Below are 72089 nucleotides of genomic sequence, written 5' to 3' on the forward strand. Positions count from 1 at the left end.
CTGATTTACCTGTTTCCCCTGCAGGTGTTCCTTTTATTCCCCGACTGAGTCTTTCCATTGATTTATTTTCATGGAATCCTTCGAGTCCCCCAATTGTTTTTAAGTCGTAGCCTGGCCTACGCACAATTCTTTTCCCCCACAGTCTCTGTCTCCCCAATGAGTTTTCCTTACGGAATGCATTATACTCCTGTGGACTTTCAGTCTTTCCGGATTCTTTTCCTTTGTGGCAAAATTTCCCCAAAGAGATTATTTCAACATTCATATCATATGCATCATGAGGTCTCTTAGGGACCAAAATTTGTTTCAACATGTAGTTATTTAAGCCCATTCCACTGAGTCGATACGAAGATTTTAACCTTCATCTCCTCAGCTAGAACATTCCTAAATAGGGGCAGCTGTAAGACCCCAATTTTGACCCTAAAACCCCTCATGTTATTCTCACCATACACATTGGCATTGGGATCACATCTTGGCATCCTTCTTACCCCTCATTCATTGGGTTTACTTTGGGAGAGATAACCAAACATCATATGATTGTATCACACTTTGTATTTTATCATTGTTACTAACCAAAATACCAAAAATATGTCATTGTATAGTTTGACTTTTTTTTGAAGGTAGGGTACATGCTCATCTTTGATCTATCAAGCTCACATATAGGGTTTAAGACCTTCATCGCAAGGAGCTCAATCAAGAATTGGTTTACTGTGGATCTAAGCATCATATATGGATCTCCATGATCTTCAGATGTTATTTTGATCAAGAAATCATCAAGAGTTTGGAATTGGTTTGCCTTGGAAACCCTAATCCTTATGGGTATCTTTTGTGACTTCTTCAACAATCCTTTTCAACCATGGATCAAATATTTCACGGGATACTTCAAATTTAATCATCTTATGCATATATGATCCTCCATGAGTCCCAAAAGTCAAGAGAATGGCAAGCTAGCAAGTTGGTTCATGGTGGTTGACTAGAGGAATTCATTTAATCAAAACTGGGGTTCCCTAGACCCTATCTCCTACAATTTTTGTATCATATGAAAATGATTCCAAGATCAAAGTTACTCTAAATGACAGTCCAAATAACTTTCTTGTGAGGTCTAGAGCTGGTTTTGCTTGGAAGGTCATTTTTTATGGTGAAAGATTATAGGTCATTTTGTCTAAACCCTAATTTGGAGGTCAACTTCCCAAGGCCATAACTTGCTCAATTTTTATGAGATGAAATCTATTCAAGTTGCACAATCAAATTCAAGATGTCTACTTAAACTTTGATGTTTGGAGGAAGAGTGGATTCAACTTTTAAATGCATGTGGTGTGAGGAGACATTATAGGTCACTTTGGACCAATGCCATTGAACAAGTGATTTTACTCAACTTCAAAAATGCATAACTTCTTCATACTAAATCCAAATGAGATCAAATTTGTGACCATTTTGAATAAATATGAGAGAGTTACATCCTTGATGAAGGATCTGTTCTCATTTAAAGCTCATATAAAAAGTTAGCCAAGGCGGAATAAGTGAACATGTGGCTTAACACTTAGAATTTTTTTTTGATATATTTGATATTCCCAACTTCCACCTCAAAATTCATCATTATCCAAGCTTCAAATGAAAAAGTGTTCAACATGAAAGTTGTTCCTCTTGATCTAAACTTTCGAAAAAGTCCAATTTCATCCCATTTCGACAAAGCATGAGTGACTTGCGCATGGCTTGAACTTCGATGACCATTTGGCATAAGTGTGTTTGAATCTTCCATATAAAAGTGCATGGCCTTTCCACATGACTTCAACAATGTTTGTACTCAATTTTGGACCTTAAGGAATGATTACATGGGTCTATCACATGCCCATCCATCCATGCAAGCAAGTTACTATTTTTGAAATTTTGAATCAAGTGTGCAATTAGCAATGCTATGGCTATAAATAGAGACCATTGCCTTCAGAAAGGAGGACCCCTGCGCTCCAACTTTGAATCCCCTAGCTCCAAACCCTCTCATTCAAAGGATAACCTTGAGGATTTCTATTAGAAATCGAGTATGAATCTCCAATTTTTTGAGATTCAAATCTCCAAGAGTCCTGCTTCCTTTTTGATCCAATTCCATTCCATCAAGTGTCCAGAGCAAGGCCAATTGCAATTAGAAGCAATATCGTGTTCATACAGACCTGTAGTGAAGGTGAATTTCTCAATTTTTCATCTCTTTGATTCTCACTCAATTATCCATAATACTTCTTGATTTTTGGTTGTGTGAAGTCCTACCAATTTAGGAAACAAGATTGAGTTGCTTTGAGGTCAAATCGAAGCAACTCGGATCATGATCCTCAAAGTTCAACTCCCTGTATCTTTCAATATACTTGGAGTTAGGAGAAATTGAGGCCAGATTCGAGCTCCTGAGCATTTTTACTTTAAATTTATATCCTCCTTTTTTTATTTTGGTGATGGTTGATGTAAGACCCCAAATTTGACCCTAAGACCCCTCTTGCAATTTCATCATATGCATTAGCATTGGGATCATACCTTGGCATCCTCCTTACCCCTCTTTCATTGGGTTTGTTTTGGGAGAGATCACCAAGAACCATGCGATTGTATCATACTTGTATTTTATCATTTTACTAACCAAAATACCAAAAATATGTATTTTCATTTGCCTAACTCTTTTGTAGGTAGGACATGATCTCATTGATCTATCAAGTTCATATCTAGGGTTTGAGACCCTCATGACAAAGAGCACAACCATGAATTGATCCAAGAATGGTTATGAGCATCATATATGAAACCCAATGATTTCTTCATGTTATATTGATCAAGTATTCTTCAAGAGTTTGAGGGTGATTTTCCATGGAAACCCTAGTTTGATTGGGTATCTTGAGTAACTTCTCCAACAAGCTATCTCACCAATTGATCAAATTTTTCAAGGGACATTTCAAAATTCATAATCTTAGGCATATATTATCTACCATGAGCCAATAAAGTCAAAGGAGTTTAAGGTTAGCAAGTTGGTTGATGGTGGTTGGCCAGATGGATTTATCTGATCAAAACTGGGTCTCCCTAGACCCTATCTCCTATGATTTTCACCATATGGAAATGATTCCAAGATAAAAGTTACTCTAAATTACATTACAAACAACTTTCATGTTGAGACCTATAACTAGTTTTTCTTGGAAAATCATTTTCTATGTTGAAACATTATAGGTCATTTTGTTTAAACCCTAATTTGAAAGTCAACTTCCCAAGGGCATAACTTGCTCAATTTTTATGAGATGAAATATTTATAAGTTGAACAATAAAATTCAAGATGTCTACTTCAACTTTGATGTTTGGAGTAAGATCCAATTCAACTTTTATGAGCATGTCATATGTGGATACATTATAGGTCATTTTTGACCTATACCATTGAACAAGTGATTTTCCTCAACTTCAAAAATGCATAACTCTATCATTATAAATCCAAATGACATGAAATTCGTGACCATTTTGAAGGTATTTTAAATAGATACAACTTTTATGAAGACACATTTCTCATTTGAAGCTCACATAAAAAGTTAAGTAAGGTGGAATATTGAGATATATGACTTTACACTTAGAAAAAATTTTAACATGTTGAAATTTCCAAACTTCCACCTCAAAATTCACCACGATCCAAGATCCAAATGAAAAAGTGTTGAACATCAAACTTGTTCCCCTTTATCCAAGCTTTTCAAAGAACCTAAGCTCATACATTTTGGATGAGGTTTGCTAGGGCTGCACATGGGTTTAACAAGGTTGCATCATTCGAGGAAATAAAATGTACAAACTTCATTTCACATTGCCTTGCCATTCAAGTTTCATTCAGACTTCAACATGATTGATTTTGGAACATTGCCTGTACATGCCCATGCACACGTGCCATTCACATTGTTAAATTTGGACAAAATTTCAAATGTGCAAATATCACTCCCTCATGCTATAAATACATGACCTCTATGCTCAATTCAAACACACCTTGCGCTCCAGCTTTGCCCCCCAATTCAAACCCTCTCATTTTAAAGGAAAACCTGAGAATTTTAAATTTGAAAATTGAGTTTGAATATCAATTGTTGGAGATTCAAAAACTCCAGGATCCAAAGCCTTCCATCCTTGCTAATCACTTCCTGCAAGCTTCTCAAGTGTGATCAGATCGTGTTTGAAGCTAGCAACATCAAGTTCTACATAACATTGAAGGTAATTTTCAGAAAAATTCATCTCTTCGATTCTCACTCAATTCTCATCAATTCTCTTAGATCTTTGGTTGTCTGATGTCCTACCAATGTAGGCAAGAAGATTGAGTTGCTTAGAGGTCAAATCGAAGCAACTCAGTTGATGCACCTCAAAATTCAACTCCATATATCTCTCTATATATTTGGAGTTAGTTAAAATTGAGGTGATATTCGTGATCTACATCATTTTATCTTTCAGATCATGTCCTCTTTTGTCATTTATGATGTGGTGATGACTGAACCAGTCCGGCCAGGGTCATCGGAGAAGATGACCGGCCTTTGGCTCCGGCGATGAGCTAGAAGCGTTCAGAGCCATTAGATGAGTTTAAAATATTTTAATCTCGTGCGTTGCTTTTAAATAGCAAGCCTATGCCGCGTTGACTTCAGTGCACCATGGAACGCGCGCGCAGATCCACTTGATCTGACACCTCAATTAATGAGGGAGATCAAGTGGTCCATATTTTTTTGATTTTTTGATTTTTATTTTCATTCCTTTGATTTTCATTAATTCATATTAATTTTAATATTGATCCAAATATTATGAGAGTTTCACCAAAAGTTTTCAAATAATTTCCTCTTTCATGTTTTGAATTAAAATTATTTTTTGGATCATTATTAATATTTTTCATGATTTAGTTGATTTTGTGTTTGTTTTTAATTGTTTAAAAATACTTTTAAATCTTTAAAAATTCTGAAATTTTGTCTCCAAGGTCCTTTGACCTTGTTTGACCTATGATAAATCTCATGGCCATTTCTTTGGTGTTTTGATGACGTTTTAGGAATTTGACAAACCATATTTAATTTAAATATATTACTTTAGTATTCTTAAATTGAATAAATGCCAATTAATTGGGTTGACCTATTATGATGACTTGTATGAGTTTGACTCTTGTTGTTGGGTCTTGGTCAAGGTTGATTTGACTTTGTCAAATTAATATAATTGGATTTAGGGGATTGATGGAATGTACATTCCATCTCCCAAAATGAATGGATGATATTAATTTGGTAAAAGTCCTCCTTTGAGTAATTTGAGTTTTGATCCATTCCCCTCCCTCTTCATCTCATTGCCATTCTTTATGCATTCATCTCATTTAGCCTATGATATCTCTAAGTCCTAAGGCTAGTTGGTTGCAAAATCAACATAAGTATGGATGAGATTAGGCCACCTCTTTTGCATATTATTTTTTGTATGTGGTATGTTTCATGATCATAGTCCATTATACTGTGTTTCATGAGCATAGTCCATTATACAATGTCTCTAACATGCACTTTTCACTTTGTCCATTTGGACCATATTATGTAATATATTTTGTTTGTGTATATTTTTCTTGTTTGTGTGGTCTTTGACCATTAAAGTACATAATAACAACAAAAACCCTAAAAAACATTTGTGTGGACTGGTGACTTGATCCTGGACATATTGGACTTAGAATTTAGGCAACTTCCCTATGCTAAAGGACTTGGCCAATGCCAACCTTTTGTGAAACCAAGTACTTGCAATTTGGAACTTCATCTGACACATCATTCAAGATCCCTTTGAGTTCATCTGCAACATGATCATTGTGAAGCTGTTATTTTGAACCTGTGACTTATGGAATTCATCTATTACATGGGCTAATTTGAAGAAGATCATGGAGTGGCTATATTTATTTGATGCCTTGCTCTTCAAGATTGATATAATTGTGAATTTGTGTGTTGCTTGATTCTAAATGTCCAAGGGAATTTGGGTTTTTATTGACATTCTTGTCTATTGGATTGCTACCCATTAGTCAGATCTTTTCAACCCTTAACATTTAATTTGGTGCATAGGATTAATCTCTTCATCTTCTCCCCATTTCTTTAATTTCAAAATCTCTCTCTCCCTTTTTAAAATCTTCTTTGATTGAATTTATTTTGGTTCTAAAACTTTGACCACTTTGCAAACTAGAAACTTTGGCCTTATGCCATTTCATTTTCAAACTTCTTTTCTTAATCAAATTTGTAAATAAATTTAATTATACTTGACTTAAACTTTCAAAAAAGCAAAAAAGAACAACTCATTCAAACCATTTTTAGGCCTTTGTGCCTTTCAAACTTAAATTTTGATAAAAATGCAATGCATCCACTTTGAAATTTGTATCACGAACTACGAGGTTTTGATCCCTCATTTTTATGTAACCAACCCCCTTACCTGTAATCTCTGACATTTTATTAGTTTTGATTTGAAAACTTATTACTTTTGGGTTTTGTTCGTACTTTTTCACTTTTCTCTTGGAAATAATAAAAGTGCGGTGGCGACTCTGGTTGTATTGATCTCTAGCTTGTTAATAGCTTGATGATCATTAATTTACCGCTACAGAAATTAAGTGGCGACTCTTCTGGGGAGTAGTCTCCAGTGGGTTTAGCCTACTTTTTTGTATGTATATAATTGTATGTATGTGATGTTTGTATATTTGTTTGTATGATATAATCTGCTTGTTCTGCTTGGTGATCTCTGAGTGGTGAGATAAGTTCTAACCCGAACTTGAGTGCAATTAAGATAGGAGGATGGTATAGTCATGTTCGACTTGTGTGGAGTAGTCCTTAACAAGTTGGCTTGAGACCCATCTGCTCAGTGGAGACTCTTTTAGATTTGGAAATGTCACACAAGTATTTATGGTTAGGCATGAATTAGGGCCCTAGAAGCTGAGGACCGTAGAACATTTACCCCCTCTTGGCCTATTTAGGACGTAGTGCGAAAACTGTTCAAGTGTAGACTTGATAACAGTTGTCACGCGATACTACACTCAGACGAGTTTCTCTTGAGAATATTATAGGTCAATGAGTCAGTCATCTTAACCTGTAATATCCGATAGATGGAATTAAGACTCTGGGAACTTTTTAGAACATGATCTACAGGTTTTTATCCTTAGTTCACTCCTTTGGGATGGTTCTTACCCAGACTCCATGCTCTTGACTTACAACAAACCCTTGATTCTTGGTTGATCCAATCAAGTCTTGTCAATATCAATGGAACTTGGGTGTTGATAAGGTGTAAACCATAATCCACCAAAATGGATGATTGATCTTGACAATGACTTGATTCATCCCTTGACCTTTGTTTGTTTTCCTTGTGTGTGATCCCTTATTTGTGATTGTTGCGTTGATGCATTCATGCGCATCATAACATTCATCACACGAAAATTTCAAGGAACTAGGGTATTATTTGCAAGTATTTTTAGACCATGGATTATGGACGAAGGAACACTAAGAAGTACAGTTTCAGATGTCCCGACTTGAAAGAGTTAAGGAAGCTAGCATCTTTTGTATTAGATCCCTTGGACTTCAAACAACGCCATGGGAAGCTTATGTCTATCTTGTCTGCTAATGTGGTTGAAGGACTCTTGAGTGTGCTAGTGCAATTCTATGATCCTCTCTACCGTTGTTTCACTTTCCCAGATTTTTAGCTTGTGCCTACCTTGGAGGAGTATTCTTATCTTTTGGGGATACCTATTTCTAGTAGAGTACCTTTTAATGGATTGGAGGAGATTCCCCGATCTAATCTTATTGCTGAAGCTCTCCACTTGAAGAAGTTTGAGATAGAGGCTCATTGGGTGAAGAAAGGAGTATTATTTGGGTTGCCATCTGATTTCCTCATCAAGGAAGCTACTGCTTTTTCTCAAGTCGGTAGTGTGGATGATTTTTAAGCTATCTTTGTGTTGCTCATCTATGGATTAGCTTTGTTCCCTAACATTGACAATTTTGTTGATGTTAAAGCCATTAGACTTTTCTTGATTGGGAATCATGTGCCTACTTTATTGGGTGATATGTATTTCTCTTTGCATCTAAGGAATTCTAAGGGTGGTGGAACTATTGTCTGTTGCATTCCTCTTCTGTACAAGTGATTTATTTCGCACTTGCCTCAACCACCTGCTTTTGTGGAAAACAAACAATGTCTACGGTGGTCTCAGAGACTTATGTATCTCACTAATGATGATATAGTTTGGTATGATCCTTCTTTGAGCAGTTTGGAGATTATTGATTGTTGTGGTGAATTCTCTAATGTGCCTCTCATTGGTATACAACGAGGAATTAACTACAATCCTGCTTTGGCTCGTCGTCAACTTGGGTTCCCCTTGAGAGACAAACCTAATAAAACTTTGTTAGAAGGTCTTTTCTATCAAGAGGGTAAAGATCCCCAACATTTGAAGTAGAAGATTGTGCATGCTTGGCATAATGTGCATAGGAAAGGAAGATCCGAGCTTGGTCCGCGCAATTGTGTTGCTTTGGAAGCTTACACTCTTTGGGTGAAGAAGAGAGCTTTGGAGTTGAAGATGCATTATCCTTGTGAAAGACCTATGTCTATGGTTGTGGTTGAGCCATTGACTCTCCCTAACCAAGATGTAGAGGAGTTGGAAGACGCGCTCGCCAAGATGAAGCAAGAGAAGGATATGTGGGAAGAGTGTTTCCGTGCTTTGAGCAAAAAGCATGAAGAGTTGCAGTTGAAGTCTAAGGAAAAAGATGCACTTATTATGCTACTTGAAGACCGAGTGACGAAGAGACAGAGAGAGCCGGAGGTTTCATCTTCTAGCATGCCTCAGCCTTCCGTTGCTTGGAAGAAGAATTTTGATCAGCTTGTCCTCGAGAAGACTTAGATGAAGACTTCTTTTGAGACCAAGATTCGTCGCATTCGGAGGAAGTACACGCCTTCAGTTAGGTCTTCTGACATTGTTGTTAGGGATCCTTAAGATGACTAGTCTCCTTTTCTCTTGTATTTTTCATTTGGTTTCTGAAATTGTACCCAGTGTAATCCTTCGAATTATATAAATGAAAAGAAATTTTTGTGGTCATATCAAAATGTTGCAATTGTTGTTAAATATATATTTGCAAATGATATAGTAAGTTCCTTGAACATAAAAATAATTAAACAAGCATTGCATTTCATGCATCATTTGCATAAGCATGTTTCTCTTTCGCCAGATGTCTCGTTGGTGTTTCTTCTATGCCTCAGCTAAGCTGACTCATTGGTACAATACTCGTGCCAATCATCTCAGAATTATGGAACATTTGGAGCAGGAGAACAGAGAACTGAAGGACGAGATCTCCCGACTAACTGCCATGACGGAGTCGGTATTAGCTGCTTAGAGCCAGACTTCTCCAACACCTGCAACTCCTCCTTAGAGGACAGTTATTTAAGAGGTGGCTACATCTACCATGCCTGCTGCTGCCACTCACTTCGCACCTGCTATGTCTGCCGGATTCCCATGGGGAATGCCGCCGAATTTTATTCCTGAAGGATTTGCGCCTACCTTTGCTTCTTATGCCAGCATCTAGCCCGATCATGTCTGTGCCACCTCCCGTTGTGCACACCTTACCTCGTGTAGAGGACACCATTTATCACTCCGAGCCGTCTGAGGGTCTGGATGTCTACAAGAAAATGGATGAAATGAAGGATCAGTTTCTTGAGGGCACAAGGAATTGAAGACACTAAGGGGAAAGGATTTATTTGGGAAGAGTGCTGCTGAGTTGTGTTTAATGCCAAATGTGAAGATCCCGGTGAAGTTCAAAGTGCCTGACTTTGAAAAGTATAAAGGGAACACATGTCCACTCAGTCATCTAGTGATGTATGCTCGCAAGATGTCTACCTAGACTGATAATGATCAACTATTGATTCACTACTTCCAAGATAGTTTGACCGGTGCTGCGCTCCGTTGGTATATGGGGTTGGACAGTGCAAGCATTCACACTTTCAACGACTTGGGAGAAGATTTTGTCAAACAGTATAAGTACAACGTGGATATGGCGCCTGATAGAGACCAGTTAAGGTCTATGTCTCAGAAGGATAAAGAGACATTCAAAGAGTACGCGCAAAGATGGAGGGAATTGGCTGCTCAGATCACTCCTCCATTGGAGGAAAAAGAGATGACAAAGATCTTTCTAAAGACCCTGAGTTCATTTTATTATGAACATATGATTGCTAGTGCCCCCAGTGACTTTACTGAAATGGTAAACATGGGGATGAGGCTTGAGGAAGGAGTCCGAGAAGGACGATTGTCAAAAGATGAAGCATCGTCAAGTAAAAGGTATGGCAGTAATTTTGGGAAGAAAAAGGACAACGAAGCTAAATCAATTTCTAGTGGGAGACAGAGGAGGCCTCAGATCAGAAGGAATCAACCACCCCGTCAACACCATCATCAAGTATCTTAAGTCATACCAGTTTTCTCTAATAATCAATCAATGTACCACCCGATGTCGGAGAGGCCGAAGAGTGGTTACATGTAACATCCGAGGGCGATGGAGTGGTTGTCGATGCATGATGCATGACAATGAGACACTCCTAGCAACTTCGAGGGGAAAACCGAATTCACATCGGAATGAGAGGGATCCTGAGGCTATGCAGGTATGGGACTGCATGGTTGAATGAAGGCTTATAAGGATTAATTGGTACTACCTATACCAACAAGATGCATCTTCTTTTCGGTAGCCTAACAGATAAGAACTCCATAGTTAAGCGTGCTTGACTTGGAGTAGTATTTGGATGGGTGACCTCCTGGGAAGTTTCCCAGGAAGCGTGTGAGTGAGGATAAAACATGCTGAAAAGACCTGTGTTGGTTTGTGGGGTCAGTCGATAATCCTGAAAGCAGTTTGGGGTGTTACAAATGGTATCAGAGCCAAACCTCTCCCAGTACGATGTGGTTCGAGGACGAACCAAGCGGAAGTTGGTGGGCATGTACCACCCGATGTCGGAGAGGCCGAAGAGTGGTTACATGTAACATCCGAGGGCGATGGAGTGGTTGTCGATGCATGATGCATGACAATGAGACACTCCTAGCAACTTCGAGGGGAAAACCGAATTCACATCGGAATGAGAGGGATCCTGAGGCTATGCAGGTATGGGACTGCATGGTTGAATGAAGGCTTATAAGGATTAATTGGTACTACCTATACCAACAAGATGCATCTTCTTTTCGGTAGCCTAACAGATAAGAACTCCATAGTTAAGCGTGCTTGACTTGGAGTAGTATTTGGATGGGTGACCTCCTGGGAAGTTTCCCAGGAAGCGTGTGAGTGAGGATAAAACATGCTGAAAAGACCTGTGTTGGTTTGTGGGGTCAGTCGATAATCCTGAAAGCAGTTTGGGGTGTTACAAATGGTATCAGAGCCAAACCTCTCCCAGTACGATGTGGTTCGAGGACGAACCAAGCGGAAGTTGGTGGGCATGTACCACCCGATGTCGGAGAGGCCGAAGAGTGGTTACATGTAACATCCGAGGGCGATGGAGTGGTTGTCGATGCATGATGCATGACAATGAGACACTCCTAGCAACTTCGAGGGGAAAACCGAATTCACATCGGAATGAGAGGGATCCTGAGGCTATGCAGGTATGGGACTGCATGGTTGAATGAAGGCTTATAAGGATTAATTGGTACTACCTATACCAACAAGATGCATCTTCTTTTCGGTAGCCTAACAGATAAGAACTCCATAGTTAAGCGTGCTTGACTTGGAGTAGTATTTGGATGGGTGACCTCCTGGGAAGTTTCCCAGGAAGCGTGTGAGTGAGGATAAAACATGCTGAAAAGACCTGTGTTGGTTTGTGGGGTCAGTCGATAATCCTGAAAGCAGTTTGGGGTGTTACAAAATAAGATAATTATTTAATTTAAGTTAATATTATATTTATTAATTTAATTAAATAATTGGAAGCATTGGATTATTATTATTATAATTATTGGAATAATAATTATTGGAAAATATATATAAGTTGGAAATAAGAAAAAGAGTCCCATTTTTGGTAAAGAAAGGGTTTCACGTGAAAGACAGAGAAGCGGCTGAAAAGGGAGAAAAGGGCAAAGAGGAAGAGCAAGAGAGCAAGGGTTGAAGAACGGAAAAGATTGGAGCTTAGGGATTGCCGGATTAACTCAGGTAAGGGGGGTTTATCGTCGTTTAATGGGTATTATGGGTTAACATGTAATGGGTAGTGATAAACCGTTGAATTGACCCTAATTGGGATGTTGAATGCTGAAGAATTGTGTTGGATAAGTTGTGTTAAAGCTGTAATTGAATCTGTATTTGTGTGAGTTGTGAATTCCCGAACGTATAGCTTTTTACGGAATCGGAATCGGAGGTCCGGAAGTCCTCCAACGGCGGAAAATGCGGATAATTCTGCATTCTGCTTCGTGTTAGCGTAGGAACAGCTTTCTGTCTTGCGTTAACCGGTTAACCCAGGGTGTTAACCGGTTAACACTGTTATGAATTGTGAAATATTGCTGTTCTGTCTGCGTTAACCGGTTAACCCAGGGCGTTAACCGGTTAACACTGTTGAGTTTTGCCAGAAAGCGTGTTCTGGGTTGCGTTAACCGGTTAACCCAGGGCGTTAACCGGTTAACACTGTTGGAAAAGTGAAAAATCGAATTGCTCAGAATTTAATGAAATTCGTCGGGGTGAGTCGGGTAATATTATAGTTAATTTTGATGAGTAATTTTTGTTGGGTTTATGTTATGGAGTGTCGATACAAGTATGACTGAGGTATTAAGTTATACCGTGTACGGAAAGTTGTTAAAGATACTGAGTTGTAGGCTTGGTGAGCCAAAGTTAATTATAAGTTGATTATGTTGAAAACATTGTTGTGTTGCTATTATTATTATGTTGTCGGAATTTTAAAGTCGTGTATGTCATGTAAATTCATATGCATTAAGTCGGAGCTTTGCTCACACCACGTTGGCCTGGATTGGTAAAAGTTGAAAGTTGAAGGCTTAAGCCTTGATGCCTCGTTAAATCGGCAAATTTTAAGTTGGGAGTTTTACTCCGAATGGTACCGCATGCATGGAGTCTCATTGCATAATGTATGTATTGTGTATAATATGAATGGATGTGTTCCAATATTATACGTGTGTCTTGATGTTTATGTTGAGCATGATTATGATGTTTGAGTGGAGGTTGCCGTTACCGAATGTGTGATATGATTAGGGTGATTAATGTGTTATTTACTTAGCATTACATGATATTTTATAATGCTTATTATATCGATTGAGGAACTCACCCTTACAACTATGTTTTCAGGTAACGAGCAGTGATTGAGTAGAAGCTAGTGCTTGGAGTCTAGTGTAGTCTCCTTAGTGGGTCATGCTCTGATAGATGTAACATCGGGACGGGATGTTTTACCTTGTTGAATAATTTTACATGTAATGTGTTACATGTTTTGCATGATTGATTTGATTTCTATCCGCTGCGTATTGTGCGAATGCTTTATGTTTTGAATTAATAAAAGAGCATGACAGTTATTATGGTGAATGGTGTGTAATGATTGTGTGACACCCTTAATTGCATATTTACTCTGATTGATATATTGTTATTTTAATTAAATATTTGGGGTATTTTAGAAGGGTGTTACAATCAACACCAGTTCTACAACAACAACGTCAACAACAACAACCGCAACAACGAACAAACACCTACAACAACAGCAATAGCAACAATCATCATTAATAAAACTTCATGAGTAAGAAGGTCTCTTTTGACCCGATTCCTATGTCTTATGTCGAGCTGTATCCATCTTTGGTTCTCAAGAACCTAATCCAACCAAGAAACCCGCCGCAGATTCCAGAACCACTTTCTTGGTGGTACAAACCTGATATAGAGAACTGCTACCCACTCAAGTATGAGGTTCAAAAGATGATGAATAGTGGAATGGTGTCCTTTGAGGACCGAGCGCCAAAAGGTAAAGCAAATCCACTACTCGCTCATGGGAATTCTTCTATGAATATGGTGGATGGTTGTCCTGGGGAGTTTAAGGTTTTTGATGTTCGCTTTATCCGGATGTTCTTGGTACAGATGCATAAGGAAATTTTGTTTGGTGAGTGATTGCGAGCATGACCACGATGGTTGTGCTGTTTGCAGTATTAATTCAAGGGGTTGTGAAGTTGTGAAAAGGGACATCCAACGAATGATGGATGAAGGCATGATTCAGATTGTTCAATCGTCTTATGTAGATGACGATGTAAATGTCATAGTGCCCATCTTCAAGTGACCAGAAAGATTGGTAATTCAGTACGACAACAACAATAGTAACAATTTCAGCAATAGATCAGTATCTCCGTTGGTTATACGGTTAGCGGGCCCGGTCCCGTATTCATCTGATAAAGATGTCCTGTATCAGTATAATGCTAAGATGATGAAAGATGGTCAAGAGGTCCCATTGCCTACGACTAGTTCTGTTGTGAGCATTGCTGATGTTACCAATGTGACCCGCAGTGGTCGTGTGTTTGGGCCGGTGTTCCTAAAAGATAAAGAAGAATCAATTGTTGGTAAGAAGGTGGAAGTGCCTGCCGTGCACCTGGTTAGTGCTTAAAAAGGTAAGTCTGGTGAATCCAGCGACTTAAAGGATAACGATGATGATGAGGTACTTCATTTGATCAAGAGGAGCGAGTTTAATATGGTGGAGTAGCTTCTCCAAACCCCCTCAAAGATCTCAGTGTTGTCTCTGCTCATGAATTCTGAAGCGCACAGAGAAGCACTGTAGAGAGTTCTAGAGCAAGTGTTTGTGGAACATGATGTTACAGTGGATCAATTCGATCATATTGTGTCTAACATCACTTCTTGCAACAATCTCAGCTTTTGTGATGAAGAACTCCCTGAGGAGGGCAGAAATCATAACTTGGCTTTGCATATTTCTATGAATTGCAAAGATGATGCTTTGTCTAATGTGCTAGTTGACACCGGATCACCACTGAATGTGCTGCCGAAGTCAACTCTATCAAAGCTATCATATCAAGGAGCACCTATGAGGTATAGTAGTGTAATCGTCAAAGCTTTTGACGGTTCGCACAAAACAGTTATTAGTGAAGTGGACCTTCCAGTTAAGATAGGTCCGAGTGACTTCCAAATTACTTTTCAAGTAATGGATATCCACCCAACCTACAGTTTCTTGTTGGGAAGGCCATGGATCCATGAGGCGGGAGCTGTTAGCTCCACATTGCATTAGAAGCTCAAGTTTGTGAAGAATGGAAAGCTTGTGATTGTTGGCGGGGAGAAGGCGTTGTTGGTTAGCCACCTGTCATCTTTCTCTTATGTTGAAGCTAAGGATTAGGTTGGAACTCCATTTCAAGCCTTATCTATTGTTGCTGAAAAGAGAGTTGGGGCACTTATGTCCTCATTGAAAGATGCAAGGAAGATTGTGGAAGAAGGCAATGTTGATCAGTGGGGGCGCATGGTAGAGGTCTCCGACAATAAAGGCAGAACCGGTTTGGGATTCCAGCGAGGTTCGTCAACTTCTAGGTCTGAGGATATGCAACTTAGCTTCCGTAGCGGAGGGTTCATTTTTGGCAATGAACAACACTTAGTTGTTGTGCTAGAGGATGACGAAGAGGAAGACTGCACCAATTTTGTGACGCATGGAAAGGCTTGCAACAATTCGACTACTATTGACGTTCCTGTTATTTTGCACCGATCTAAGTAATTGCTTTTATATGTTTTTAAAATCCTTCTCTTATGCCTAAAGGAGAAGTGAACATTGTTTGGGCATTTTCAAATTGATCATTAATAAAATTAATTCTATTCATCCACATCTATGATGTTTGTTTTTACTTTTTGCTTTATTCTGAAAATGGTAATCACAAAAAAAAAACAATATAATTGTCCAACTGCATAATATTTGGTCACAAATCCACTTCTCTAAAATCAAAATATCAAATTATTATGCAGGTTGGTTTCTAACCCCATTGAATACAATGATCCTTCTCCTTCTCCAAATTTTGAATTCCTTGTGTTTGAGGCCGAGGAGGAAAGTGATGAAGAAGTGAGTGATGAATTATCTCGTCTTCTTGAGCAAGATGAAAAGACCATTCAGCCGTTCGAAGAGCAGATTGAGCTAGTCAACTTGGGTTCTGAGGATGATGTGAAGGAAGTCAAGATTAGGTCTCGCCTGTGTCCAGATGTCAAGAAGGGGTTGATTGATCTTCTTCGAGAGTATTTAGATGTGTTTACTTGGTCCTATAAAGACATGTCTGGTTTGGATTCTGAGATTGTGGAGCATAGATTGCCATTGAAGCCAGAATGCCCACCAGTCAAGCAGAAATTGAGAAGAACACATCCTGATATGGCTGTGAAGATCAAAGAAGAAATGCAGAAGCAAATTGACATTGGTTTCCTTGTGACCGCTGAGTATCTGCAATGGGTGGCCAATATTGTGCCTGTGCCAAAGAAGGATGGAAAAGTCCGCATGTGTGTCGACTATAGAGATTTGAATAAAGGCAGTACGAATGATGATTTCCCTCTGCCACACATTGATATGTTGGTAGACAATAGTGCTAAATTCAAAGTCTTTTCGTTTATGGATGGATTCTCCGGATATAATCAATAAAAATGGCACTCGAAGATATGGAGAAGATCACATTCATTACACCTTGGGGAACATTCTATAAAAGAGTGATGCCTTTCGGTTTGAAGAATGCTGGTGCAACTTACCAAAGAGAAATAACTACTCTTTTTCATGCTATGATGCATAAAGAGATCGAAGTATATGTCGATGACATGATTGCAAAATCAATTGATGAAGAGGAACATGTTGAACATTTGTTGAAGCTATTCCAGCGTTTGAGGAAGTATAAACTCCGCTTGAATCCCAATAAGTGTACTTTTGGTGTTCGATCTGGTAAGTTGTTGGGCTTTATTGTCAGCGAGAAGGGTATTGAAGTTGATCCTGCCAAGGTCAAAGAAATACAAGAGATGCCTATGCGCAAAACTGAGAAGAAAGTCAGAGGTTTTCTCGGCCGCTTGAAATATATCTCGAGATTCATTTCACACATGACTGCCACATGTGCGCCTATATTCAAGCTTCTTCGGAAAGATCAGTTTTGTGATTGGACCGAAGATTGCCAAAAAGCTTTTGACAGTATCAAGGAATATCTGCTTGAACCTCCGGTTTTGTCTCCACCTGTTGAAGGAAGACCATTGATAATGTATTTGACTGAAATTCTGGTATCAGATATGAGATGTCAAAGGTAATGTCACGACACTAATATCTAAGTAATGCAAACAGAATAAAGATAGAGAATAGTAATGCAAGATACACAAGCAATTGTTAACCCAGTTCGGTCCAACTCACCTACATCTGGGGGCTACCAAGCCAGGAAGGAAATTCACTAAAATAGAATCAGTTCAAAGACTCTCCGTACACTTCAACAAGTTACAGTCTTTCTCACCTAATCTCTACCCGTGCAATTTCTACCTAAGCACTCTTAGATACGAGAACCCACTCACTTCCCTACAATCACACCTGTGATCTTAAACAACAATCCCTTGAGAAAAGAAAACACTTTTCAATAACACACTCTTGATTTTACTTCACAATTTCAATCAAGAAGACACACTCTTGATCTTGCTTCACAACTTTGATCAAGAAGACACACACTTGATCTTGCTTCACAACTTTGATCAAGTAGACACACACTCTTGCTTAACAGCTTTAGAGTGACAAATTACAACCACAATTCAATCATCAAAAGATGACTTGAATGGCTTACAAGTCTCACGACTAAATAGACACAAACCCTAGCTCTCTCTCTATATTTTGCTCAGTATTGGTTATGTTATAAAACAGGTTTTCTAAGTCCCTTTTTATAGAAGCTTTCAGCTGGGCTTGGACATCTTGAAAACCCTAAATCTATTTTCCAATCAAATCTTCTCATGACAGCTAGTTAGATCTCCTTGGAAAATAAGTAAATCAGGTTGTAATCAATGATTGAATGCGCCTGCAAATCAGATCTTCAATCATACATAGATTGCCATTAATTGTGCAATCACAAAACACCAGACATTCACACTGAATGTTCTGTGTATAAGATGTCATGACATCGGGTCTGACATCCTGGAAAAATCCTGCATAATTCCATAATTCCTTTTATAACTTCCAGCAGGTACAACCATATCAGATGCCATGACCTTGTGTATGACATCTTGAAACAATCCTGCATGAACATGTGTTTCATTTAAGCTCCAGCAAGTACACATATATCAAATGCCATGACCTTGTGTATGACATTCTGAAACAATCCTGCATGAACATGTTCTTGAACTCCAGCAAGTACATAGGATATCTCATGTTAAGACATCACACATAACGTCTTGTGAACACTCTTTGTTTTACCAAAATAGATGCCAACACTTAGAATCAACATTGACTGTGCTTGAAGATAGTATGGGTTGTGTTCTTGGTCAGCAAGATGAGACTAGAAAGAAAGAATTTTAAATTTACTACCTCAGTAAGAAGTTCACCGACGGTGAGACTCGGTATTCTATGCTTGAGAAGACTTGTTGCGCATTGGCTTGGGCTGCTAAGCGTCTGTGTCAGTATATGTTGAATCATACCACTTGGTTGATATCCAAAATGGATCCAATCAAGTATATATTTGAGAAGCCTGCTTTAACTGGGAGAATTGCCCGTTGGTAGATGTTGTTATCAGAGTATGATATTGAATGCCGATCTCAGAAAGCAATCAAAGGTAGTATCTTGGCTAACAATTTGGCACACCAACCGATTGAAGATTACCAGTCAGTGCGGTATGATTTTCTCGATGAAGATATCTTGTACTGGAAAATGAAAGATTGTGATGAGCCATTGTTTGAAGAAGGGCCAGAGCCTGGTTCCCGCGGAGGCATGGTATTAATCGGTATGGTAATGGCAATGGGGAAGTGATTATTACTCCTCAAGGCATGCATTTTCCATTTACAGCTAGATTGACTTTTAAGTGTACAAACAATATGGCAGAATATGAAGCTTGCATTATGGGGCTTGAAGAAGCCATTGATCTCAGAATCAAGTATTTAGATGTCTTCGAAGATTCCGCTTTGGTTGTGAATCAAATCAAAGGAGAATGGGAGATGAATCAACCCGGTCTAATACCGTATAGAGATTATGCGAGGAGGATTTCAACTTTTTTACAAAAGTTGAGTTTCATCATATCCCTCTAGATGAGAACCGGATGGCAGATGCTCTTGCAACGTTGGCGTCAATGATTGTAGTAAAGTATTGGAATGAGGTTCCCAATTTATCTGTAACGCGTCTTGATAGGCCAACTCATGTGTTTGCGGTTGAAGAAGTCAAAGATGAGAAGCCGTGGTATTATGACATCAAATGTTTCCTCCAAAGTCATATTTACCCATATGGGGCATCTTTGAAAGATAAGAAGACTTTGAGAAGATTAGCCGGAAATTTCTACTTGAATGGTGATATATTCTACAAGAGAAACTTCGATATGGTTCTGCTCAGATGCGTGGATAGACACGAAGCAGACTTGTTGATGACTGAAGTGCATGAAGGATCCTTTGGTACTCATTCTAATGGACATGCAATGGAGAAGAAAATGTTGTGAGCAGGTTACTATTGGCTGACAATGGAATCCGACTGTTGTAAATTTGTGAAGAAGTGCCACAAGTGTCAAATTTATGCTGATAAGATTCATGTTCCTCCGAAACTATTGAATGTTATTTATTCCCCATGGCCCTTCTCCATGAGGGGAATTGATATGATTGGGATGATTAAGCCCAAAGCTTCGAATGGACATCGTTTCATTTTGGTGGTAATTGACTACTTCACAAAATGGGTTGAAGCGGCATCGTATGCAAATGTAACCAAGCAAGTTGTTGTAAGGTTTATCAAGAATCAGATCATATGTCGTTATGGTGTGCCAAGTAAGATCATTACTGATAATGGATCAAACTTGAATAATAATATGGTGGAAGCTCTTTGTAAAGACTTCAAGATTGCACATCAGAATTCTTCTCCCTATTGACCCAAGATGAATGGGGTTGTTGAAGCGGCAAATAAGAACATCAAGAAGATCATTCAGAAGATGGTTGTCACATAAAAGGATTGGCATGAGATGCTCCCATTTTCTTTGCACGGGTATCATACATCCATCCGCACATCAACAGGGGCAACCCCTTTCTCTCTCGTATATGGTATGGAAGCAGTGCTCCCAGTAGAGGTTGAGATTCCGTCATTGCGTGTGCTCATGGAAGCCAAGTTGACTGAGGCTGAATGGTGTCAAACCAGGTTTGATCAATTAAATTTAATTAAAGAGAAGAGATTGACTGCCATGTGTCATGGTCAGTTATATCAGCAAAGGATGAAGAAAGATTTTGATAAGAAGGTCAGATCTCGGGTGTTCAGAGAAGGTGACCTTGTGCTCAAGAAGATTCTATCGTTCAAACCAGATTCTAGGGGAAAATGGACTCCTAATTATGAAGGCCCATATGTTTTCAAAAGAGCCTTTTCAGGCGGCGCCTTGATTCTTACAACTATGGATGGTGAAGAGTTCACTCGTCCTGTGAACGCAGACGCAGTCAAGAAATACTTCACCTAAAAAGAAAAGAACAACTCGCTAAGTTAAAAACCCGAAAGGGCGACTTAGGCAAAAATGAGCGCCTTGGTGGATTGAAAACCCGAAAGGGCGATCCAGGCAAAAATTAGAGACATAAAAAACAGAAAGAATTTCCCGATGAGTTGAGTACCCCACCTTGGGGCAACTTATGCAAAAATTAGGGATTATGGCAAGTAACTGCAGTCTGTTGATCGTCCAGTTTTGGAAAGACTTTGTTGAGCACAGGGGTTGATGTCGAGTCATCGTCCTCGGTAGCGGCCAAAAGCACAACGGACATCAAGAGTTGGTAGAAGGATTAATGGTCATTTGTATTCAATGTAACCCTTTTCCATGGAAATTACCATTTTCAACTTTGTAAAAATCTATGGAGTCTTGTCATTTACAAACTACCATTCTATTAAATAAAGTTGAGCTTTTATCCAATTATTTATACTCTTATTTACTTCAGCCAATAGTTTTAAATTTTATTATGATCACTTTTGAAATTAAAATCTTTAATAAAAATCATTTTCTTAAACATATAAAAGCAAGTATTTTTCAAAGCAATTAAAGAGAAATATCTACAACATTTCAAGAGCAACAAGTTTCAAGTGCGGAGCATTAAGGGTTCCCAAAGCAATTAACCCTTCGGGCATCGTCGGCCGAGTTTATTGATTTAGTTCCCCTACGGAGTGTTTCATCCCCATCGGAGCTTCGATTTCTTTTCCTGCCGAGTTGGTTGATTCAGTGCCCTGCGGCGTGTTGTTTCCCCGACAGAGTTTACTGTATCCCCTGCAGAGTTTGTGTATTCCTCAGCAGTTTTGGTCCTCATCAGAGTGATTAGATTCCCCAGTAGATTGTGTTGGTTTCTCCACCAATCGCCATCTGACTCGCTCCCAGTCAGAGTTTCCTCCTGGTTGCTGAGCAACTATTTTTGTGTTTATCATCTGTATGGTTGTCTCCCATTTGATATGGTGCTGACCTAAAATTCCCCGCAGACTAGATAATGTTTCCTCTCCTCAACAGATTTCCTCCTTCCCCAGCTAGGTTTGAGCTGTTGGGATGTGGATCTCTCTGTTCTTCGGCAATTATTTCCCTTTTGTGGATTGACCGAGGATTGTATCGATGATTCAAAACTTTGTGACACACCTGTATCCTTTGTGATCGTTTTGTCAGCATAATCATCATATATATACATATACACTCATATAATTTCATAATTCGCATAATTTCCTCATCATATTTGAGTGATTTATTTGAGATTCTTATTCTCTATTATGGCGATATTTTATCCCCATATAAATTTGGTGCATGTCCTCCCTCAATTGTAGAGTGTCAGCCCCTTAGGCAGAAAGACTTTAACCTTTCTCCTTTCCCCACTAAGTTATTCCCTTATGGATGATCATTGTTTCAGTTTCCTCCCAAGTCGATTATCTGGATGGAACCACTCCCCTTGAGTTATATCATCATTGGGTTGAGTCTTGATTGAACGTTTCTTTCTAGCTCTTGCCTAGATAGATGTCTTGAGTCTCCTAAGAGTTTATTGCCCAGTAACTGGTAATATTCTTCTCATTTTATAGTTCATTACTTCTTTCCCAATACACGGCAAAAGTATCCCTGTTTCTTCCCAATAGTGGAGTCCCCAGGGGATTCATTTTTTCTGATTCCCCAAGAAGTATATCCTTGATATGTTCATCCTAATCGGTGACAAATATCTTTCTTTCCCCCGCTTGAGTTTATCCTTGATATGTTCATCCTAACCGATGACAGATACTCTCTTTGTGGTATTCTATCCAGTAAAAAGGTAGTTGTAATCCCTGTTTTGTTCCCCAGAGAGTTAATCCTTGATATGTTCATCTTAACCAATGACGGATTTCCTTCTTGAAATTCTGGTATCAGATATGAGATGTCGAAGGTAATGTCACGACACTAATATCTGAACAATATAAACATGATAAAGATAAAGAATTGTAATGCAAGAGACACAAGCAATTGTTAACCCAGTTCGGTGCAACTCACCTACGTCTGGGGGCTACCAAGCTAGGAAGGAAATTCACTAAATAGAATCAATTCAAAGACTCTCAGTACACTCCACAAGTTACAGTCTTTTTCACCTAATCTCTACACGTGTGATTTCTACCTAAGAACTCTTAGATACGAGAACCCACTTACTCCCCCTCAATCACACCTGTGATTTTAAACAACAATTACTTATGAAAAGAAGACACTCTTCAAAGACACACACTTGATTTTACTTAGCAGCTTCAATCAAGTAGACACACACTTGATCTTACTTAACAGCTTCAATCAAGTAGACACACACTCATAAGTGAGATTATAAGTCTCCCCTCTTTCATGGTATTGTGTGGAAACTTGGCCTTTTTTCCTTTCTTTGGAAGATGTCTTGGTTCAATGGTCTGTGCTTGTGAATAGTGGGTTGAGTGTTCTCCAAAGAATGACTTAAATAAAACAAAAGCAAAAGCAATACTAACTTCTAATCAACTAACAATTAACATTTAATTTTAAGCCATTTACTTTTATGCACTTTAATTTTAAGTCTTTATTCATTTGCCATTATCCATACCATTTAACTTGTTTACTTTAATGTCATTTTCACTTTGCTCACTTGAGCCTTATCTTGTGATTATATTGTGTTTGTATATACTTGTTTGTGTTTGTGGTCTCTTGACCTGAATGTACATAATAACAACAAAACCCTAAAAGATATTTGTGTGGACTGTTGGTTTTGATCTAAGACATTGGACTTAGAATTAGGTAACACTCCCTATGCAAAAGGACTTGGCCAATGCCAACATTCATTAAAGCAAGTGCTTGTGAATTGAAACTTCATCTGATACAAGTATGGAAGATCCATTTGAGTTCATATGCTACATGGTCTCATTGAAGCTGTTACTTTGAACCTGTGCCTAATGTCTATCTCTGATCTCATCTGATACATGGAAGTCATGAAGAAGATTATGGAGTTGCTAAGCTTGGATGTGGCTATCTTTATTTGATGCCTTTCTCTTCACCTTGTTATTTGTGTATTGATATTTCTTGATTCTAAAGTCCAAGGGAAATTTGGGTTTCTATATGACATTCTTGTCTATTGGATTGCAGCCCATTGGTAAGATCTTTTCATCTCTTAACTTTTAATTTTTTCTTAGGATTAGTCTCTTCATCTCTTCCCCATTTCTTTGATTATAAATCTCTCCCTCCTTTTAAAATCTTCTTTGCTTGTGTTTTTTTTCCTAAACTTAGACCATATTGCAAATTAGAAACTTTGGCCTTATGCCATTGCATTTTAAAAACCCTTTTCTTAATCAAATTTGTAAATGAACTTAACTCTACTTGACCTAAAATTTCAAAAGAAAAAAAGAACTAACACTCATTCAAACCTTTTTAGGCCCTTTTGTGCCTTTGTTAAACTTAAATTTTTGTTAAAAGCAATGCACTCATTTTGAAATTGTTACCACGAACTAGGAGGTTTTGATCCCTCATTTTTATATTGGTACGTAGGCACAAGTCCGAAGGTCTTGTCAAACACAAAAATATAATTAATGAATTCTTTTCTCATACCTACATTCTATTTTATTGCAAAAATCATTTTATACAAAAACACATATGTACACAAGAAAGGGCTCCCTAGGAGTACCTAGGACACTTTGGGTGCTAACACCTTCCCTCTGTGTAACCAACCCCCTTACCTGTAATCTCTGGCATTTTATTAGTTTTGATTTGAAAACTTCTTATCTTTGGGTTTTGTTCGTACTTTTCCCTTTTCCCTTGGAAACAATAAAGGCGTGGTGGCAACTCTGGTTTAATTGACGTCTAGCTTATCCATAGCTTGATGGTCATGAATTTACCGTTATAGATATCACAAAAGTGGAACATATAAGATATTTAATCCAATCAATGAGAAGATCATGATCAGTCAATATATTTTTATTGATGAAAATTCTGCCTGGGATTGGAATTATGGTGATCCAGTTAACAAGCCATTGATGAGCTATGGCATCGACGAAGAAAATAATGAAGTCGAAGTCAAAGCAATTGTCGATATTCCAGTCAAAGAAGATGCTGACATTCTCAACACAATTGAATTCAAGGAGGGTATGGCTAGCACAAGCCAAAGATCTCAAAGAACTAGAGTTCATTCAGCAAGACTTCAAGACCATGAAGTGACAGGTGATGATTAAGTCACGCCAGATGGAGAATTAGTTCATTTTGCTTTACTTGTAGGTGCTGAACTAATCAACTATAGCAAGACTTTAAAGAATATAAAGTGGAAGTCTGTTATGGTCAAAGAGTTACAAGCAATTGAAAGAAACAACACATGGGAGTTATTCGAATCGTCGGCACAAACAAAAGCTATCAAAGTGAAGTGGGTGTTCAAGATGAAGCACAATGTTGATGGGTCAATAGCAAGACATAAGGAGAGATTGGTAGCTCGAGGATTTCTTCATAGAGCAGGACTTGACTACTCTGAAATATATGCATTTGTCGCAAGATTGGAGACTGTCAGATTGGTTGTAGCCTTGGCATGCAAGCAAGGCTGGTCGAAATTTCACTTAGATGTGAAATTAATTTTTTTGAATGGTCCCTTAGATGAATAAGTCTATGTCACACATCCTCATGGGTTTATGATATATGAAGAATCAAGGAAAGTGTATAAGTTGCACAAAGTGCTATATGGCCTCAAGAAGGCACCTATGGCATGTAATAAGAATACCGACTCATACTTAATCGAATTGGGATTTGTCAAATACAGGTCTGAGTATGGTATCTATTCATAGGTTGTGGCACAAGATATAATAATCATCTAATTATATGTCGATGACTTGCTAGTAATTCGAAATAAATTGAAGAACTTGTCGAATTTCAAAGAGCTGATAATGAGGGAATTTTAAATATCAGATATGGGAAACTTGTCTTATTTCCTAGGCATGTATTTCAAATGTCGAAGAAAGGTATGATGTTATATCAAAGAAAATATGTCAAAGAGATACTCAAAAGATTCAGGATGGATGATTCGACTCCTGCATCTTTGTCAGTCGAACCAAATTTGAAGTTGGAGAAACATGTAGAGGAAGACACAGTGGATGCAACTTTGATCAAATAAATTGTCGGATCTCTGGGATATGTGTTCAACAATCGACCTGATATAGGTTTATCAATTGGATCTATGAGAAGATACATGAGTGAACCAAGGGTGGCCCACATGAAGATTGCAAGAAGAATCCTAATACACTTAAAAGGATCAATAAACTATGAAATTATATTTCGACGAGATTCTGAAAGCAAAGAAGTTGTGGTTACTTGCTATTCAGATGATGATTGGTGGGAGATAAGAAAGACCAAAAAAGCACAACTGATTATTTCTTTCAAGTATTTGGTGCCCAATCTCACGGTGCTTGAGAAAGCAACTTGTGGTGGTATTATCATCGTGTGAGGCTGAATATATAGCAGTATCCTATGTTACGTGTCAAGTAAACTGGATTAGATCTGTGTTGGAAGAGATTGAGGTTGAAGTGAAGAGACCTATAGTGATGCAAATTGAAAACAAGTTATCCATAAATCTTATGAAGAATCCATTTTTACATGGAAGGAGTAAGCACATCGAAGCTAGATTTCACTTCTTAAGGGAGAAGGTAAATCGAGGTGAACTTGAAGTAAGACATTACTCAAGTGAAACACAGTTTGCCGACATTTTTACCAAAGGATTGAAGATCAACATATTTCTGAATTTGAGAAAGAAATTAGAAATAGTTCATATCGACTATGATTAGCGTATATTCGACAACTTGGATTATATGGGGGTATGCTTTGATATAATCCAAGTTGTATAGGTCAAACCAAAAGTTAATTAGGGTTTAAGGTATGTTACTTAGTAATTAAGTTAGTTTGTACAATCATAACATTTAATAGTAACAATCCTTATTCTTCATTCACTCTCTCTTTCTCTCCTCAATAGAAGTGTCTCACGCACTAACAAAGGTTACCAGTCTAGTTCGATTTCTGGATCGGGTAAACTATTGATTTACTGAGAATCGACCAAAACCATAATGGAAAACAGAGGGTTTTGAAAAATTGTCGGGTTAAATGGTTGTACTTTATTAGACACAACGATGTCGTTTTGATGATTTAAAAAAAATAAAATTATATTATTATTATAATTTGTTCAAAAATTATTTGAAAAATCTTTCCCTCCTTGGATCTAATTTATTAGACTCGAAATTTATTTATATTTGCATTTTATACTTTTTATTGTATGTGATGACTATGTTTAGAATTTGAATTTAAATAACGAGCTTGTGAAATTATGCTATTTTAAAATTTTGAAATGTCGTAGGTGTCATGTTTTTTGAGTGATCGAGTTATCCGATTCGATCGTTTTAATAACTATATAATTTTTCTATATAAATCAATTTATTCAACCGAGTTATTCAATTTAAGTTTACATAGTCAACTGGTTCAACTAGTGGCGAAACGATTCAACCAATAAAAGAATAACTTAGTATTCTCGTTGATTTGATGACCAGTTTGATTTTTAAAATATTAAAAATAATATTTTTAAATAGTAAAATATTAAAATTAAAAATAAATTTAGTCAAAAAATTATAAAAATATATGCAATAAAAAATAAAAATTAATTGTTATGCACTGTCAGTGTAAAAAGTTTTACTCTGTCAATACATCACAATCATCCGTTTGTATTACTTTTTAAATGTTTAAAATAAAATTTAAATTTTTTAAATAAATCAGTGGTTGTGATTAATTGATAGTGTAAAAATTCTTTACACTATATAACAATTAAATTCTAAAAAATATCACACTTTAAAAGTTCAAATATAAAATTAATATTTTACTCCTTTTTTATAATTTAAATTTAAAAAAACTTAAATTTGACCCATTTAAAAAAGATCGATATTATATTGGCACTTTTTGTGAGTCCGCATACTAAACAGTAAAAAAAAACAAAGTATGGACTTGATACGTATAAATCGAAAAAAGTATGACTCCATGCATAAAAATAAAATAGAAAAAGTAAAATATTTGTTTTTGATTAATCTAAAAGCAGTACAAACACGTTTATATGATAATTCTTATTGATTATTATACTAAGGTGAAAACTCAAGTTTGGCTTTATAAAAAAAATTCAATTAGTTCGATTTCTAGAATTATAATACAAATAATTTGGTTTTTTTAAAAGTCCATCTTTTAATATTCTTTTTTACGATTTCAATGTTTTCAAAGACATGTTTTTGTTTAAAGATTTTTTTTAAATATTTCATATAAACTAATTATTATAATTAGATTGCAATGTTGTTAGAAAATTTACTCTTATATTTAATTTAAGACTAATGCTAACATCTATTCAAAGGGCACATGTTAATAACTTATTTGTAGAAATATTTTTTTGAATATTGTATTTAACTTTTTAAAACTTAAAACATTGTTTTATTTCACATAAATTTTCTAATTGTAATAACTTTAACTTGTGCCTTTTTAAAAGACATGCAGTATAAATTTTTGAATATTATTTAGTTTGTTGTTTAAAGTATGATAATAATCAAATTAATGTAAAATTATATTAGAAATGTTATTACATAATAAATAAATAAAATTCAATAATAAAAAAATAGTACTTCCCTATTCTAAATTTTTTAATTTTTTAAATAAAAAATAAATATTTGTAATTTTTTTAAAAATGAGTTAGTTTAATAGGTTTACTCTAATGAATATTAAACCGATTAAACCGATCTAATTTATCTGTCAAATCGATTTAATCGAATTCGTAAAAAATTGATACTATATAGGTTGAAATTTAGCCTTAAAAATAATATCGTAGTTTACGCTGGATTTATGTTTTGGATCCGAGACAAATCCAAAATGATTGATTATCCATCTCTATGCAGAGTACATGCCCTTTATTTTGCACGGGTTTATTTGTTGGTAGTTGTTGTTATAATTTTTTTGTTGAGAAATCAATTTTAACCATTCTTGAAGTTTACAAAAGTGAATAGAGTCCTCAATGTTCTCTTCTCATATATATATATATATATATATATATATATATATATATATATATATATATATATATATATTGATCTTGAAATCTTAATTTATTTATGCAATGTCAAATCACTTTGATTTATTCATATATATATATATATATATATATATATATATATATATATATATATATATATATATATATATATATTCAATGTGACTTGATGTTCAATTATAATATACATTTTCAAAGTGATTTGACATTGCATAAATAAATTAAGATTTCAAGATAACATTAAAATTTTAGGATCAACATTTCATTCACAATTTTGTCATATTTAAGATCATTGCATGACTTTCTCATACAACAAGTCTAACCAAGCTAGCAAAAGGTTATTCCATGGCATATTTCATGACTCAAGAGTTTTAGGCTCCGTTTGAGAGTTGGTTTTTGGAGGATTTTGGAAAATTGCGTTGGTATCTCCGAAACATGAAGACCATATACCAGTAAAAATTTATATGGAATTATTAACTAAGATTTTTATAATCTAATGGTAGTATCGTGTACTCACAATAATATAAGACATGTAATATAAAATTTTAAATATTATTTAGTTTGTGGTTTAAAGTTTGATAATAATCAAATTAATGTAAAATTATATTAGAAATGTTATTACGTAATAAATAAAAAAATTCTATAAAAAAAATAGTTCTTCTATATTCTAAAATTTTGATTTAAAAAAATATATATTTGTAATTTTTTAAAACATGAGCCAGTTTAATAGGTTTACTCTAATGAATATTAAACCGATCTGATTTATCCGTCAAATCGATTTAATCGAATCCGGCAAAAATCAAAACTTTATAGGTCAAAATTTGGCCTTAAAAATAAAATCGTAGTTTACGCCGGATTTAAGTTTTGGATCCGAGACGAATCTGAACAGATTAATTGTCCAGCTCTATGCAGAGTACATGCCCTTTATTTTACACGAACTTATTTGTTTGTAGTTGTTGTCATAATTTTTTGTTGAGAAATCAATTTTAACCATTCTTAAAGTTTACCAAAGTGAATGGAGTCCTCAATATTCTCTTCTTTTATATATATATATATATATATATATATATATATATATATATATATATATTCAACAATAATATACATCTTCAATGTGATTTGATGTTCAATTATAATATACATTTTCAATGTGATTTGACATTGCATAAATAAATTAAGATTTCAAGATCAACATTAAAATTTTAGGATCAACATTTCAATAACAATTTTGTCATATTTAAGATCATTGCATGACTTTCTCATACAACAAATCTAACCAAGCTAACAATAAGTTAATCCATGACATATTTCATGACTCAAGAGTTATAAACTCCGTTTGAGAGTTGGTTTTTGGAGAGTTTTGGAGAGGAAGATTTTGGAAGATTGCGTCTATATCTCCTAAACATGAGGACCACTTACAAGTAAAGTTTATATGAAATTATTAACTAAGTAATTATAATTAGATAAATGTATGTTTTTTAATTTGTATGTAAGTGATAGATAGACTTAAAAATTTGAACAATCAGTTCTGACAGCGTACGAAAGCAGGGTAAGAATTGATCGAGAAAATACTTAAAATTTTCGTTTTGAAATATTAGTTTGAAAAGTAAAAACTTACTACGAAAGTAGAAGCTAGAGATATCGGTTATGTATCGAAAGAGAAAACCAGTATCCGACTCCATTATTCAAATAATTAATTTCAAGATAGTGAAAGCATCTTGAAATTAACTGAGGATTTATTTTCAACTTTAAAAGAATTTTAGATATATTAATTTCACCGCGAAATTCGGCTTTAACATCAACTTTTATTCTCATTATAATAAACTACATTTTTGTATAAATATAATTGGTAGATGTGAATCGACGTTTCGATCCCTTACTTGCTATTTGATTACTTTAAACCAATTTACTACATTATTTACCTTTTTCGCTAAAACAAACCATATGCATAACCTCAGGTAAACACAATAATAATAGATAGTGATACCTGTCGATTGAGCTCTGTGGGATTCGACAATCTTTTATACTAAACCCATAAAGTCGTGCACTTGCGGATCTATCACAATGTTCTTATCATACTTTATTTGGGATAGAAAGATGACATCTTTGGTTTTTTTATCTTGAAAACCAAGAAAGTATGTAAGTCCAACCACCAAGCTCATTTCGAACTCATATTGCATTTGTTGTACAAAATGTTCTACCATCTTGCTTGACATTTCTCCAAACATAATACCATCCACATAGATTTTAGCTATCACGAGTTTTCCTTATTCTTTCTTGACAAACAGAGTTTTTTCAAATTCTTCTCTTATATAGCCATTATTGTTGAGAAACTTAGTGAGACGTTCATACTAGAGTGAAAAGTAGATCAAGGTTCTACGAACATATGGAGGTGGCGAATATACATAAAAGATGTTTTAAGAATTATGTGCAGAACATGATATTGATCATAAGGTAACTGCTTCTTACACGCCTCAACTTAATGGAATAGCATAAAGAAGATACATGACCATATTGGACATGGTGAGATGCTTGCTGAAGTAAAAGAATTTACCAAAGTCCTTATGGGGTGAAGTTGTTTCCACTGATGTTAATATGAAGCAATTACGTTTAAACTAATGTCATTTTTGCATTTTTCGCATTAGTTTAAAGGTAATTGCTTCATATTTTAATTTCACTTTATTTTTATCTTTTATTTTAATTAGTATATTTTATTATCCATTTAAAAAAAACCAATAAAATTTTACAAGGAAAAACCCAAGTTCAAAAGATCTAAAAAATCTCATGTTATCCACTAATCATGTGTATATATCATCTAAAAAGGCAAAAATAGTAATTTGAATGAAATTTGGTAATTCACAAAACTCAAAATCCAATTCCCATCTAATCATCATCATATTATTCCATTCATCTTTACATAATCATCATCATGCAACATGAATCAAAAGTCAACAAAAGTCAAGTTTTTGGCAAATGACAACAATAATCACACACTATCCTAACCAAAACCTTGCATCCAATTCATCTTCCACTTCAAGTTTCTTCACATCGAAGAAATGTTAAAAACTTGAGTCAAACCTTCCACATTGCTATCAATTTTCATCCCAGTCCATTGAATCCTTACCCAACATCATTATACACTCCAAAAATCCATCTTTTTGTTTGTGAAAGTTTGAGCATAATAATGAATAACATTAAAAAAAATCCATCTTTTCCTTTCTTGTGTGTTTTCACTCATGTTTGTTAGTCTCTAGAACATGAATTGACTTTTGTTGAAGCTTTTTGTTTACTTGTGTACACTATTATGATAAAGACAACTTATTTTTGTTTTATTTATTTGTTAGCCAGTTAGCAAAAAAGTCAATCCTGAATATATTATCCCTTGTTTGAAAATTCCTTGAGCCTATTATTCCACTCTTTATTTAAAACTCATTTCAAACCGAAAAGTGAAAAAAATGATATCACCCTATTCAAAGGGTTGAATGAATCTTGTTTAGAGTTGTGTGCGGTTGAATTATTATAGTTGTGATACTTCAAAAGTTGGTAGAAAAAAAGAAAGAAAACAAAAAGTAGAAAAAGAAAAAAATGGAAAAGAAAAAAAAGGATGACAATGTATATTTCTTCTGAAAAAAATAATAAATAAGAAAAGAGAAGAGAAATAACTGCAAGGTTGTTTTTTAAAAATGAATGAAGCCTTTTGTAGTTCAACTCCCACAGTTTCTTTCAATTTTCTTTTGAGCCTTTGAATTTTAGCCTAGTATCCCTTAGGATTTATCTCACCCTTACATTGACCAAGTTACAACACTAATAAAAGTCCTTTTGATCTTTGTGTACATATATTTCAATTTTGGATGTTAGAATCTTTTCAAGCTCATGGTAGTATTAATTTTCATGACGTGCTTTGAGTGTAAACAGTAACCTAAAAACTTGAGAATTGAATGAACTTTATCCTATGAGGATCATGTTGCTTTTGATGTACTCTTTGGTAAGTTGTCTTCTTACTTCCTTTGAATATCATTGAATTTTACTAACTACCACCATATTCCTTGAAGTTTAGAATGAGGATTTTACTTGCACACTTGTGATTTTGAAAGTCTTTGAATTTGCACGCTCTATTTTGTTCCTATTTTTTTGTTTTGAATTTTAACTTTAGAATTTTGCTCGGAATGTTAAAGTTCAAGCGTGGAGGAATTTGATCAGTGCATTTAGCTTACTTAGTAAGTGAATAACCTTTTATTTAAAAGATCTTGTGTTTGAATTAAGTTGAAGTACACACGTTAATTTTTTTTTACTATTTTTTTTCCATTAGTACTAATAGATTTTTTTTTATTTTTTTTGAAACATTGCTTTTTTAACGAGGAAAAAAGTATTTTTCTATTAATTAAAGAATAATTTAAATACATAAAAATTACTATTAAATAAATTTGTATTTATTTATATTATTATAATACTAACTTAATATTAAATTAAAATAAAATATATTTTAAGTTTTAATATTTTTTAATTCTTATCTTATATAAAAATTAAAATATGGATATTTTATATGAACTAAAATTATATTTAACTCATAATTTTAATTTTAATAAATTATTGTTAATTATAAATTTTATTGTCTAAATAGTTTTTTTTAAGTTTTTTGTAAAGTTTAATTTTTCTTGTGTTACTCTTTCTCATGTAATATATTTAAAAAAATATAAATAAAAAATATTAGTTTAACCAACATAATATGTGAGAGTTGACAACGCGACTCGATAAAAAAAATGTAAATATATAACTTTCAAATTTAACATTAGTTTCATAAAAGATACCCAAAAATTTAATCATAAAAATATTTTAGAATGTCTCATAAAATTAATATTTTAATTATAATGTATGAACAAAAAGAGAACTCGCTTTAATAGTCGCCTTAGCCATCAGATTATGTTGGGGCGACCCTGATTAACACATACATACACTCAAGTTTGGCCATATGAAAAACTCGATCAGTTCGACTTCTAGAATTATAATATAAATAATTTGATATTTTCTTAAAAATCCCCCTTTATATAATTTTTTTTACGATCTCATTGTTTTCAAAGATATGTTTTTGCTTAAACATTTTTTTTTATATTTCATATAAACTAAATATTAATATTAGATATGTAATGTTCTTAAAAAATTTGCTTTTATATTTAATTTTAAATATCTACTTTATTTATATTAAAATACAATTATAAATCGATGTGAAGCTCGAATTCTACGGAGCACTTGCCAAACATATGCGGAGTGAATGCCCTGTATTTTGCACGAGTTTATTGGTAGTTGTTCTTAATCACATACGAAGTGAATGCCCTGTATTTTGAAAAAGATTATAAACCAAAAGCTCTTCATTTCTATTTTGTCTCTTCTGGTAAACAAAAAGGTGTTGTGCCTAAAGGTAAAAAAAATTCAAAACCTAAGTCTAAAGAAAAAGCTCATTCTCGTTTCAACTATGCATACATGTATAAATATCCTGCATAGAAACCCAAGGTTGTTAAACACTATGGGAAGACTAACCAAAAAGGACCCAGAAGGAACTCAAAGGAATCATGTTATTAGAGTCTATTCGTCTCTTAATTTCCTTTGTTATTAATCATAACATCATCTTGTATCAGATGGATGTTAAAAGTGCATTTCTGAATGGTCACATTACTGAAGAAGTGTATGTACACCAACCTCCTAGTTTTGAAATTCCTAAGAATCAAGATTTTGTTTTCAAACTCAAGAAATCATTGTATGGTCTGAATAAAACTCCTAGAGAATGGTATGAAAGACTAACCAATTTTATTTTAGAGAATGATTTCACCAGAGAAAACTTTGATACAACTTTATTCTGTAAATTATTCAAAATGATATCCTTGTTGTTCAAATTTATCTTGATGGTATCATACTTGGTTCTTCTAATGCTGCTTTGTGCAAGGAATTTGCTAAGTCTATGCGCAAAATTTAAGATGAGACTGATGGGAGAAATCAAATTCTTTCTGGGAATTCAGATCAATCGAAGTCCAAAAGGAACGTACATACATCAGAGGAAATACACCAAAGAACTGCTGAAGAAGTTTGACATGTCAGAATGGAAGACATCAAAAACTCTAGTGCACCCTACATGTATCCTTGAGAAGGATGAGGTAAGTGCTAAAGTAGAGCAAAAAGTATACAAAGGTATGATTAATTCTCTCTTATACTTAACTGCTTCTAGACCTGGAACTTTGTTTAATGTTTGTTAGTGTGCTTGCTTCTAATCAGATCCTAGAGAATCTCGTAACTGTTAAAAGGATCTTTAGGTATCTGAAAGGTACAATTAACCTTGGCTTGTGTTATAGAAAATCTAAAGATTACAAGCTAGTGGGTTATTGTGATGGTGATTACGCTAGAGGTAGACTTGAGAGAAAAAAAACTTCTGAAAGCTGTCAGTTTCTGGGAGACAACTTGATCTCATGGTCCAACAAGATGCAATTAACAATAGCATTATCAACTGCTGTAGCTAAATACATTGCAGTTTCTGGAGGCAGCACTCAGATGCTTTGGATGAAAAGTCAGCTAAAATATTTTCAGATATATGAGAGTAACATTCACATTCTTTGTGATAATACTTTTTCTATTTGTTTATCTAAGAATCTCATTTTGCATTCTAGAGCTAAAAATATTGAGATCAAACATCACTTTTTACGTGACTATGTTCAGAAGGGAATTTTACATTTAAAATTTGTTGATACAGACCATGAATGGGATGATATTTTTACAAAACCCCTTATTGAAGATAGGTTTGTTTTCATTCTGAAAAATTTTAAAATGGACCTATGGCCAGAATGAAAAAGATGATTATCTCATAATGTTTAATCTCTCATAATGGTTTAAATGAGACTCTAAGATTTGTTTTTGGCTCTAAACATTCAAGTCTTAAGAAGTGAGAAGGTTTTATAAGTTCATAAATATCTAGTCAGAACTTATTTGGTTAAACAATATGCTTTCTGGATACTGAACAGTTTTTGCATTTAATAGCTGACAAATAGTCTCGATTAATCGAATAGTTTTAAAGATAACAATCTTAGAAAATTGAATTGTTTTTTATCTGCTGATGTGACACATTGGGTGAATAAAACTCTTGGGATTAGGTAAAATCTTCATGCTTTTCTCCCTTGTCAGTTTTTTTGCACTATTCAAGATTTTCTCATTTTTGCAAAAACTCTTATATAAACCCATTTCACTCACTTCACACACTTTTGCTACATCTACTCCCTACACTTTCTCTCTTTAAGCCTAAAATTCTCTGCAAACCTAAAAACCCTTCTTCTTCTTCTTCAACGATGACTTCACAACAACAATCCCCTCTATAAGATTAAGCTCAACAATGAAATGTTGCAACTGCTCAACAAACTGTTTGTGGCTCTTCATCATCATCACAATAATAACCACAAATCCCCCATCTCCTTCAAGTAAATTCATCAAAATTTGTTCCAGGTAAACGTGTGCACAGTGAAGATGCTTATGATACTCATGAACTCACTTTGACTACTCCTGCAGAGAAACTAGAAGTTCTCCATGAACTCTTGGTTGAATTTGACAACATGAAAGACAATGGAATTGATCTTTTAACTGCTGTTAAATTTCAAGGCTAGGAACAATAATTTGACTGTCTTCAAGCTCCAACTTTCTACCATCTAGTTAGAGAATTATAGATTCATGTCAAGTATTCACTCTTCCAGGTTACTTCCTTCATGTTGGGAAAAAAGATTATCATTATTGAGAAACTTATCACCAAACTCATTGGACATGATGGGTCTAGAATAAGATGTGAACAAATGGTTGAAAAAGAGTCTAATTTGACTAAGATTTCAAAAGAGATTTTAATTTCTAGAAAACACTCCAGCAAGATCAAGGATATTCACCCTTATCTGAGGATTTGGGCCAAAATTCTTCTGGGATGTATTCATCACAGAAAGGAAACAAATTCCTCTGACTACATCAACGATGACCAGTAATATGTCATGTACTACATTGCTTGTGAAAAGAAGGTGAATCTTAATGCACTTCTCTTTTAGCACTTAAGGAACGTTGTGAAGTAAACCAGAGAGGGTATAAAGAAGATGAAAAATTGGATTCCTCTTGGTAGACTGATTTCAAATATTCTGATGGAGAGTAAGCTGATAGACTCTCTAACACAAGCTCAAATAAAGAAAGGGTTGGAACCTCTGGTTAGGAAGATGTTTAATGCCAAGAGTCTGACAAATATGGGAGAATATATCTACAACAGAAGGATCGTTTTGGAGGACTTTCCAATCTTCACAAAGCCAGATCCTTTGGATGTTACGATAGGGTTTCTTGAGAGCTGTAATGTAGGTGTTATTGTTATATCCTATGAAACTACTTCTAAGAAGAAGAGGAAGATTTCTAAGAAGCATTATGAGAGAATGGCTAAGAAGTTTAAGGCTTCTAGGGAGACTCTGGATACTTCTGCTGAAGAACCTAGAGCTGCTGGTGCTACTTCTTCTGCTAGAACTCCTCCCTGCAAGTTTGCTGCTTCTAAAGCTCACTTGCTTTCGTTGATAACAACTTATCCATCCCATCTACCAATCTCATTTCACCTACCCCAAATCCTCATATTTATGAATAAGTTCACTTCAAACCTTCACATGTTTTTGAACAAGTTAACTTCCAACCATTTTCGGCTCTCCAAATTTCTAATCCAAATGTTACCCTTCCACCAACCACACCATCACATTCTGAAATCCTAACTTCCATTCTCATACCAACACCTCAACCACTTTTTGCACTCTCCCTCTATCCCAACTCACTCAAGTAGAAAACACCAATCATTCTGAACCCCTTAACTATGACGCTTCTATTATAGAATCAAATAATGATTTTGATACTGAGTCAGATGTTGAGCTCAGTTCCCTCCTAGACAAAACACCTTAACTCTATTTTTACCAAACACCCTTTGAAACCAACATTCTCCCTACACCTCTGGATGAATTATTTCTACAGTTTAAAGGATAGGTTGTTGCCAAACTGGACACTCTCACTGAAGTTTTCACTTCTAATGCGAACATCTCTGAAGTGTGTACTATGTGTGACATCTTCAGAAGATGGATAGACTTCATCTCTAGGGAGTTGGAATTTCTATGTCTGAAGGAAGCTTAAAGGAACCTCCACTCCATATTCTCTGGTAATGTTGAACCCTGGCTTTAGAAGGTTACTCTAACGCTTCTCCTCTATGCACCATAAGCGATTCCTTATCCTTAACCTGAACAAATGACTTTGGCTACTTCTGAGAAGTCTTTTGAATTTGGAATTAGTTATGGGGTTAATAAGACTTTGGTTTCTGAGGAAATCATTCTGAAGACTTTAGAAGATCCGAAGGCTGAAAATTCTACGGTCAGAGAAAGGATGGACACACAGGATGAGATGTTCAAGTATAAAGCTGAAACAAACACAAAGATTAAATGGATGTGTGGATCCATCTTATCAAGAATACCAACCCTTCTTAAACCCTAGTGTTTTAAAACCTTGTGTTTTCTTAGTTTCAGCCTTTATCATTTATGTACTTGCTTATTATTTTTAATGAAATAAGAATTATGTTTTGTTTTAAATTTGTATTTATTCTTTCTTTTTGATTGATGACAAAGGGAGAGAGGAGTAATTGATTTTGATATACCTAATTCAGACTATAAAACCTAAACATGTCTTTAATATTATTTTTGACATTGGTAACTTGTATGGGAACTTTGAATAAGTTCATCATGTAACAAGTTGATTAAGCCATTCAGGAGTTATGACATTTATCAGAAGGAATTAACCGAGTTGATTTGAGTTCAAGGTAACCAAGAAGTTAACCAGACATATTCATGATCTGAACTCAGTTTAAGTGAACCGGGCGTATACAAGTCCTAAACCAAGAGAGTTTCTGAACAAAGTGTATACAAGTTCTGATAACAATCAAGCATACACCCAGGCATATGAAAAGTTTGACAAATCATGCTCTGATACGAGGCTGATGACTAGACTTTATGAGACTCAAAGCAAAGTAATTTCTAAATTGAAATACTTCTGTAACCAAGACTCTGCATTCTGGGAAGTTATTACTTTCATAATAACCAAGCTTTTGCACTCAGGGAAGTTACTTTAATAACCAGGATTTTGTATTATGGGAAGTTAATTCTTTCATGCTGTTTGAGTTATTTCATATGTGTTAATATTATTTTAAGTCTTAAACTCAGGGGGAGCTTGCAAATCTAACTCTAAAGTTCTAAGCTGAAAAATAATTTTAAAAGTATAAAATTCAGGGTGAGCTTACGAACCTCACTCTGATGATTTTATGTTATCAAATCAAGTTAAATTTGTTCATCAAAATACATGGTTTTATCATCATAAAAAAGCGGGTGATTGTAAGAACAAGATTTGGTTCTGCATCTGGCCTTTAATTTTGATGATAACAGTGAATTGTTTATTAGAGAACAATTTTGCACCCTAATGGTTTAGTCTAGTGTGTAGCTTTTGCTAATAGGTTCCAATTTTAAAGATTTGACGTGTGACATTGTCATACCCTAATTTTTAACCCTAAGATCCCACATACCATTTGCATCATTTCATACAAATAAGGCCACCTCTTGGTCCCTCTCCCTCTCATATTTGGGTTTTGCTTTTGCAGGGATCATCAAGCACCCCATTGTTGATTTTCTTTACCTTTGTGTTTATATTTTCACTTTTTATCTAAACACTAATCAAAATAGCAAAAATATGTCTTGTTTCCTTAAGTTTATTGTGCAAGGCATGGCTTATCATCAAGAGTATCAAGCATGGCTCCTCAACTAGGGTTTATGTTAATTCCTGAAGTTAAAGTATGGCCAACCATTGACTCTCAAGGGGATATCTTTAAATACATGATCTTTAAGTTTCTAAATCACCTTTCAATCTCATCAAGATCAAGGGTATCTCAAAATTGTGTTGCTAACTTCTCATAGAAAGTCAAAGGTTCATGTGTTTATTTCCATGCCTTCTTCAACAAGAAACTTCAATATTTGAGAAATATAATCAAGAGACATCCAAGGACACATTATTTTGAGTCCATATGATCATCCATGTGTTTTTAAATGTAAGAAAAGTCCAAGTGCACAAGTTTTATTCTAAGAAGTTTGACCAAAAAGTCAATATTTGAAGTCAAAGTTCCAAAGATCACAACTCCTTCAATTCTCAACATTTTTGAATGCTTCTTTTTGAATATGACTCTTCTCGACATCCTCTACAACTTATATTTACATGAAAAGATCCAATTATGCTTGGAGGATCATCAAAAGTTTGATTACATTATCGGTCATTTGTGGACTTAGTGAAATTTGACCTATTTTCAAGTGACTTCTTCTCGATTTTCAAGGATAATAACTTTGTCAATTTTCAACATTTGAGATTGATTCATTTTGCGCAAGGTCATTTGTGATACCCTCTACAAGTTTGCTTCAAAGATCAAGGTCAAAATATGTTTGGAAGGCCATGGAATTCATTGGGACATTATAGGTCATTTTTAACCTTGGCACATTATCATTTTCTATGATGTCTACATATTGCAAAAAGAATAGGATCAAAAAGCTTCCTGAGTAGGATGCCTCATTGGGTTGAACATGGTGACTTGAAACTGAAGAAATCACCATTTGCCCAAAATTTGAACATCACTAATCTCAATTCCAAGACAAATTAACATGTGTTTTGGACCTAAACATGTTTAACCAAGTCTTAAGAAGTTAATTGACCTTTGAAACACATCATTTGGCTGAGTTTTGATGTGTTACAAGTCACACTTTTCTCACATTCGGATCAAATTCATTTTGCATAAATTCAGCATCATTCTACAAGTATTTGGATCCAAACACATTCCCTATAAATAAAGGAAGCTATTTCATTCATTTCCAAGCTTTTGAGAACCAAGAAACTTCAGCTGCAACTTGAAAATTTCCAAAAAAAAAACCAACTACCGTGTTTTGAGTTTCAGCTTGTTTCAATCCAATTTCTTGATTCCATTAGCATATTCGGCATCCTCTGAAACTTTTGCAACAATTCCCAAACTCTGAGACCTTTTGAAGTGCTCTAACCAGATTGAGCTTCAACAACTTCTGATCACCATCTGGACAAGGTAGTTCTGAGCATCATTTGAACTCAAACAAGTTACCATAATGTAGCCTTCACTCTCTGATGCTTTCCCCTAACTTATCTGGTGTTGATTGATCATGTTCATCTTTTAATTTCATTTTTCGTGGCTTGCTTGTTTTTAAAACTTCTTTGAAATTCCCTTTGTTCAGCTTATATAAATGAATTCGGAACATACAGTTGAATTCGGGATGAGAAGAGGATCACAATGACGGTGGTCCCGTGTTCTGAATTTACCAAACAATGAAACTCTGGTGAGGGCTCACCGGAGAAGATGACCGGAGTGTTCCAGGTCGTCTGAGTATGGCCAGATACGTTGGACAAACGAAATATTCTGATTGGATGGATTTGAATTGGATCCTGTGTGGCGCTTGTAGCGCGTTCCATCATGCATCCTAACCTGAGGAGTGTTGGATCTTCCACGTCAATTAATGAGGCGTGATCCAACGCTCCGTGTTTTTTTTTTCTGATTTTAATTATTTTTCTTTTATTACTTTTAATTTATTTTTCTTTTAAAACTCATAGTAATTTCATTTTTCATCCCAAAAATCCCAAAATAATTTCTAAATTTTTCTCTTATTTTTCTTCATATGATTTTATTTTTTCCATTTTTTATTTCACTGATATTCTATTTTTCATGAAATTTATCTTTTCTCCTCTGTCTTAATTGGTTTAAAAATACTCTTCTGCAGTTTTAAATTCTAAAAAAATTATTACATGTTTCTTATTTTATTTCCAACCTTCCATAATTTTCTTTGCCATTTATTTGGTATTTCAAAGGACTTTATGCATTTTTCATTTTATTCCTATTTTAGAATTCATTTAAAAAATACTTTTGGTGCATTTTTATTTAATTTAATTGCATTTTTATATTTGTGTGGCCTTTATGAACTTCTGTTGGCCTTTGATCATGATGGTTTGGATCATACGTCTCATCAAACTCAATGGATCTTGGGTGTTGATGGGGTGAAAACCCTAATCCACCAAATAGATGATTGATTTTGATGATAACTTGATTAAACTTTTGGTCCAATTTAGGTTTGACCTCTTTTGTCATCTTTTTATTCATCTCTTTCTTTTCCCTTTGATCAATTGGATTGGTTTGTGTCCATCTTGTTCATGATGTATGGATTGGTACTTGATGAACTTTCATCATTTAAAATCTACCTTATAATTGACCATGGATCATTTAAGGTAATTTGGATTGATGCATAAGTTTGTCCTAAGCATTATGAAGTGTAGATTGAAGTAATGGACCATCCTCCTAGCCCTAATCATTCCATCTTTTCTTTTTTATTGTGTGGCATGACTTTAGGAGAAGGGGTTACATATAATTTCTATAGCATGTATTAACACTAACATTATTATTGACCAACCTCAGATAGTTGTGACTTCTATATAAGTCCAATTACGATTGCTTAACACAGTGTTAAATTTGTCCCAAAAAACAAAGACATTTTTATATGTGAGATTGTAAGTCTCCTACTCCTCATGATATTGTGTGAAAATATTGCTCCCTTTTCATTTGTGAGAGCTAGTGGCGTACTTGTTGATTTTTATCCAAGTTGGAGCCCTTCTCATAATGATGTATAGGTTCATATTTTCATGCTTGTGGGTGAATAGTTGAGTGTTCTCCAAAAAATGACCAAACCATATTTCATTTTGATTACTAACATCATTTAGTAACATTATACTTGTATTAACTTTTACTTTATGATATTTTATTTTATGTCATTTACGTTACGCATAGTATCCGATATCATATTATTTGTAATTATGTCATTTGTTCTTTTGTCCAATTTGGACTTTTCTTTTATATCCTTGTAAAGAAAACATTAACAAAAAAACCTAAAAAAAGAAACTTGGTTCTCCCGGTGCATGGACTTGTGGTTACTATCCTTAGCAATATTGCGGAGTTATGGACTTAGAATTAGGATCTTGACCTTTGCTCTAGGACTTGTGATTTGAGACTTTGGAATTCATCTGACACCATTGATGTTGGACTTCCTTTGAAGAATTGGTTTGGTTATTTTAGGTTCATCTGATACATGGATTATTATTTTCTTATTTGGCTTACTTCAGGCTTAATCCAAAGGAGGGAATTCTTGCTTGACTTATGTCATAAAGCTTGCTATGTCTTGCTTAGATCTTTCCTCCCTAGGTTTTACTTTATGCTCTAGAATAATCTCTTCTTCTCCTCCCTTTCTTTAAATTTCAAAATCTTCTCCCTCTTTTCAAAAATATTCTTGATTTTAAACTTGAACGACTTTCTCAATAAACCTTGACTTTTGTCAAGTGATTTTAAAAACACTTTCCTAATAAATTATAATTCATCTTAAGCATGTTCATACCAATTTCAAAAGACTTAAAAAATGCACAACTCATTTAAATCATTTTTGTGCCCTTTGTGCACCTTCCCTTTTAAAATCATTCTTAAAGTTTAGACATGGGCCATTTCAATAGTTGATATATAATTCTCTTATCCCAATAACATTGATGATAATTATTTTCCATCTAAGAGATCTAGTGGCATACTTGTCGATATCCAAGTTGGAGTCCTTCTCATGATGATGCAAAGATAAGTTGAGTATTCTCCTTAAAATGAAAAAAATGTATTTTCATTAAAATGAATCAAAACAAACACCTTTGTTATTTTTACCACGAACTACGAGGTTTTGATACTCCATTGCACTTTGTTGGTACGTAGGTATGTGACTTCAAAAAGTCTTGGCAAACACAAAATTATAAAAAAAAACATTTCTTTTCGCATCTCTCCAATCTTTTACAAACAACACCCTTTTCAAACTAAAAGGTACACATTTTCAAAGAGGTTCCCATGGAGTACCATGGATGTTTAGGGTGCTAATACCTTCCCTTTGTATAACTAACCTCAGACCCTTCTCTCTTTTATTAGTTTTGTTTTAAAACTTCTTCGTGTTTTGTTCGTACTTTTTGCCCTTTCCTTTGGAAACAATAAAAGTGCGGTGACGACTTTTGCTTTATGAGTTAAGTTAATCAATATATTAATCTCAAAAAATTTACCGCTACAGAAAAGTGGAGACTCTGCTGGGGAGTAATCCCTAGTGGGTTAAGCCCATCTTTGTTTTTATGTAGATATTATGTTTGTTGTTGTTTTTATGAGATTTTTAGTACATCGAAATGCGTTATTCCCATTATAATGTTTGCAATTTATGTATTAAAGTTCCTTGAAAAATAATAATAATAATAACATTCACATTTGCATTTGCATATCATACATCATTTGAATCTTGGTCTTGCTTTGAGTAAGATTTCCAGGGGCCTTATTTCTTTCTTGGTCTTCATTCAGATAAGCTGTCTTACTGGTACAATACTCGAGATAACAAGTTGAAGAAGATGGACCGCCTAGAGCAAGAAAATCATGAACTTTGTGAAGGGGTGGCTACTTTGAGGGACAGTTATGAGAGGCTTACCGTTATGATGAAAGCTTTGGTGGATGCTCAGGATCAACCACCACCTTCTCCTCCCCAGACTCCATTTTAGAGGATCGTGATTTCCAAAATTGTCTCTACGCCCATATCTATGGCTCTAGTCAGTACTCCGCAGCACCACATGGTTTATGTTTTCCTTTGGGGCATGCCTCCTAACTTCATGTCTGAGGGGTATTAACCTGCTGTTGAAGTTCCTATGACTTAACCTGTTATGTCAGTACCACCTCATGTGGTTCATGTTGTTCCTTATGTCGAAGAACCTATTTTCCATTCCAAACAGAATGAAATTGTTGGCATCTATGAAAGAATGGACGAGTTTCAAGATCAGTTTCAAGCTATGCAGAAAGAGATTTAGGCTTTGTGATCTGTGTTTAGTGCCTAATGTGAAGATTTCACACAAGTTTAAGGTTCCAGATTTTGAAAAGTATAAGGGAAACTCTTGTCCTTTGAGTCATTTGGTGATGTACGCTCGTAAATGTTGACTCAGATCGACAACCATCAGTTGTTGATCCACTACTTTCAAGATAATTTGACTGGTGCTACTTTGATATGGTATATGGGACTCGATAGCACTCAGATCCGAACCTTCAATGACCTAGGTGAGGCATTTGTTCATCATTATAAGTATAATACCGATATGGCACCGGACAGAGATCAACATCGTGCTATGGCCTGAAAGGAAAAAGAAAGTTTAAAGGAGTACGTGTAGAGATGGCGTGAGATCGCTGCACAGGTTAGTCCTCTGTTGGAAGAAAAGGAAATGACAAAGTTGTTTTTGAATACTCTAAGTCTGTTCTATTATGACAGGATGGTCGCAAGTACGCCTAGTGATTTTATCGATATGGTAAATATGGGTTTGAGATTAGAAGAAGGTGTTCATGAGGGACGATTGAAAAAAGGTGGTTCATCTGATAATTCCAGAAAGTATAGGAATGGGTTACACAACAAGAAGAAACAGGACGCTAACATTATCTCGCAAGACAAATGTAGGAGACTTCTGAGGAACAGTCAACATCATTAGCATTTGGCTTCAGTAACTCCAGTTATTAACTCTGCTCCGGTTGTTCAAATAGCACCAAATTTTCAACCACGTTTTCAACAACGTACCAATCAAGAATTCAATAAAATTGTGCCCAGAAGTCCGCACAATTTGATCCAATTCCAATGACCTATATAGAATTATTTCCTACTTTAATACATAAGAACATGGTACTAACCAGAACTCCACTAGCTGTTCTGAAAGTGCTTCTGTGGTGGAAAAAACCTGATCAGCATTGTGCATTCAACCAAGGAGAACCTGATCATGATATCGAAAATTGTTTCGCTTTGGAAGCTGAGGTGATGAGGTTAATGCAAAATGGTATTTTGTCCTTTGAAGACTCTAGTCCCAATTTACAAGCTAATCCGTTGCCCAAACATGGCTGTGCAACTGTGAATATGGTCGAAGGATGTCCGGGAAAATATCTAGTTTTTGACGTCAATCTGATCAGAAGATCCTTGGTTGAAATGCATGCAAGTTTGTGCGAGTTAAGCTATTATGAGCATGACCATGCTTCTTGCCATATTTGTTCCAGAAATCCCCCGACGGTATGCTATAGTGAAAAGAGACTTACAAGAAATACTGGATCAAAATCTTATTTAGATTACAAGGGAAAGAAATGAAGATGAGCATGAGGTGAACGTCATATTTCATTGTTTTAATCTTCCAGAACCCGTTGTGATTGTGTAGTGGTAAATTCATGACCATCAAGCTATGGATAAGCTAGACATCAGTTAAACTAGAGTCGCCATCGTGCTTTTATTGTTTCCAAGAAAAAAGGGGAAAGTACGAACATAACCCAAAGATAAGAAGTTTTCAAATCAAAACTAATAAAATGCCAGAAATTACTTGTAAGGGGGTTGGTTACACAAAGGGAATGTGTTAGCACCCAAAGTGTCCTAGGTACTCCTAGGGAGCCTTTTTTTGTGCATATGTGATTTTGTACAAAATGATGTTTGCAATAAATAGAGTCGAAGGATGAGAAAATAATTTATTAATTTATATTTTTTGTGTGTTTGACAAGATCTTCGGACTTGTGCTTATGTACCAGTATAAAATGAGGGATCAAAACCTCGTAGTTCGTGGTAACAATTTCAAAGTGGATGCATTGCTTTTAACAAAAAATTAAGTTTAGCAAAGGCACAAAAGACCTAAAAAGGTTTAAATGAGTGTTAGTTCTTTTTGTATTTTAAAATTTTAAGTCAAGTATAGTTAAGTTCATTTACAAGTTTGATTAAGAAAAGAGTTTAAAAATGCAATGGCATAAGGCCAAAGTTTCTAATTTTCAATATGGTCTAAGTTTAGAAAACACAAGCAAAGAAGATTTTAAGAAGAGGGAGAGATTTGAAATTAAAGAAGTGGGGAAGATATGAAGAGACTAATCCTAAGCAAAAATTAAAAGTTAAGAGTTGAAAAGATCTGACAAATGGGCACCAATCCAATAGATAAGAATGTCATATAAAAACCCAAATTTCCCTTGTATTTTAGAATCAAGCAATATAAATATACAAATAGCAAAGTGAAGAGCAAGGCATCAAATAAAGATAGCCACATCCAAGCTTAGCAACTTCATAATCTTCTTCATAATCTCCATGTATCAGATGAACTCAAAGATATGCACTAGGCACAGGTTCAAAGTAAAAGTTTCAATAAGATCATATAGCAGATAAACTCAAATGGGATCACAACACTTGCTTCAGATGAAGTTTCAATTCACAAGCACTTGGTTTCATGAAAGTTGGCATTGGCCAAGTCCTTTTACATATGGAGTGTTGCCTAATTCTAAGTTCAATGTCTCATAGCAAATCCACAGTCCACACAAAATGTTTTTTAAGGTTTTTGTTGTTATTATGTACATTAAGGTCAAAAGACCACAAACGCAAACAAGCATATACAATCACAATATAATCACAAGATAAGGCTCAAATGAGCAAAGTGAAAATGAAATTAAAGTAAACAAGTTAAATGGTATGAATAGTGGCAAATGAATAAAGACTATTAATTTAAGTGTATAAAAGTAAATGGCTTGAAATTGAATGTTAGTTGTTAGTTGTTAGTTGATTAGAATATAGTATTGCTTTTGCTTTTGTTTTGTTAAAGTTATTCTTTGGAGAACACTCAACCCATTATTCATAAGAATGGATCCTTGAACCAAGAAATATTCCAAAGGAAGGAAAAAAGGCCAAGTTTCCACACAATACCATGAAAGAGGGGAGACTTACAATCTCACTTACTAGAATGCTATGCCTTTTGTGTCAACAATTTAGCGTCATGTTAAGCAATCGTAATTGGACTTATGTAGAAGTCACAACTATTTGAGGTCGGGCAATAGAAATTTTAGTGTTAATGCATGTTAGAGATATGGTATTATGAACAATACTACTAAAACATACCACACTTAAAAAAATATACCAAAGGGGTGGACCTAGTCTCATCCACACTTATGTTGATTTTGCAATCAACTAGCCTTAGGATATAGAGACATCATAGGTCCATGAAATGAATGATAAGAGAATAGGATTGAGATAAAGAGGGAGGGGAAATGGAATCAACACAAATTGGTCAAAGGAGGACTTTTATAAAATTAAAATCATTTATTCATTTTGGGAGATGAAATGTACATTTCATCAATCCCCTAAATCCAATGATTTAACTCACCAAAGTCAAATCTTCCTAGACTAAGGTCTAACAACATAAGTCAAACTCAAAAAGTCAATATCAAAAGCTCAACACAATTTTATTTTGCATTTAAACAATTAAAATCAATTAAATAATGCATTAAATTAAATTATGGTTGGTCAAAATCCTAAAACCTCATCAAAACACCAAATAAATGACCATGAGATTTATCATAGGTCAAACAAGGTCAAAGGACCTTGGAGAAAAAATTTCATTAATTTTGGAAACTTAAAACTATTTTTAAACAATTAAAAATATTCACAAAAACAATTAAATCATGAAAAATATTAATAATGATCAAAAAAATAATTTTTATTCATAAAATGAAAGAGGAATTTATTTAATTTTTTTTGTGAAACTCTTATTTTTTTTGATAAATATTAAAAATAATATTAATTAATCAAAATAAACCAAATAAAATGAAAATCAGAAAATAGAAAAAACATGGACCACTGGATCTCCCTCATTAATTGAAGTGGCATATCAAGTGGTCCTCAGTGTGTGTTCCATGGTGGAAACTAGTCAAAGCACTGCAGGGATAATATGCAAAACCAAGGCACGAGATTAAAACATTTGAAAAGGATCCTGTGGTTTAGATGAATGTCAGCACACCACCGGAGCCAAAGCTCCGGTCTCTTTCTCTGGTGAGCTTCACCGGACTGATTCACTCACAACCATCACCAAAATTAAAAAGAAGGACACAAATTTAAAGTAAAAATGCTCAGGAGCTCGAATCTGGACTAAATTTCATCTAATTCCAAGTATATTGAAAGATACAGCTAGTTGAATTTTGAGGATCATGATCTGAGTTGCTTCGATTTGACCTCAAAGCAACTCAATCTTGTTGCCTACATTGGTAGGACTTCACACAACCAATGATCAAGAAGAATTATGGAGAATTGAGTGAGAATCGAAGAGATGAAAATTTCTGGAAAATAACTTCAATGAAGGTCTGTATTCAATCGATCTTGCTTCCAATTTCTCTTGATCTTGCTCAGGAAACTTGATGGAATGGAAATGATTCAGTAAAAAGTACATGACTCTTGGAGTTTTGAATCTCAAAATAGTGGAGTTTCAAACTCAATTTCCAATGGAAATTCTCAAGATTATCCTTTAAATTAGAGGGTTTGAAGGTTGGGATTCAAAGCTGGCGCACAGGGTCCTAAATCCTGATCACAAGGGTCTCTATTTATAGCCATATGAATGCTAAATGCACACTTGAAATGAAGATCCAAAAATAGCAATGTACATTGCATGGATGCATAGGCGTGTGATAGGCCCATGTAAAAATCTCTTCAGGTCCAAAAATGAGTACTAACATTGTTGAAGTCACATTGGTAAGCCATGCAATTGTGTATGAAGAATGCAAGTTGAATCATGCCAAATGGTCATCCATCTTCAAGCCATGCGCAAGTCACTTATACACAATCTTTCCCATCTATTCAGGATTTAGAATATTGGTAACAGAAGTTGAAGGCAACGACACTTCTTTCCCATCTTCCACAGCAACGGGATTGTATCTGAAAGGAATTGCTTTCTCTGAAGAATAAGGCACAGGGCCTGCGGGCTTGATTACCAAAGAAGGAGAGACCTTCGGCTTGCTGCCATCATAACGAATGACAACAGGCTCAGGCAGCTTGAACACAGGAGAAATAACGTTTACTTCTGGTTCATCTTCATCAACATTACGGTTCTGAAGAATCTCTATGGTTCCTTCATCTAGCAACTCTTGAAGCTCTCTTCGCACTTGGCGACAACCCAACCGATTAACTGAACAGATGCAGCACCTGTCATGGTCATGCTCCATATGGCTGTACTGACACAGCAGCCGATGCAATTCGACCAATGACTGTCTAATGTTGTCTTCTCCATATCTTCGGGTGCCATCTTGATTTGATTATAACCGGAAAATCCTTCCATAAAGGAAAAGACTTTGAATTTAGCTGTATTGTCTACCAACATATCAATGTGTGGTAGAGGAAAATCATCTTTTGGACTAGCCTTATTCAAATCTCTGTAATCAACACACATACGGACTTTTCCGTCCTTCTTAGGCACAGGCACAATATTGGCCACCCATTGAGGATATGTAGAAGTCACCAGAAACCCCGCATCAATTTGCTTCTGAACTTCCTCTTTGATCTTCACTGCCATATCCGTATGAGTTCTTCTGAGCTTCTGCTTCACATGCACGCACTCAGGCTTCAAAGGCAGGAAATGTTGAACAATATCTGTATCTAGACCCGGCATGTCTTCATATGACCAAGCAAAGATATCTGAATATTCTCGTAGCAAACTGATCAACCTCTTCTTGACAGACTCTTCAAGAAGTGCCCCAATCTTCACCATACGAACACAATCCTCAGACCCCAAGTTGACTGTTTCCAAATCTTAAAGGTGCGGCTGAATGATCTTCTTCTCGTGCTCAAGGAGACGGGTAATCTCATCAGGAATCCCTTCAACATCATCTTCCTCTGCCTCGAATACAGGGAATTCAAAATTAGGAGATGGCGTTGGATCATTATGTTCAATGGGTTTTAGAATCAACCTGCATAATGATTTTGGTTAATAAAAAACTTCATAATTTAAACAAACAAATCATTATGCAGATGAAAAATGTTGCTTTTATTCTTGTTTTTATGGGTTTTTTGTGATCACTGATTTCATGCAAAAGCAAAAAAGTGAAAACAAATGGAAAAACAAATGTTTAACAATGCATTAATTGAATGAAAACATCATTGTATAAATGCTGCCAACAATGTCATCACTTCTCCTTATGGCATGGAAGAAGGGTTTTAAACAAAGTGAACCATTACTCTGATCTATGGATGACTGTAGGAACATCTATAGCGACCCAATTGTGGCAGACCCCACCAGGTATGATGAAGTTGCTCAAGTCCTCTGCATCCTCTTCCAAGATAGCAGCAGTTTCCTCAGGTTGATCAACATGGATGAAGCCTCCACTCGTGAACAAACCTTGCTCGTTGAATGCCCCAGAACAATAGCCAATGCCAGCCCGGGATTTATTGTCTTCAAGCTCAATCATCTTTCCTAAACCAGCAACTGCACCACATTCAATGGCCAGTTTCGCATCACGGTAGGAAGTGAATGAAGGAGACTTCTTCTCGATTGGTTCATCAATAGATAAAGCTTTGAACGGAGTTCCAACTGCATCCTCAGCATCAATATACGAGAAAGAAGACAAGTGGCTAACCAGGAGAGCCTTTTCTCCCCCTACCACAACCAGTTTCTTGTTCTTGACGAATTTCAGCTTCTGGTGTAGGGTGGATGTCACAGCGCCAGCCTCGTGAATCCATGGTCTACCAAGGAGACAGCTATAAGATGGGTGGATGTCCATAACCTGGAAGGTAACTTGGAAATCACTAGGTCCAATCTTGATCGGGAGATCGACTTCCCCAATCACAGTCTTACGTGACCCATCAAAAGCCTTCACAACAACACCACTCTGCCTCATAGGAGGACCTTGATATGACAATCGAGAGAGTGTGGTCTTTGGCAATACATTAAGAGATGATCCAGTGTCCACCAGCACGTTGGACATGGCATCAGACTTGTAGTTCATAGAAATGTGTAAAGCCATGTTGTGGTCTCTTCCCTCCTCAGGGAGATCAGCGTCACAGAAACTCAAAGTGTTGCAAGCAGTGATGTTTGCAACGATACTGTCAAACTGTTCTATCGTGACATCGTGATCAACATATGCCAAATCCAAAACTTTCTGCAGAGCCTCCCTATGGGGTTCTGAATTCAGCAACAGAGATAAAACGAAGATTTTGGATGGCATTTGTAGAAGCTGGTCTACAACATTGTACTCACTCTTTTTGATGAGCCTCAGCATCTCATCACATTCTTCATTCACCGTGCCACTCGGGCCAACAGAAGAATCAAGAGTCTTTTGTACAGAGGAGGGTTTGGCAACAGCAAGTGCCGAGTTCTGAACATTCACAGCCATCCCAACCGGACGCTCAACAGTATCAGAAACAACATGAGGTTTAGAAGGTGCAGAGAACACACGACCACTCCGGGTCAACCCACTAACATCAACAATATTGGTAACAGAAGTTGAAGGCAACGACACTTCTTTCCCATCTTCCACAGCAACGGGATTGTATCTGAAAGGAATTGCTTTCTCCGAAGAATAAGGCACAGGGCCTGCGGGCTTGATTACCAAAGAAGGAGAGACCTTCGGCTTGCTGCCATCATAACGAATGACAACAAGCTCAGGCAACTTGAACACAGGAGAAATAACGTTTACTTCTGGTTCATCTTCATCAACATTACGGTTCTGAAGAATCTCTATGGTTCCTTCATCTAGCAACTCTTGAAGCTCTCTTCGCACTTGGCGACAACCCAACCGATTAACTGAACAGATGCGGCACCTGTCATGGTCATGCTCCATATGGCTGTACTGACACAGCAGCCGATGCAATTCGACCAATGACTGTCTAATATGACTCACATATTTGACTTTGTATTTCCCAGGGCACCCCTGGACCATATTCACAGATTTCCCATGCTCGGGCAATGGGTTCTTTGTAACATTGGGGCCTGAGTCCTCGAAGCTCAGAATGTCGCATCGCATAAGGTCTTGAACCTTAGTCTTCAAAGGATAGCAGTTTTCAATATTGTGCCTCGGAGCACCGGAATGATAAACACAGTGTTGGTCTGGCTTATACCACCAGTGCGGATTTGCAGGCACAGTTGGAGGATCCCTTGGAGTAACCAGCTTCCTTTCCAACAAGGAAGGATACAATTCAGCATATGACATAGGAATCGGATCGAAGCTGATCTTCTTCCTATCATAATTCAGATTGGCCTGATTGCTAGTGCTGCCACGAGGCTGGTAAGCCTGTTGCTGTGGACGATGCTGCTGCTGATACTGAGGCTGTTGCTGATGATGCTGATTGGGCTGCTGATACTGAGCATTATCCCTGAAAACAGGTGCTATATGAGCCACCTGGTGTTGATTGCTTGTACGACGTACAGGCTTCCTCTGAACAGAGGGTCTTCTTGGCTTAGCATGGGACTGCACAGCATGTGCCTCCCCATCCTTCTTCTTAAACGCCCCATACCGTTTAGAAGAGCTCTCATCTTTACTCAAACGTCCTTCACGGACTCCTTCCTCCAGACACATCCCCATGTTCACCATCTCGGTGAAATCAGAGGGAGCGCTCGCAACCATCCGCTCATAATAGAATGAGCTAAGAGTCTTCAAAAAGATCTTAGTCATCTCTTTCTCTTCCAGCGGAGGAGTAATCTGAGCTGCCAACTCTCGCCACCTCTGGGCGTACTCCTTAAATGTCTCTTTATCCTTCTGGGACATGGCCCTGTGTTGATCACGGTCAGGCGCCATATCAACATTATATTTATATTGCTTGACAAAGGCTTCGCCAAGATCGTTGAAGGATCAGATGTTTGCACTATCAAGGCTCATATACCAGCGAAGAGCCGCACCAGACAAACTATCCTGGAAATAATGGATCAGAAGCTGATCATTATCTGTTTGCGTAGACATTTTCCTGGCGTACATAACCAGGTGAGCAAGAGGGCAGGTGTTCCCCTTATACTTTTCAAAGTCAGGCACTTTGAATTTGATCGGAATTTTAACACCGGGAACAAGGCAAAGTTCAGCAGCAGACTTGCCAAACAGATCTTTCCCTCGGAGGGTCTTCAATTCCTTTCGCAGCTCGAGGAATTGATCATTCATCGCTTCCATCTTCTCATTGACATCTGGGCCCTCAGACGGCTCAGAATGATAGATGGTGTCGTCTACCCTGGGAATGGTATGCACGACAGGAGGAGCCGCAGCAAGGACCGGGCTAGATGTCGGCATTGAAGCAAAAGTGGGTGCGGGAATATCTGGCATGAAACCCGGAGGCATACCCCACGGAAACCCGGCTGGCATGGCATGTGGCACAAAGTGAGCACTGGCAGCTGGCACAGTCGGAGCGACTACTTCAGATATGACCGTCCTCTGGGGAGGAGTTGCAGGAGGTGGAAAAGGTTGGTTCTGGGCAGCCAGAAACTGCTCCATCCGAGCACTCAGACGAGCGACCTCTTCCTTCAATTCTCTGTTCTCTTGTTCGAGTTGATCCATTACTCTGGCAGAATTGGCTCTGGTATAGTACCGGTGAGTCAGCTTGTCTTCAAAATAAATGAAGAGCACAGAGTTAGGCCACAGACAAGAAGACCAAGAACAACCTGCTTATGCAAAATGATGCATGCAATGTTTGTGCATATGCTTTGTTTTATTTTCAAGGAACTTTCAGGGTATTTATTTGCAATTTTGAATATTTTAAGCATTTAATAGCATATGGAAAATATCTCTTCAAATATATTTTTGAACAAAGAAGTACAGCATTTTTGATTATTACAAGGGGAAAAGGAAAATAGACACCCTATGGATCCCTAGAAGCTCGGGATGCTGGAAGACGAGATGCACACAGCTTCTTGATCTCTCTCTCATAGGCCGCTTCCATATCTGCTTTCTCCTTTGCAAGTCGATCATACTTCCTCTTCCAGAACTTGGAAGACTGAGGAAGCAGAGAAGTCCAAGTATCATTCGGATCGTCGATCACCTGATGCTCGAGAAACTCAATCAAAGCATCCTTCTCCTTCAGCTGATGAAGCAACTCTTCTCTTTCACGGATCCAAGCACGTGAAAGGTCTTCCTCTCTCAACTCCTCTATATCTTGGTTAGGGAGGGTTGAAGGCCCAACCACAACCAACGGTGTAGGTCTCGGATGATCGTACGGCATCAGATATTCAGAAGCTCTCTGTCTGACCCAAGAGGTATATGGCTCCAAAGCTATGCAGTTCTTCGGACCCAACTCATTTCTGGTCTTCTTGCAGATCTTGCGCCAAGCGCGGACAAATCTGGCTTTCAGGCCTTGGGGATATTTACCCTCCTGAAAGAATACACCTTCTAACAGAATGTTATGAGGTTTATCCTTTAGGGGGAACCCAAGCTGACGACGTGCTAGAATAGGGTTGTAGCTGATCCCACCATTTGTACCAAGAAGAAGCACATTAGGGAATTCACCACAATAATCAATGATCTGCACAGTATCATACACGCGATCATACCAAGAGATATCATCATTAGTGAGAGACATAAGTCTCTGAGACCACTGTAGACATCCCTTGTTCTCCTTGAAAGCAACCGTCTGCGGCAAGTGAGAAATAAACCACTTATACAGCAGAGGCAAGCAGCACACAATAACTCCTCCACCCTTCGCATTCCTTAGATGCAAAGAGACATAGGCATCACCCAACAGAGTCGGAACGGGATTAAGAACTGAAAAGATCCTAATGGCGTTCACATCCACAAATTTGTCAATGTTGGGGAACAATACCAAACCGTAGATGAGCAGCACAAATAAAGCCTCAAAGGCATCCTCACTCATGGCCTTCCCATAAACGGTAGCTTGAGCAATGAGGAACTCGGAAGGAAGACCCTGAATTCCACCTTTGGTAGTGAAATTAGCTTTAATCAATGCTTCATCTATGTGCAACAAGTCTGCAATCTCTCGAGAAGTCGGAATACTCTCTAAGCCACTGAACGGCACTTGATCCAGAATCGGGATCCCAATAAGATGAGCATACTCCTCAAGCGTCGGCAACAACTGGAAGTCCGGAAATGAGAAGCAGTGATACAGAGGATCATAAAACTGAGCCAAGGTACTCATCAAACCCTCATCAACCTGAGTAGTCAACAGAGGCAGAAGCTTCCCATAGCGAGCTTTGAAACCCAAGGGATCTAATACATAAGATGTCAAATTCCTTAACTCTTTCACATCGGGCTGTCTAAAGATGTACTTCTTTGTATGCCTTTTTGGTCTTTCCATGTCTGAAAATTTTGCAAATAAACCCTTTAAGTTCCTTGAAAATTTTCAGATTTTTCTGATGACATGAATGCAGATGAATGCATGAATGCATGAATGCAACAATCACACTCAAGGATCAAGCAAGTCACACCAGACAAAGGTCATGGGAAAGCTCATGGTATCCCTAATATCAATCATCCATTTTGGTGGATTATGGTTTTCACCTTATCGACACCCAAGTTCCATTGATATTAACAATACATGAACCGGCTCAATCATCCTTAATATCAACCATCCATTTTGGCGGATTTAGGTTTTCACCTTATCGACGCCCAAGTTCCATTGATATTAAGGATATCTGAACGACTCAACCATGAATCACGGGTTTGTTGAGAGTCACGAGCATGGAGTCTCGGTTAAGAACCACCCATATGGAGTGTACTAGGGTTTAAACCTGCCAGACATGTTCTACCAGAGGTTCCCATAATCATCGTCCCATCTTTCGAATATTATCGGAGGAACGAATACTCGTATTCTAGAAATATTCTTAAGAGAGACTCTTATGAGTGTAGTATCGCGTAACAATCGCATCAGATCTGACATCTGAACGACCTCCGCACTACGTCCTAAAAATAGGCCAAGATGGGCTTGGTAAACTACGGTCCTTGGCTTCTAAGGCACATGATTGAAAGAATAATGCCTAACCACAAATAACTTGTGTGACATTATTAATCCAACATGACCTCCACCAAGTGAATGGACTCGCAAGTCAACTGGCTAAGGAATACTCCACACCAGTCGACAAGACTATGCCATTCTCCTATCCTAGAGTGCACTCGAGTTCGGGTATAGAACTCATCTCACAAAGATCACCAAAGCAAACAGCAATTGTATATCAAGCAATTCAAACATTACAATCAATACAGTTATCCCAAATTGTACAAAAATATGTCAAATAACAGATAACAATATCATACAACAAGGGTGAAAAGTAGGCAATACCACCAAGGAAGGCCTAATGTTATTCCCCAGCAGAGTCGCCACTTTTCTGTAGCGGTGTATTCTTCACTTTATGATTTATTGATTAAATCAAAAGCAAAACATACCAAGAATCGAGTCGCCACCGCACTTTTATTTATCCAAAGGATTGGCTAAAAAGCGAACAAACGCCTAAGAAGTTTTACACATAGAAAACTAATGAAAAGATCAGAGAATCTGGGTAAGGGGTTAATTACGCAATGGGAAGGTGTTAGGCACCCAAAACGTCCTAGGTACTCCTAGGGAGCCCTTTTCACACTTGTTGTATAAAAAGTTTATTTGTTTATGACATATTGTGCAAACATGATTGGGAAGATGAGAAAAGAATATACAAGTTATTATTTTTGTGTTTGAACGGATGAACCCGTTGCCTACGTACCTTCCATGAAAGGTAAGGATCAAAACGCCGTAGTTCGGCTAAAAGATTTCCAAAAATATGAGTGGGTTCTTTTTAAAACAAGAGCACTAAGGCTTTTCATTATCAACGGGAGAAAACTCAACCAAGACCAACAATCCACCATGCGAGGATAGCTTCAACATACTAGTGAGGGGTTAACCCTATAATAAGTATGGAAGACTTACAATCGACTCACTAAGGATGTGGTGAGATTTACATCAACCACTATGAGAATTGAAACCTATGGCTAATGTATGAAAACATATCAACAATGGACAAAGCCACCAAAACAATTGAATGGGTGAAGTTAATTGATTATGAGTACACAAAAGGATGGTCAAAGTATGATTAGAATTCAATTCAAAGAAGTGTTATGAAAATGAAGTTTGAAAAGTCAAGGACTTAAGGTCCAGGTTTCTAATTTGAAAAGACATGAAAATGTTTGCACAATATGTATTTACAAGTTTCAAAAGTCAACAAGTGAAAAGGGGTTTTGAAACAAAAAGGAGGTGGATGAAGGAGTGTAAAACTTCCTAGAAGTTCACCTCTTGAAATCATATAGAAGATGATTCAAGTGCGTCCTTTGGAATGAAGCAACAATGCAAGTAAGCAAATGAACAAAGCAAGGTGATACCGGATGCCAATCAATGGACTTATACCAATCTCACAAACAAAGGTGGATACCGGATACCAATCAATGGATTTACACCAATCTCCTAAAACAAAACAATGATACCGGATGCCAATAAATGGACTTATACCAATCTCACAAAACAAACACGGATACCGGATACCAATCAATGGATTTACACCAATCTCCTAAAACAAACAAGGATATCAGATGCCAATAAATGGACTTATTCCAATCTCCCAAGGTAAAACAAAACATGGATGTCAGATGCCAATCTATCTGGGCTTATACCAATCTCCAAAGGATGATCATAGGAGTACAAATGCCAACAACATGGACTTACAATTGAATCCTCACATACAACAAACAAACAAAAGCACTAAGCAAAGAGGACATAAGTGGCCAATGAAATGGTCTTACACTCAATCCCTTCCAAATCATAGGAACAATGGCCAATGAATGGACTTACAACTGATTCCTCAATGGACAAACAAAGATGTGTCACAAAGATATGAAATGATGATCATGCACTAATGAACAATTAATGATGATAAATGCACAAAGGCAAACAAGCAAACATGTACAGATGAACTGATAAGCAATCAATGATTCAGTTAGCACCCACTATATACAAGCAATTTGGCTCAAGCAAGGGTTAGACTTTAAAGTCAACTGGAATGGGGTAAGTTGTGCTCTTAACCTTAACATTGAGAGTTAAGGTGAAGCAGATGAAATGGAGATGAGGGGTGTGCCTCATTGCTCTTATCCCTGGCCTGGGAGAGCTTCAAATGAGAGAAGGTGTGGGAGTTCAGAAAGTTGGAACTCTCTCCACAAGAGAATGACTCTATAGATCTTGGGTTAAGATCCACAATGCATCAACATGTAATGTGAGCAAAGGGATGACACACTGAATAGTAGGAGATGGACTACACATCTCTTTTATCTACCAATTGCCTTATCAAAGGACTTTTCCTGCTTGGGGACAAAGATAAACAATCACAAACATTGCCTCTTAAGGAGGACTTCAGACAGGTGCCTGGCCACATAACAAGCCAGGTCTTCCAGACTACATCAAGAAAAGAGGTTATACCTAAATTGGTTAAGCAACCAAGCAAAAGCAAGTTCAAAGTGAACTTAAGCAACTAATGTACCTGTGGAAACATCAAACAAATCAGTATACAACTCAGATAAACAACCAACAGTTAATGCAACAGACAACCAATATAGGCAAAGGCATAAGCCACAAGTCAATCTCAAAAGAGTCAACCTCAACCTACAAAACATACATTAGTGATCAAAAGCAAATATCAAATGCTCTCAAGATGAGGCATCATCAATTGTGTAACTTGCATGTGCAACCTGAAACAAAGCTTCAAACATGAGAGGCAAACCACTAGGACAAGGCCTAGGGTCAAAGGGGGAGAAGTAAATCAAAACAGAACATGAAAATTGACAAGAATCAAGATTAATCAAATTAGAACATCCTCCGAAAGGTCTCATGTCAATATCAATTACCAAACGAATTTCATAATCAAAACATGTCAAGATAGGCAAGTTGAAACCACATTGAAGCAACAGAATGATCAAGTGCATATTAATTCCAGAATGACTCAATAAATCTCAAGAAAAATCATGGCTAAATAGCACACATCAAATGATCAACACACCAAAAATCATGGCATTTGGACAAGTACAAGCATGGCAATCAAATTAAACAAGTCATGGTAAGCACAAATAAGCTCAATGGAGGCACAATTTGATACATCAACTTAAGGCAATCCTAAAATAGAGATGACAAGTGATAAATGATCCAAACCAAAGCCAAGACAAACTTCAATGTGTCTAGAAAACATGTGTAAAATTTCAAGCTCATATGATAAACATCAAGCATTTCACAAATAATTTAAGTTCATGACTATTCAAAAGTTCACAAATGGCAATCCAGAAACAAAAATATCAAACAAATCAGAAATGAATCCTAAAATTCTACAAAAATTCATGATCAATCCTAACATCCATAAGAATCAACATACGAAAAATAAAATCATTTGGCATTTATTTGGCATGGTAAATAAAATCAGCAAATCAAGCAAGCAAAGGTGTGACACACATTGTCACACCTACATTAATCATATCATAACTCAGCAACCAGAAATGCTAAAAATGCAAACTCTATACCAAAAGATCATGCAAAGTGTCTAGTTTAAGCATGTCAATTTTCACATTCATTGGATCAACCATCATCATTGCACAAAGAAAATGGCAAGCAAGGTACATGATAGCATATGCATGAACAAACCCTAGGCAAATTAAAATTCTAAACGAGCACAAATTCTGGAAAAATAACCATTAAATAGTAGACATCATGAGGAGAACAATGGAAAAAGCCACACATTAATTGGATGCATATTTATGGAGTTATGATTTTTTTAGTGAAGAGAAAAATTAAAAAAAAAAAGTAAAATAAGGCATAGCATGGATGAATGAAGAAGTGAAATAAAATGCTAAAAGGCCAAATTGGAAATGATGGAGCGGGGAATCGAAGCTAGGCCACATTTAAACTGGAAAACGCGCCAACGACCAAAACACGGTCGTTTAGACCAAACCCTAAGCGCATGCATGCACATGCTGGAAGACGAAATCCGCAGGTAAGCTTATGAACTTGCAACAATTTTCGCAGGAAAACGCATGAATGTCATAGGTAAATTCGCAGGAAAAGTGCAGCAATTGAAGAACACGATGAAGATCTTCATGATCTTCATCAACAATTTCCAGAAAAAATTCAAACTCTCTAGAAACACGAATTGAGCATAGCATTCTATAGATCTAACATCCAGCATCAAGAATCAACAATTATTTCATCAAACAACATCATATCATGCAGGAATCGAGCAAATCAACTTTGGATATGAAACTTTAAATCCACAAAACTTTCTCAATATAGCATGGAATCAAATGATTTTTAGCTCAGAATCACCACACAAGCAAGCTCTACAAATATCACATGATGAATTTAAGAAAAGAGAGGATCGAATTCACACCTCTTGTAGAGCAGCTTTCGATTTCAAGTGTTCCAGGTCCTGGCAATGCTCCAATCGTATCCTAGCAACCTTGTATGAGTGAATGGAAGGATCTTTGATGCTTAATTGGCTTTGAATCCACGGATTTGAGATTTCACCATTGATGCTCTTCAAACTCAAACTGCTTCAAATGGCACGAATTCACCTGGATCTTGCTCGCAGCTTACTCTATGATGATGTTAGATGAAGAATCAAGCAAGAATTATGCAATTGCTATGAAGAAATGAGAGAAAAAAATGAGATAAAATTGAGAGCAAAAATTTTAGATCTGAAAAAATGAATTGTGGTTAGGGTTTTTCTGTTATGATTTCACTTATATACTCCTAATTAACCAAACTTAATCATGATTAATCAATTGGTAATGAAAAATTAGTGAAAACAAGGTGTTTTGACAAATTGGCAAAATCACCCTTATGCATGTGCATGGCAATGAACAGTGCACGTGGCTGCATGATTTTCACTCAAAAACACATTTTAAGACCAATGGCATTTGCAAAATATCCAAATTATTCACCAATTTTAAATTGTAAAATTTCCCTCCAAAATTCAATATTTTTGCAAATGATCATGAAATGAGAATTGATGCAATGTTATGCAAGAATATGAAATTATAGGTCATGACATGAAATTAGCAAAAAGAGCCATGTGATTTGGAGCAATGGTTGAGAAGTTATGCCCTTTTGAAGTTCAATCCACACTTGGCCATCTTTTGATCATATCTCTCCAACCACAAATGAGAAATTGATGTTCTTGGACATTTTGGAAAGGTGAGAGCAAGATCTTCAACTTTCATGTTGGACAAAATTTCATTTGAAGATTTCTTGATGATGTAATCTTGAGGAGAAAACCTTTCCATTTTTGGTAGTTTCAAATTACAGGTCACTTACTATTTTTGGAAACTTTTCATCTGACCTCAAATTCTTCAATGTTGATATTTGAAATGTCAAATGAGACTTTTATGGACATGAATGAGGCCTTTCTAACCATCTCCCACCTTCAAATCCATGATTGAATGCACAGTTGACTTATGTTGACTTTTCTAGGGTTTCAGCTGACCTAGCTATGCTCAGATGAAATTCAAGCCTCTTCCACTTGAGGTCTTGATTCAAAATGATGTCATGGTTCATATGAACTTCTGTGAATGATCATGGTGCCCAAATTCTTCAGAATGGCCACCATCTATAGCTCAATGACTGCCTTTGACTGTCTTGACTATATGCTTGCTTCATCTGCAAGTAACAAGGTTAGATGACATATTTTTGTACTTTTGGTTAGTAAACAAATGAAAAGCAATGATATACATATGCAAAACATGCTTGGTGATCAAGAACCACACTCAAAAGAATAGCCCACCCACAGGGAAGGAGGCAAGGCACAATGATCCTTGAGGCAATGATATGGTATGATATGATGCCATGAGGGATCTTAGGGACAAAATTGGGGTCTTACAGATGCCCCTATTTAAGGTCATTCTAGCCGGAGAAGTGAAGTTTAGAAATCTTCATCTCGACGCGGTAGAATGGGCTTAAATAACAGTAATGAGACAAATTTTGGTCCCTAAGAGACCTCATGCTGCAAATGTATGCATGTAAAAGACACAAACTCTGTGGGGAATATGGTTCACACAAAAGAAAAAGACGATCCATCGGAGTCATACACTCACCAGGAACAGAGACTCTAACAAGACTCTTATGGGGATAATAAAAAAGAAATAGAAATGCGTGAGCAGGACACGACTCTGAATTAGGAAAAACAAAACTGCGTGAACAAAGCACGACTGGACTGGAGACCTCATTGGGGAGTGAAGGACTCACACCGGGGAAAGTTGATTTCCAAAGGAAGACACATCCATTGGAAAGACACAAGCTGACTCAAACTATCCACAAGGGATACTTCGGATGAAAATCCGGACTCGGACCAGGAAAGATTCATAGAGAACCCCCCTGCCGGGGAAAATTGCATATATTAGGGAAAATGCCAATACAGCAAAGGGTAAAAATCACCACAAGAAACCCCACTGGAGAAGGTCTAACAAAGAGACTCTCCTGGGGAAAAGCAACAAGATGAGGTGTTACCGGTATAAGGGTAACAAACTCAGGAAGAATGAATATCTAAGACCAGTATAAGGGTGAGAGATATCAATCAACCAACATCTGAGAGAGACCTGAAAAAGGTACATCAACTCAGGAAAATCTGACTCCACAGGGGACCTAGGTCATAATAGGGAGCAGAAAGGAAGGAACACCAGGGATACCGGTTAGGGCATATAATAGGTGACCGACCAAAGCGTGAATTGGTATATATGCCAAAACACTCATCATCCGAAAGGAGGGCTTAAAAGCAAATCGACTTACAGGATGGACATTCGAATCTACAATGGGAAAACGAATCTTACTCAACTGGGGACACAAACCCAAAGAGCGCATGAGATATAATATCCATTACCGTCAGAACGTGGATAAAATACTCGCATGAGATATATTATCTATTACCGTCAGAACGTAGATAATATACTCGCATGGAAGAGACACCAGAGATACCGGGGTATATAATAGGTGACCTACCGAAAATGTGAATTGGTATATATGCCAAAACACTCATCATCCAAAACACAAACTTGTTAAAGGATGGATATTCGATTCTACAAAGAATACGAATCTTACTCTATTGGGGAAGATCAACAAAGGACTCCAACCAAAGAGCGAAAGAGATATATTATTCATTACCGTCAGAACGTGAATAATATACTCGAAAGGAAGAGACACCAGAGATACCGGTTATGGCATATAATAGGTGATCAACCAAAAAGAGAGACAATCGATACCAAGCATATGGGTAAACGAAAGACAACTCAAAGGGATAAATTGCAAGCATCCGGCAATTATCCGACAACCAACAAATATTCGATTCCACAAAGGAATAACGAATCTTACTCGACTGGGGAAACACAAAAGGTTTCGACTGAAGAGTGCATGAGAGATATTATCCATTACCGTCAGAACGTGGATAACATACTCGCATGGAAGATTATCCACAACCGGTATAAGGGTTAATAAAGGATAAATCGACTGAAAAGAAAGGCATCGGGATACCAAAGATAGGTATATAATGATGACCAATCAAAGGGAGCAACAATCATTACCAAGCAACAGGGTAAATGAAAGAAGACTCGCTGGGGATGAATTGCGTAAACAACAATCATCCGGGCATTTACTGGCGACTTCAAAAGGGATAACATTGCAAGCATACGGCAATGATCCAGAAGACGATTTGCTGGGGATACAATTGCTAGCAACCGGCAATTATCCACAAGCAAAGGAGGGAATATCAACATCGAATATTGAATGAAGATAACCACAAAGAGTAACCATCATCGGTTAGGATGAACAACAAGGTTAACTCTTCAAAGGAGAGGAATTAGAGTTTACAACTACCGAACACGGGGTAGAAAACCAAAACTCTGGCTGGGGATAAAATTGCTAGCAACCGGCAATTATCCACAAAAGCACAAACTCCGTTGGGAATAAAACCACAACAGCACAAAATTCACCATCAACCAGAACAAACCACAAAGGTTACCTCTGCTAGGGGAAAAGAGATAGGACTTACGACTACCAAATATGGGGTAGTAGCCATCAACTCTGATGAGGATACAAGAATTAGGGTTTACATCCACCGAATATGGGGGCAGAAAACCACAACTCCGCGTGGGAATGAAAGAATCACAATTCCGCACGGGACACAAAAATAGGGTTTATAACAAACCACAAACTGCTGGAGAGCAGGAAAATTAGGATTTACAACTACCGAATACTGGGTAGAAAACCAAATCAACTCTTGCTGAGGAATAAAAGGTATATAACCACAAATTCCACCAAGAAGAGGGAAACATAGGACTTACAACTACCGGTATAAGGGTAGAGGCCCCAAAAAGATTCCGCTGGGGATAAAAGAATTAATGCCGGTTACTGGGCAATTCATTCGTTTATTCCACAGGGAAACACAAGAAACAGCTGACAAATAGCCAATTCGGGGTCGATCCGAAAAGACAGACTGAATCAAGACTCGTCCTATGAGGATATAACTCAATATGAAAATCCATCCCAATATATATGTTGGGAGGAAACGGAAGAAACCGTCATCCACGAGGATAATCTCAGTGGGGAACTTGCAGAAGGAAAGACAGACACTTTCTGCTTATGGGGCTGACTCTACATGGAGAGATTTAAACACCCGACATCTGCTTGGGAAGATCTATTGGAGAGATCTATAAAATCCATAGCAGGAGACAACAAACAAGAGATATATGGCAAAAAATGCAACATGAATATCTGAATGTTTATAAGTATGCACGAATATGCGTGATTTATGTTTGATGAATGCTGACAAAACAGACAATTCTAACACAAACAGGGTCCAGGAATCAAACACCTGGTACTATACTTCCAGGGGAAAAACCAACTGGAAAGCCAATCTGCTGGAGATCCACATGCTAAAAAGCCAAGATCTGCGGGAAGGCAAAAGATCAGAGATATCCGAGAAATCACAAAATCTCTGAGTGATGGATCAATAATTAACCCAACCAGGTCACAACAGGCAACCAATGCCACCAAGACAAGTCTGTTGGGGGAACGAGAGAAATCCCGAGATATCTGCAGGGGAAACCTCAGTATCAAAAGTTCACTACACAAGCGAGAACTGCTATGAAAGCAATTCCGCACAACTCCACTGGGGAACAACCCTCTGAGGGAGAACAGATCATCCATGTAGAATCTTCTGCACAAGCAACTCTACCTGGGGAGAACACAAATAGCCACTCCATCGGGGATACACCCACTGAAGGAAAAACATATCACACAAGTAGATTCTGCAACAAGCCACTCTACTGAGGATCAAAAGCAAACAGGGAAACATCCCAATCTCTGGATGTTAGACCACAATCAGACCCTACTGGGGAAACATAGATTTCAACAAGCATAAACTGCCACAAAATCAACTCTGTCAAGGATACCAGCTCTGGCGGAGATTCTGAGGGGATTATTGCAGATGCAATCCTGATTCTGTTGGCAATAACAACTCTCTTGGGGATTTTGCACAAATACAGTCCACCAAACCACAAATCTACCGATGGCTCCACTAGGGAATTCACTGAAGAATCCACTGGGGATATGGAAGAGAGCTAGGGAATCAACCACTAAATGCTGACTCTTCTGACGAGAACATCCACAACTGCTGAGGAGAAACATAATCACTACTCTGCTGAAGGCTAAGCACTCTGATGGGGAGCTAGCAACTCCGCTGGCGACTTGGCCGGGGAAGAGGGTACAGTTGGAGAAGAACGACGTCTTCCACAAGCGCTCTACTCTGGGGATATATCACAGATTCCACTAGCGGCCGTGCTGAGGAAAGATAGCAACAACCCTGCTGGCGAATGCATTGGGGAGAGTGATGGGGTACCAGAATGTCAATCCACCAACCACCGAGTCTTCCAAAGGAAAAAAACATGCTGAGGAGAGAAACAACAACTCCACTAGCGACAGCACTGGAGAGAGACTACTGCTGGAGAAGAAACGGAGTCTTCAACAACACTCTGCTTAGGGGAACAACCCACAACAACAACTCTGCTTGGGGAACAACCCCAACAACAAAGCAGGATAAAGAGGATATAATCATGCCAGGAATTTGAATAAATGTCTTACCTGTTGGAAATCATGCCACCCTTGGGAGAGCACTGAGAAATTCTTAAGTATCCTTTCATCATTGTGACTGTTCACTTTGTTTAAAACAAAAATTTGAAAAATTTATTTGTTTAAAACAATGACATTTTATCAATTAAAACATGCAAAACATTTGTTAAATTGAAACAAATAAGAATGCAAATAATTGGATAAAAGCTCAAATTGATTTGATGGAATGGTAGCCTGCAAATGGCGAGACTCCATAGATCTGTACAAATTTGAAATCAGTGATATATATTGGAAGAGGGCTACATTGAACATAATGATCCTTTCTCTACCAATTTGAATCTCAATGTATTCGAAGCTTCAGTTGACGACGAATCGAGAACCTCTGACGAAAAGACGGCTGCGGAACAGAAAGTCTTGTCAGGATGCAGTTACTTGCCAAATCCCTAATTTTTGCCTAGATTGCCCCAGGGTGAGGTACTCAATCTAGCGGGATGCAAATATACTTCTTTTTTCAATGTCTCTAATTTTTGCCTGGATTACCCTTGCGGGTTCTCCACCGAGACGCTCATTTTTGCCTAAGCCTCCCTTTCGGGTTTTCAACTTAGCGAGCTATTCTGTTTTTCATTTGCATATACTTTTTTTTTAGGCAAAGTATTTCTTGACTGCATCTGAATTCACCGGACGAGTGAAATCCTCCCCATCCATTGTTGTAAGCATCAAAGCACCGCCTGAAAAGGCTCTCTTGACAACATATGGACCCTCATAGTTTGGAGTCCACTTGCCCCTGGAATCGGGCGCAAAAGACAAGACTTTCTTGAGCACAAGGTCACCTTCTCGGAACACACGAGGCTTGACCTTCTTATCGAATGCTTTCTTCATTCTCTGCTGATATAAATGACCATGGCACATGGCAGTCAATCGCTTCTCTTCAATCAAATTCAATTGGTCATAACGACTCTGAATCCATTCAGCATCAGTCAACTTGGCTTCCATCAAGACTCTCATTGATGGGATCTCCACCTCTACCGGGAGCACAACCTCCATGCCATAAACAAGAGAGAAAGGGGTTTCCCCTGTTGAAGTGCGGACAGATGTACGATAACCATGCAAAGCAAATGGCAGCATCTCATGCCAATCTTTGTACGTAACTGTCATCTTCTGGATAATCTTCTTGATATTCTTATTAGCAACTTCAACAGCCCCATTCATCTTAGGTCTGTAAGGAGAGGAATTATGGCGTGCAATCTTGAATTCAGCGCACAACTCATCCATCATCTTATTATTCAGATTAGATCCATTATCAGTAATGATCTTATCTGGCACACCATAACGGCAAATCAGCTGGTTCTTGATAAACTTCACAACCACCTGCCTGGTCACATTCGCATATGAAGCGGCTTCAACCCATTTGGTGAAGTAATCAATTGCTACGAGAATAAACCTGTGCCCATTGGACGCTTTCGGTTCAATCATGCCGATCATGTCAATTCCCCACATAGAGAAAGGCCATGGTGATGAAATCACATTCAGAAGTGTCGGAGGAATATGAATCTTATCTGCATAAATCTGACACTTGTAGCATTTCTCCACATATTTGCAGCAGTCAGACTCCATTGTCAGCCAATAGTAGCCTACTCTCAACATCTTTCTAGCCATGGCATGTCCATTGGAATGAGTACCAAATGAACCCTCATGGACCTCAGTCATTAACAGGTTTGCTTCGTGTCTATCCACGCATCTGAGCAAAACCATGTCAAAATTTCTCTTATACAGCACTTCACCACTGAGGTAGAAACTGCCTGACAACCTTCTCAAAGTTTTCCTATCTTTCACAGATGCCCCAGGCGGGTAGACCTGGTTCTGGAGGAAATTCTTGATATCAAAATACCAAGGCTTGTCATCATTGACTTCTTCTACTGCAAATACGTGAGCTGGTCTATCCAAGCGCATCACGACAATGTTGGGAACTTCATTCCAATACTTGACCACAATCATGGAAGCAAGCGTAGCAAGAGCATCTGCCATTCGATTATCCTCTCGAGGAATGTGATGAAAGTCAACTTCTGTGAAGAACGTTGAAATCCTCCTTGCATAATCTCTATATGGAATGAGACCTGGCTGATTCGTCTCCCATTCACCCTTGATCTGATTAACAACTAGGGCCGAATCACCATACACATCAAGATGTTTGATTCTCAAATCAATGCATTCTTCCAATCCCATAATACAGGCCTCATACTCAGCCATATTATTCGTGCATTTGAAAGTTAGCCTTGCTGTAAGCGGAATATGTGTGCCATGAGGAGTAATGATTACTGCCCCAATTCCATTTCCATACTGATTTACAGCGCCATCAAACACCATCGTCCATCTGGAACCAGGTCCTGGACCTTCATCAAGTGTAGGCTCATCACAATCTTTCATTTTCAAATACAGAATCTCCTCGTCAGGGAAGTCGTACTGAACAGGCTGATGATCTTCAATCGGCTGGTGCGCTAAATGGTCAGCCAAAATACTACCTTTGATAGCTTTCTGAGCTCGATACTCAATATCATACTCAGACAACAACATCTGCCAACGGGCAATCCTCCCGGTTAAAGCAGGCTTCTCGAAGATATACTTAATTGGATCCATTCTGGATATCAACCAAGTGGTATGATTTATCATGTACTGGCGCAAACGCTTAGCAGCCCAAGCCAAAGCACAGCATGTCTTCTCAAGCATAGAGTATCGAGACTCACAATCAGTAAACTTCTTACTGAGATAGTAGATAGCGGATTCTTTCTTCCCTGATTCATCTTGTTGACCGAGTACACAACCCATCGAGTCTTCAAGAACAGTCAAATACATGATCAGAGGTCTTCCTTCCACAGGAGGAGACAAGATCGGAGGTTCAGACAGATACTCTTTGATACTGTCGAAAGCTTTCTGGCAATCCTCGGTCCAACCATGAGACTGATCTTTCCGGAGGAGCTTGAATATCGGCGCACATGTGGCAGTCATGTGGGATATAAATCTGGAAATATAATTCAAGCGGCCAAGAAAACCTCGGACTTGCTTCTCAGTTTTGGGTGCAGGCATCTCTTGTATTGCTTTGACCTTTGCAGGATCAACTTCAATACCTCTCTCGTTGACAACAAAACCCAACAACTTGCCGGAACGGACTCCAAATGTACATTTGTTCGGATTCAGGCGGAGTCTAAACTTCCTCAAATGCTGAAAAAGCTTCAACAAATGCTCAACATGTTCAACTTCCGTTCGGGACTTAGCAATCATATCATCAACATAGACCTCTATCTCCTTGTGCATCATATCATGAAACAAGGTAGTCATAGCACGTTGATACGTGGCTCCGGTGTTCTTCAAACCGAAGGGCATCACTCGATAACAGAATGTTCCCCAAGGTGTGATGAATGTTGTCTTCTCCATATCTTCGGGTGCCATCTTGATTTGATTATAACCGGAAAATCCTTCCATAAAGGAAAAGACTTTGAATTTAGCTGTATTGTCTACCAACATATCAATGTGTGGTAGAGGAAAATCATCTTTTGGACTAGCCTTATTCAAATCTCTATAATCAACACAATACGGACTTTTCCGTCCTTCTTAGGCACAGGCACAATATTGGCCACCCATTGAGGATATGTAGAAGTCACCAGAAACCCCGCATCAATTTGCTTCTGAACTTCCTCTTTGATCTTCACTGCCATATCCGGATGAGTTCTTCTGAGCTTCTGCTTCACATGCACGCACTCAGGCTTCAAAGGCAGGAAATGTTGCACAATATCTGTATCTAGACCCGGCATGTCTTCATATGACCAAGCAAAGATATCTGAATATTCTCGTAGCAAACTGATCAACCTCTTCTTGACAGACTCTTCAAGAAGTGCCCCAATCTTCACCATACGAACACAATCCTCAGACCCCAAGTTGACTGTTTCCAAATCTTCAAGGTGCGGCTGAATGATCTTCTTCTCGTGCTCAAGGAGACGGGTAATCTCATCAGGAATCCCTTCAACATCATCTTCCTCTGCCTCGAATACAGGGAATTCAAAATTAGGAGATGGCGTTGGATCATTATGTTCAATGGGTTTTAGAATCAACCTGCATAATGATTTTGGTTAATAAAAAACTTCAGAATTTAAACAAACAAATCATTATGCAGATGAAAAATGTTGCTTTTATTCTTGTTTTTATGGGTTTTTTGTGATCACTGATTTCATGCAAAAGCAAAAAAGTGAAAACAAATGGAAAAACAAATGTTTAACAATGCATTAATTGAATGAAAATATCATTGTATAAATGCTGCCAACAATGTCATCACTTCTCCTTTTGGCATGGAAGAAGGGTTTTAAACAAAGTGAACCATTACTCTGATCTATGGATGACTGTAGGAACATCTATAGCGACCCAATTGTGGCAGACCCCACCAGGTATGATGAAGTTGCTCAAGTCCTCTGCATCCTCTTCCAAGATAGCAGCAATTTCCTCAGGTTGATCAACATGGATGAAGCCTCCACTCGTGAACAAACCTTGCTCGTTGAATGCCCCAGAACAATAGCCAATGCCAGCCCGGGATTTATTGTCTTCAAGCTCAATCATCTTTCCTAAACCAGCAACTGCACCACATTCAATGGCCAGTTTCGCATCACGGTAGGAAGTGAATGAAGGAGACTTCTTCTCGATTGGTTCATCAATAGATAAAGCTTGGAACGGAGTTCCAACTGCATCCTCAGCATCAATATACGAGAAAGAAGACAAGTGGCTAACCAAGAGAGCCTTTTCTCCCCCTACCACAACCAGTTTCTTGTTCTTGACGAATTTCAGCTTCTGGTGTAGGGTGGATGTCACAGCGCCAGCCTCGTGAATCCATGGTCTACCAAGGAGATAGCTATAAGATGGGTGGATGTCCATAACCTGGAAGGTAACTTGGAAATCACTAGGTCCAATCTTGATCGGGAGATCGACTTCCCCAATCACAGTCTTACGTGACCCATCAAAAGCCTTCACAACAACACCACTCTGCCTCATAGGAGGACCTTGATATGACAATCGAGAGAGTGTGGTCTTTGGCAATACATTAAGAGATGATCCAGTGTCCACCAGCACGTTGGACATGGCATCAGACTTGTAGTTCATAGAAATGTGTAAAGCCATGTTGTGGTCTCTTCCCTCCTCAGGGAGATCAGCGTCACAGAAACTCAAAGTGTTGCAAGCAGTGATGTTTGCAACGATACTGTCAAACTGTTCTATCGTGACATCGTGATCAACATATGCCAGATCCAAAACTTTCTGCAGAGCCTCCCTATGGGGTTCTGAATTCAGCAACAAAGATAAAACGAAGATTTTGGATGGCATTTGTAGAAGCTGGTCTACAACATTGTACTCACTCTTTTTGATGAGCCTCAGCATCTCATCACATTCTTCATTCACCGTGCCACTCGGG

This window comes from Lathyrus oleraceus, chromosome 5, assembly GCF_024323335.1.
Source record: "Lathyrus oleraceus cultivar Zhongwan6 chromosome 5, CAAS_Psat_ZW6_1.0, whole genome shotgun sequence".
Classification (NCBI taxonomy): Eukaryota; Viridiplantae; Streptophyta; class Magnoliopsida; order Fabales; family Fabaceae; genus Lathyrus; species Lathyrus oleraceus.